Below are 72,089 nucleotides of genomic sequence, written 5' to 3'. Positions count from 1 at the left end.
GCCTCTCTTTCCAAGCCCTACTGCAGAAATTTTGTGAAGGGAATTTGTCCTAGTTCTGCCCTTGTGATCAAGGAATTGGATAATTGTGAATAGCACCTCACCTTGAAATATTTCTGAAACACAATGGATAAGTATTTAGAGAATAATAGTGAAGGAGTTCTAGATTTAAAAATTGAAGTGATGCTTTAAAAGTAATTCAAATATTTCAAGCTGTTGGGTAAATTTTAGTGGAGGAAGTCTTGTTCAAGCTTCAGAGGCAGCCGTGTAGGCCTCTGACATGTTTCTGACCTGCCTGGACATTGCCTGGATTACATGCCTGCCCACTAATGCACTGATTGTTACTAGAAAGTCAAGTGTCAATTTAGATAAGAATTGGGGCTCTTGGAATTTTCTTGAGTCCCTGGAAGCCTGGCCAATTCCCCAGAGTCCAGAAAATCTGGTGACTCACAAGATGAAACAAACAGAATTGTAAAAGAATTAACATAAAACCAGAGCTGCTTTTTTACACACAAACTGATGATGATACCAGTTTGCAGCCTAGGATTATAAACATGAGCCCCCAAACTGCAATTTGAAATCTCACCCATAGGGTGGATGCATCACCCAAGATGTTTTTCCATTTGGGACTCCAGAATGCTTTCAAAAAGGGGCTTCCCAGCACTGTCCAAGTCTAGATGTATGTATGTACTGTTATTTTCTCTATTGTTTCTCTTTGTTTAATAACTGTATATTGAAATTAAGTTAAATAATCTTCTATTAAATAATAACACTTTTGTTGTGTGAAACGAGTAGTTTCTTTTGTTAACAAATCTTTCAAATTTAAAATAAAAGTAAAATTCTTAGCAAAAGACAAGCATATTTGACATGATCAGATTTATAAACTTATGTATGCATGTGCCTCCCTCATTGTCTATATACAATTTTAGGCAAGTTAAACTTGCAGATAACCAAACTCTTTTGTATTTCACTAATAAGCCATATCTCCCATATTGTATTTTAAGTTTGGGGATTTTATACCCAAATGCTAGATGTTAAATTTCATATTGTCAAAGTAATTTCACCATGCCAGTCTATTAAAATCTTGCTGATTTGTTGTCATTGCTATTGTTCAGTTGCTAAATTGTGTTCAAATCTTTGCAACTCCATGGACCGACTGCAGCACACCAGGCTCCCCTGAACATAATCATCTCCCAGAGTTTGCTCAAATCCAAGTCCATTAGTCAGTGATGGTATCTAACCATCTCATTCTCTGCTATCCTCTTCTCCTTTTGCCTTCAACCTTTCAGGCTCTTTTCCAATGAAACGGTTCTTCACATTAGATCACCAAAGTATTAGACCTTCTGCTTCAGTATCAGTCCTTCCAATGAGTATTCAGAGTTGATTTCCTTTAGGCTTGACTGATTTGATCTCTTTGCTCTCCAAGGGACTCTCAAGAGTCTTCTCCAGTACCACAGTTCCATAGCATCAATTCTTTGGCACTCAGCCTTCTTTATGGACCTGCTCTCACATCTGAACATGACTACTGGAAAAAGCATAGCTTTGACTATACGGACCTCTGTTAGCAAGCTGATGACTCTGCTCTTTAATACACTCTCTAGGTTTGTCATAGCTTTCCTTTCAAGGAGGAAGCATCTTTGAAGTTCATGGCTACAGTCACCACTCATAGTTTGGATAGTAATGTTACTAGTATATTCAAAATTTTGAGTTTTTTAAGAAAAAAGCATAAAACACTATAAATTGTATGCATTTTGCATACATGAAGACTGGATTCTCATATTAAATAGCTTGTTTTCACTTTATTTTTTCAATATTTTGGGACTTCCTTTGTCATTCAACTGGTAAAGAATCTGCCTGCCATGTAGGAGACCTGGATTCGATCCTGGGTTGGGAAGATCCCCTGAAGAAGGGAAAGGCTACCCACTCTAGTATTCTGGCCTGGAGAATTCCATGAACTGTATAGTCCATGGGATCACAAAAAGTCGAACACGACTGAGTGACTTTCACTTTACTTTCACTACTTTATCTATCATGTTGGCCCCAGATCTTAGTCCCCTTAGAATACTATTTCAGCAGAGCATTTTGTTTGAGTTTATTTTAGTATGACAATAAAAAGAGACCATAATGGACATATCACTAGGAATTCATGTTGTGCTTGTAAAAGATGGATTACTAATTCCATATTCATACTGTGTGTGTATATATATATATATATATATATCCTTTCAACTGTAAAACTTTGCCATTATGTGGTCAAATCTTTGAGTGGTTTCATCTTGTCACTTCTTAATTTAGCCTTTTGGATAGATAATTTGACAGAAATATGCTATCTAACCTGGAGTCAATGAATTAATAGGATATCTTTTCAATCATTTTGTTATCACCTTTAAAATAAATGAAGGCAATATTTAAATTTTTAAATCAATAGGATTTCAGTTTATAACCAGATGTAAAATTTTTGCAAAAATATTATTGATACTATAACAACTGCTGAAAAAAAAAAAAAGAAAAAAATGGTTTATGGAGCTTTTTTTAGTGATTACTATATGCCCAAAGAAAATTTGCTGTTGTTTATTTCCTCACAGTGTAACTTGTGCATATGACTTAAAGAAGAAGAAAAATTTGAAGTAATTTCCTTATAAGTTCAAATCAGTTTAATATGTAATTGAAATAAATATATGCTGATAATTAAAGATGTATAAATAAGCATTTACATGTAAACATACTTGATTCTTATTTCTTGAAATTTAAGCTATTTTAATAACATTTTCTTTCATGACTATGCCTCTTTAGGAAATTGAAAGTTGATATCCTTCATTTCTAAATGGTGGAATATCAAACACAGGTACAGTAATTCTCAACTTTCTTTTTGCCCCAATATACCCGAAGGACACAATATACTGCAATTAGTAACAGTTCTTTAGATTAGCAATTAAATAAAAAAATTAGAATGTGGTAGAGCCGGTTAAAGCAGTAACAGACACTAATCAATCCTTTAATAAAAAAAGGTCTCTAAGAGCAGTAGAGTTCGAAAAAATTCCTCCACATAATTTTGATGTGTCAAATCGCTTCCTGAATCTAGGTTAAGACTCATTGTTTTAAAGAATGCACTCAAGTTTTAATACAAACTCTCATTTAAACAGGATCTAAACAACCGTGTCAGAAAATCTACTAAGGACCTACTATTACTGTATGTTATTTTAAAATACCAATCAATTATCCAACATTCAACATCACCTGGTGTCTATAAAATAACTCAATTTTTTAAAATAGAAATTTATTTATTTTAACTGAAGGCTAATTAATTTACAATGTTGTACTGATTTTGCCATACATCAAAATGAATCTGCTACGGGTATACACATGTTCCCCCTCCTGAACACCCCTCTCACCTCCCTCCTCATACCATCCCTCTGGGTCATCCCAGTGCACCAGCCCCGAGCACCCTGTATCATGCATCGAACCTGGACTGGCAATTTGTTTCACATATGATATTATACATGTTTCAATGCCATTCTTCCAAATCATCCCACCCTCACCCTCTCCCACAGAGTCCAAAAGACTGTTCTATACATCTGTGTCTCTTTTGCTATCTTGCATACAGGGTTATCATTACCATCTTTCTAAATTCCATATATATATGTGCTAGTATACTGTATTGGTGTTTTTCTTTCTGGCTTACTTCACTCTGTATAATTGGCTCCAGTTTCATCCACCTCATTAGAACTGATTCAAATGTATTCCTTTTTATGGCTGAGTAATACTCCATTGTGTATATGTACCACAGCATTCTTATCCATTCATCTGCTGATGGACATCTAGGTTGCTTCCATGTCCTGGCTATTATAAACAGTGCTACGATGAACATTGGGGTACACGTGTCTCTTTCAATTCTGGTTTCCTTGGTGTGTATGCCCAGCAGTGGGATTGCTGGGTCATAAGGCAGTTCTATTTGCAATTTTTTAAGGAATCTCCACACTGTTCTCCATAGAGGCTATACTAGTTTGCATTCCTACCAACAGTGTAAGAGGGTTCCCTTTTCTCCACACCCTCCCCAGCATTTATTGCTTGTAGACTTTTGGATAGTGGCCATTCTTACTAGTGTGAAATAGTACCTCATTGTGGTTTTTATTTGCATTTCTCTGATAATGAGTGATGTTGAGCATCTTTTCATATATTTGTTAGCCATCTATATGTCTTCTTTGGAGAAATGTCTGTTTAGTTCTTTGGCCCATTTTTTGATTGGGTCGTTTATTTTTCTGGAATTGAGCTGCAGGTGTTGTTGTATATTTTTGAAATTAATTCTTTGTCAGTTGCTTCACTTGCTCTTATCTCCCATTCTGAAGGCTGTCTTTTCACCTTGCTTATAGTTTCCTTTGTTGTGCAGAAGATTTTAAGTTTAATTAGGCCCTATTTGTTTATTTTTGCTTTTATTTCCAAAATTCTAGGAGGTGGGTCATAGAGGATCCTGCTGTGATTTATGTCGGAGAGTATTTTGCCTATGTTCTCTATGAGTTTTATAGTTTCTGGTCTTACGTTTAGATCTTTAATCCATTTTGAGTTTATTTTTGTGTGTGGTGTTAGAAAGTGTTCTAGTTTCATTCTTTTACAAGTGGTTGACCAGTTTTCTCAGCACCATTTGTTAAAGAGATTGTCTTTTCTCCATTGCATATCTTTGTCGAAGATAAGTTGTCCATAGGTGCTTGGAGTTTTCTCTGGGCTTCCTATTCTGTTCCATTGGTCTATATTTCTGTCTTTGTGCCATATTCTCTTGATGACTGTGGCTTTCTAGCAGAGCCTGAAGTCAGGCAGGTTGATTCCTCCAGTTCCATTCTTCTTTCTCAAGATTGCTTTGGCTATTCAAGGTTTTTTGTATTTCCATACAAATTGTGAAATTATTTGTTCTAGCTCTGTGAAAAGTACCGTTGGTAGTTTGATAGGGATTGCATTGAATCTATAGATGGCTTTGGGTAGTATATTCATTTTCAACATAATGATTCTTCCAATCCATGAACATGGTATATTTCTCCATCTATTAGTGTCCTCTTTGATTTCTTTCACCAGTGTTTTATAGTTTCCTATATATAGGTCTTTAATTTCTTTTGGTGGATATATTCCTAAGTATTTTCTTCTTTTCGTTGCAATGGTGAATAGAATTATTTCCTTAATTTCTCTTTCTATTTTCTCATTATTAGTGTATAGGAATGCAAGGGATTTCTGTGTGTTGATTTTATATCCTTTAACTTTACTATATTCATTGATTAGCTCTAGTAATTTTCTGGTGGAGTCTTTAGGGTTTTCTATGTAGAGGATCATGTCATCTGCAAACAGTGAAATTTCTAAGTCACTTCAGTCATGTCCGACTCTGTGCAACCCCATAGATGGCAGCCTGCCAGGCTCCCCCGTTCCTGGGATTCTCCAGGCAAGAACACTGGAGTGGGTTGTCATTACTGGCTCCTATTGTTATGTGCATATATATTTATAACTGTTATATCTTCTTCTTGGATTGATCCTTTGATCATTATGTAGTGTCCTTCTTTGTCTCTTTTCACAGCCTTTGTTTTAAAGTCTATTTTATCTGATATGAGTATTGCTACTCCTGCATTCTTTTGGTCTCTATTTGCATGGAATATCTTTTTCCAGCCCTTCACTTTCAGCCTGTATATGTCACTTGTTTTGAGGCAGGTCTCTTGTAGACAACAGATATAGGGGTCTTGTTTTTGTATTCATTCAACCCGTCTTTGTCTTTTGGTTGGGGCATTCACCCCATTTACATTTAAGGTAATTATTGATAAGTATGATCCCGTTGCCATTTACTTTATTGTTTTGGGTTTGAGTTTATACACCCTTTTTGTGTTTCCTGTCTAGAGAAGACCCTTTAGCATTTGTTGGAGAGTTGGTTTGGTGGTGCTGAATTCTCTCAGCTTTTGCATATCTGTAAAGCTTTTGATTTCTCCTTCATATTTGAATGAGGTCCTTGCTGGGTATAGTAATCTGGCTTGTAGATTATTTTCTTTCATCACTTTAATAATGTCCAGCTATTCTCCTCCTGGCCTGAAGAGTTTCTTTTGAAAGATCAGCTGTTATCCTTATGGGAATCCCTTTGTGTGTTATTTGTTGTTTTTCCCTTGCTGCTTTTAATATTTGTTCTTTGTATTTTATCTTTGTTAATTTGATGAATATGTGTCTTGGGGTGTTTTGCCTTGGGTTTATCTTGTTTGGGACTCTCTGGGTTTCTTGGACTTGGGTGATTATTTCCTTCTCCATTTTAGGGACGTTTTCAACTATTATCTCCTCAAGTATTTTCTCATGGCCTTTCTTTCTGTCTTCTTCTTCTGGGACTCCTATGATTCGAATGTTGGGGTGTTCAACATTGTCCCAGAGGTATCTGAGGTTGTCCTAATTTCTTTTAATTCGTTTTTCTTTTTTCCTCTCTGATTCATTTATTTCTACCATTCTATCTTCTTCCTCACTAAACCTATCTTCTGCCTCCCTTATTCTACTATTTGTTCCCTCCAGAGTGTTTTGATCTCATTTATTAAATTATTCATTATATATTGACTCTTCTTTATTTCTTCTAGGTCCTTGTTAAACCTTTCTTGCATCTTATCTATCCTTGTCTCCAGGCTATTTATCTGTGATTCCATTTTGATTTCAAGATTTTGGATCACTTTCACTATCATTATTTGGAATTGTTTATCAGGTAAATTCCCCATTTCTTGCTCTTTGTTTTGGTTTGGTGGGCATTTATCCTGTTCCTTTACCTGCTGGGTATTCCTCTGTCTCTTCATCTTGTTTATATTGTTGTGTTTGGGGTGGTCTTTGTGTATTCTGGAAGTTTGTGGACTTCTCTTTATTGTGGAGTTTTCTCACTGTGGGTGGGGTTATACAGGTGGCTTGGCAAGGTTTTCTGGTTAGGGAAGCTTGTGTCAGTGTTCTGGTGGGTGGAGCTGAATTTCTTCTCTGTGGAGTGCAATGAAGTGTTCAGTAATGAGTTATGAGCTGTTAATGGGTTTGGAGTGACTTTGGGCAGCCTGTATATTGAAGCTGAGGGCTGTGTTCCTGTGTTGCTGGAGAATTTGCATGGTATATCTCGCTCTGGAACTTGTTGGCCCTTGGGAGGTGCTTGGTTTCAGTGTAGGTATGGAAGCATTTGATGAGCTCCTGTTTATTAATGTTCCCTGGAGTCAGGAGTACTCTGGTGTTCTCAGGATTTGGACTTAAGTCTCCTGCTTCTGGTTTTCAGTCTTATTTTTACAGTAGCCTCAAGACTTCTCCATCTATACAGCACCATTGATAAAACATCTAGGTTAAAGATGAAAAGTTTATCCACAGTGATGGACACCCAGAGAGGTTCACAGAGTTACATGGAGAAGAGAAGAGGGAGGAAGGAGACAGAGGGGATCCGAATGAGATGAGGTGAAATCAAAAGAGGAGAGAGCAAGCTAGTCAGTAATTACTTCCTTATGTGTGCTTCACAATCTGGACCACTCAGAGATGTTCACGGAGTTATACAGAAAGAGAAGAGGGAGGAAGGAGACAAAGGTGGCCAGGAGGATAAGGGGGGGGGGGAATCAAAAGGAGAGAGACAGATCCAGCCAGTAATCAGTTCCCGAAGTGTTCTCCACTGTCCAAAACACACAAAGAGATTCACAAAGTTGGGTAGAAAAGAGAAGGGGGAGGGAGGAGATAGAGCGACCTGGTGGAGAAAAAGGAGAGTCGAAAGGGGGAGAGAGCAGTCAAGCCAGTAATCTCGCTCCCAAATAAAAATTGGTACTGAAGATTGGGTTCTTAAAGGTACAAAATTGATAACAAATACAAAAAAGCAAAGATTAAAAATCTAGAGTAGAGATTGGATTTTTGAAAATACAATATTAAAGAAAAAAGTCACAAAAATTATATAATATATATATATGTTTGCTTTAAAAAATAAGGTATCTTTTTTGCAAAGAAATAGATTATAAAAATGAAAATTAAAGGAGTAATAGAGGACTTAAAAATTAAAAAAAATAAAAAACATAAGGAATGATAGTAAAAATATATATCTAGGACTTTCTAGATATATTTTTACTGGCTAGCTTGCTCTCTTCCTCTTTTGATTCCACCTCATCTCATTCGGATCACCTCCGTCTCCCTCCTCCCTCTTCTCTTTTCCATGTAACTCTGTGAACCTCTCTGGGTGTCCATCACTGTGGAGAAACTTTTCAACTTTAACCTAGATGTTTTATCAATGGTGCTGTATAGATGGAGAAGTCTTGAGGCTACTGTAAAAAAAATTAAAAAAAAAATCTAGAACTATAAAAAATATACAAAATATATTAAATATCTATAAAAAATATACAAAATATATATCTAAGACTTTCTCTGGTGTTGTTGTGGCCAGTGTGAGGTCAGTTCATTTTCAGATAGTTCCTTGATCTTGCTTATATTTCTCAAGATCTATATGCCCCTTCCTATGTTCAGTTCAGTTCGGTCACTCAATCGTGTCTGACTCTTTGTGTCCCCATGAATTGCAGCACGCCAGGCCTCCCTGTCCATCACCAACTCCCAGAGTTCACTCAGGCTAGGTCCTTACTCTAAACAATGCAGTCCACGCCTCCCTGGCCAGTCCCCGCTTGCTAGTGGTGAATGCAGGCGTCTGCACTGCTTCTCCACTGGGGGAGTTACCATTGGGCATGTAATCTGTGGGTTTTAATTATTTATTTTTCCTCCCAGTTATGTTGCCCTCTGTGCTTGCAAGGCTCCCTGCAGACTTGGCAGTGAGAGTGTTTCCTGGTGTTTGGAAACTTCTGTTTTTTATGACTCCATTCTTACCTCTTTTATCTCTCTTTTTGTCTTTTATATTTTTTCCTACATCCTTTCGAAGACAATGGGCTGCTTTTCTGGGTGCCTGATGTCCTCTGCCAGTATTCAGAAGTTGTTTTGTGGAGTTTACTCAGCGTTCAAATGTTCTTTTGATGAATTTGTGGGGGAGAAAGTGGTCTCCACGTCCTATCCCTCTGCCATCTTAGGACCACCTCTAACTCAATTTTTATACTAACTTTCCATAGTGAAGGCCCCACAAGTTTTTTTCTTTTTCTTTTTTTTTTGAGTTCCTTATATTTTGAACTCTTTTTCAGTAAATAGAATTTTAAAAGGAAGTGAGCTTAAATAATATGGTATTATATTTTGTATAATCTTATTTTCTTGTAAATTTTTGTCACTAGAGTTCGGAATATTCTTAACTGCTTATCCTGGTGATTAAAATGCTTTCAGACTTGTCCATAAGTAAGATAATGTGTTTACTTCTTCACTCCCACTCCATCTCTACACTCTAATTTCTTTTTTTAAAATAAATTTATTCATTTTAATTGGAGGCTAATAACTTTACAATATTGCAGTGGTTTTGTCATACATTGATATGAATCAGCCACAGGTGTACATGTGTTCCCCATCCCAACCCCCCCCTCACCTCCCTACCCATTCCATCCCTCTGGGTCATCCCAGTGCACCAGCCCTGAGCATCCTGTCCCATGCATCGAACCTGGACTATACTCTAATTTCTTTGGGGGAAAATTTTGTTTTTTTGGTTATTCTGTTCATAAAGAGAAATATATTCTAAATATTCCTTCTATAACTTCTTGAAATACAAAAATGTAAGAACTAGACTTCAAGAGTTCTAAATCTAGATTCTGTGTAGTTCTCAGAAGAGTTTAAACTTGTGGGAGTTTGATCAACAGCAATATTTTCTGCCATTTTTATCAGAGAGCCCGAGAATGAGTGTTTGAGAGCATAGCACTTGCTGAAAAAAAATTTTTTTTTGCCCTGCCACAATAAAGGATAATGGGGTGTCAGAAATATGAATAAGCAATTATTAGTTTCACAGCATTATAGAAAAAAATCTCTAAAAATCACAATTGACTATACTGAATATTGACACATATTGACTTGAGTAGCTAAAGATAGAGCTTTCTAAAGTTTAAAAATATTTCAAAAGATAAATACTTGTCATATACTCTGCAGCCACATTTCTTTTATTATGCATCTCTGTTTCTAGAACATCAGCACTCTCTTGGGCCCATCTTAAATAGCCAATGTGTTCATTGATTTTATAAATTATATATATACCAGGTGTCAAGATATTGAATTTTCAAATTCAAAAGAAAGCAGCTTATACTTAAATTTCACATTTTACCCCATACCATTAGTTTGATTTAACTATTAGTTTACTGGTTTTCACAATAAAATCATATTTATAGTGAGTGAATATCACCAACCTTGATGTCATGTAATTTAATTTTCATGAGAGTCATATTTCATTTAAACATGACATTTTTTATATAATCAAAAATTAGGATAAGTAAGTAGAACTACCATGATAAAAGTTATATCTTAAAATATTCAGTAAATGTAAAGTATCCTAAAAGCAATAATCAAAAGTAGAGTTGTGGCTTTATGATGGACATACAACCTTAATGAAAACAGACTTGGGACTTGCATGTATTTGATTTCTTTCAAAATCAGTTTAGTGTTTGCTTTTTATGAATTTGTTGCCATTCTTAAAGACTTATCTTTAAATAATGGTGTTTTCCCCATAGTAAACTAGAGTGTGGTAGTTTTATAGTTAGTAGGGTTAAAATTTTTTTTTAAATAGTAAAGCCATAATAAACTCAAGTGAGAAATTCATTGGGCATTCATCGATGTGTTTTATTTATTTATTTAGTGGGAACTATTTATCCTTTTGACTTCCCAGGTGGTTCAAGATGAAGAATCTACATGCCAATGCAGGAAACACCAGAGATGCAGGTTTGATCCCTGGGTCAGGAAGATCCCCTGGAGGAGGAAATAGCAACCCATTGCAGGATTCTTGCCTGGGAAATCCTATGAAGAGGAGCCTGGTGGGCTAAAGTCACTGAAGTAACAAAGAGTCAGACAAGACTGAGAGACTGAGCAGGCATGCATTTCTTCTTCTATTAATGTATTCTTTTAAATTTATATTTAATTTTTGATTATTTTTTAAATTATTCAATTTATTTTTATTAAATTCCTATTTAATTCATTCTTTTAAATTTATTTTTATTTGGAAGGTATTACTTTATAATATTGTGTTGATTTCTGCCATACAGTATTGTGAAGAAGACGTAATTATACAAAAATCCCCTGTCTTGAGCTTCCCTCCTCTCCTCAGTCCCACCTGTCTAGGTCATCACAGAACACCAGGCTGGGCTCCCTGTATTATAACAACTTCTTACCAGCTTTCTCCTTTACATATGATAGTGTATGTATGTCAATGCTAATTTATCCATGCATCCCACCCTCTCAATCCCTCACTGTGTCCACCAGTCCGTTCTTCACATCTGCATCTCCATTCCTTCCCTGAAAATAGGTTCAATACCTCTTTTTCCATATATATACATTATTATCGGAGAAGGTAATGGCACTCCACTCCAGTACTTTTGCCTGGAAAATCCCATGGATGGAGGAGCCTGGTAGGCTGCAGTCCATGGGGTCACTACAAGTCGGATACAACTGAGTGACTTCACTTTCACTTCTCATTTTCATGCATTGGAGAAGAAAATGGCAACCCACTCCAATGTTCTTGCCTGGAGAATCCCAGGGACGGGGGAGCCTGGTGGGCTGCCATCTATGGGGTCACACAGAGTTGGACACGACTGAAGTGACTTAGCAGCATGCATTATTATATATTTGTTTTTCTCTTTCTGATTTACTCCACTCTGTACAACAGGCTGTAAGTTCACACATTTTATAAAACTGACTGAAATTTGTGTGTGTTTTTTTTTTTTTTTATGGATGAGTAACATTCCATCATATATATGTACCACATTTTCTCTATCCATTCATCTATCAGTGGAAATCTTGGTTGCTTCCATGTCCTGGTTATTGTAAATAGTGCTGAAATGAATATTGGAGCACATGTGTCTTTTAGAGTTGTGGCTTTCTCAGGGTATATTCCTAGATTTTTTTTATTTATATAAATTTATTTATTTTAATTGGAGGTTAATTACTTTACAATATTGTATTGGTTTTGCCATACATCAACATGAAATCTCCATACTCTTCTCCATAATTGCTGTATCCATTTATATTCCCACCAACAGAGTAAGAGGGTTCCCTTTTCTCCACATCCTCTACAGAATTTGTTTGTAGATTTTTTGATGATGGCCTTTCTGATTGGTATGAGGTGATACCTCATTGTAGTATTGATTTGCTTTTCTCTAATAATGAGCAATGTTGAGCATTTTTCCTGAAGTTTATTGACCATCTGTAGGTCACCTTTGGAGAAATTTCTGCTTAGGTCTTCTGCCCATTTCTTGACTGGACTGTTTTCTGAAGCTGTATGAGCTTCTCACATATTTTGTAAATTAATCATGGGTCAGTTGTTTCACTTGCAATTATTTTCTCTCATTCTTAGGGTTGGTTTTTAATCTTGTTCATTTTTCCTTTGTTGTACAAAAGGTTTTGAGTTTAATTAGGGCCCTTTTTTAAAAAAAAAAATTTGTTTTTATATCCATTACTCTAAGAGGTGGTCAAAGAGGATCTTGCTCTAATTTATGCCAAAGAGAGTAATAATGCCTATGTTTTCCTCTAAGAGCTTTATAGTTTCTGGCCTTACATTTAAGTCTTTAGTCCATTTTGAGTTTATTTATGTATATGGTGTGAAAAAATGTTCTAGTTTCATTCTTTTACATGCAGCCATCCAGTTTTCCCAGCACTACTCTTTGAAGAGACTCCCTTCTCTCCATTGTATATTCTTGCCCCCCCCCCAAAAAAAATTGACAACCTGAAAGAAATGGAAAAATTCTTAGAGAAGAACAATCGTCCAAGTCTAAACCAAGAGGAAATAGAAAATACAGCGTATTGATCATAGTAATCTCTTATGATCCTTTGTATTTCTGTGGTGTCTCTTGTGACTTCTTTTTCATCTCCAATTTTATTGGCTTGAGTCTCCCCCCTGTTTTTCTTGATGAGTTTGGTTAATGATATGTTAATTTTGTTTATCTTCTCCAAGAAATAACTTTTAGTTTTGTTGATCTTTGATATTGTCTCTTTCTTTTATTTTTCATTTATTTCTGCTCTGCCCTTTATTTCTTTCTTATTACTATCTTTGGGGATTTTTGTTCTTTTTTTCCAGTTGCTTTAGGTATAAGGTTAGGTTGCTGATTCGATGTTTGTGTTGTTTCTTGAGGTAGACCTTTATTGCTATAAATTTCCCTCTTAACACTATTTTTACTGCAACCCATAGGTTTTGAGTTGTTGAGTTTTCAATGTCATTTGTTTATTTTTTATTTCTCCTTTGATTCCTTCAGTTACCTCTTGATTATTCAAAAGCATATAGTTTAGCCTTTATGTATTTGCAGTTTTTATAGTTTTATTCCCTGTATTTGATATCTAATCTTATAGTGTTGTGGTCAGAAAAGATGCTTGATATGATTTCAGTTTTTAAAAATTTACCAAGGCTTGATTTGTGATCCAAGATGTGTTCTATTCTGGAGAACGTTTCATGTACACTTGTGAAAAATTAAAAACTAGTGTTTTTGGTAAAATACTCTTATATATCAATTAGATCTCTCTAGTCCAATATACTGTTTAAAGATTTTTTCCTTATTAATTTTCTGTCTGGATCATCTGACTATTGGAGTGAGTGGGCTGTTAAAGTACCCTACTATTATTGTGTTACTGTTTATTTCCCCTTTAATAGTTGTCAGCATGTGTGTATGTGCCTTATGTATTGAGGTGCTCCTATGTTGGGTGCATTTCTATTTATAATTGTTATTTCTTCTTCTTGGATTGATCCCTTGATCATTAATTAATTTCCTTCCTTGTCTCTTATAATGATATTTATGTTATGAGTATTGCTACTCCTACTTTCTTTTGATTTTCATTTGCATGTACTGTCTTTTACCTGCCCCTCACTTTCAGTCTATATCTACCTCTAGGTCTGAAGTGAGTCTCTTATAGACAGCATATATATGGTTCTTGTTTTTGCATCCATTCAGCTAATCTGTGTCCTTTGGTTACAGGATTTAATCCATTTACATTTAAGGAAATTATTGATATGTATATCATGTTGGGCTTCCCAGATGGTGCTAGTGGTAAAGAACCTGCCTGCCAATGCAGGAGATATAAAGAGATGCAGGTTCAGTATCTGGTTTGGGAAGATCCCATGGAGGAGGGCACAGTAACCTACTGCAGTGTTCTTGCCTGGAGAATCCCATGACAGAGGAGCTTGGCCAGCTATAGCTCATAGGGTCACAAAGATTTGGACATGACTGAAGTGACTACGCAAACACACATGATTCTATTGTCATTTATTTTGCTATTTTGGCTTTGTTTATGTAGGTTTTTTTTTCTTTCTTTTGTGTTTCATGTCTATATACATTCCTTTAGCATCTGTTGCAAAGCTGTTTTGGTGGTGCTTAATCTCTTAACTTTTGCTTATCTGTAAAGCATTTGATTTATCCTTTGAATCTGAATGAGTTCCTGGTTCAGTAGCCTCATCTTGGTTGTAGGCTTTTTTCCTTCTATCACTTCAAGTATATCCTGCCACTACCTCTGTGCCACACACTTTCTGTTGAACAATCAGCTGTTAGCCTTATGGGGATCCCCTTATATGTTATTTCTTTCTTTTCCCTTGCTACTTTTAAAATACTTTCTTTGTGTTTAATTTTCATTAGTTTGATTAATATGTGTCTTGGCATATTTCTCCTTGGATTTATCTTGTAGAGGACTCTCTGGGATTCCTGGACTTGGTGGTTTTTTTCTTTCCCATCTTAAGGAAATTTCCTACTATAATCTCCTCAAATATTTACTCATAACCTTTCCTTTTCTCTTTTTCTTCTAGGACTTCTATAATTCTAATGTTGGTGTGCTTAATGTTGTCCCAGAGGTCTCTGAGACTGTCCTTATTTCTTTTCATTCTTTTTTCTTTATTCTGCTCTGCTTCAGTTATTTCCAACATTCTATCTTCCAGCTCATTGATCTGTTCTTATGCCTCAGTTATTCTGCTATTGGTTCCCTCTAGTATATATTTTGTCTCAGTAATTGTGTGGTATTACTGATTGTCTATTCTTTATTTCTTCTATGCCCTTGTTAAAGATTTCTTCTATCTTCTCAGTCTGTGCCTCCATTTTATTTATCTCTGCCTCCATTTTATTTCAAATATTTTGGATAATCTTTTTCAAGTATACTGCCTACTTCTTCTTAATTTGCTTGGTCTTGTGGGGTTTTATCATGTTCCTTCATCTTCTGCATGTTTCTCTGTCTTTTCATTTTGTTTAATTTATTTTGTTTGCAGTCTCTTTTCCGATGGCTGCAAGGTCATAGTTCATTTTATTTGTGGAGTTGGATCAGTGCCTTGTGAAGTTTTCCTGACTGGGGTGTGGGGGGAAGGTGGGGAAGGACTTGTACCTGCATTGATGGATACAGATGGATCATTTCTCTCTGAGGGCCAGTGCCATGTCCAGTAGTGTGTGTCTACTTTTGAGATGTCTATGGGCTTGGAATGGCTTTAAGGGATACTTTCTGCTAATGGGTAGGGTTGTGTTCCTGTTTTGCTGAAGATTTGGCATGAGGTGTCCAGCACTGTAGCTTGCTGGCCTTTGAGTGGTGCCTGGTCTTAAGTGTTGAGATAGTGGTCTTTCAGAGAGCTCTCACTAATTGATATTCCATGGGGTTGGGAGCTCTCTGGTAGTCCAAAGTCCTGGCCTCAGGTCTCCTACCTCAGTGGTTCAGGCTTGACATTTTACTGTTGCACCAAGACTCCACAAGGCACACATCACAAAAGATACACGCCCAAGACAAATGGTAAAGACAACATTCAACAGCCAAGAACACCAACGAGACTCACATTTACAAAGAAAAAAGAAGAGTGGAAAAGAGGGAAAAAAGAATAAATGCATGAAAGAAGAAAGCAATCAATCCAACAAACAAACCCATAAATGAAAATGAATACTAAAAACTAGACTAGAAAAAACACAAAATCAAAAATACAGAAAAGTGCATTATACCTAAATACTACTGTAAAAATAGGAAAAACATAAAATAAATTTATTTTAAAATAAAATGTTTTAAAAAAGAAAAAGTAAGTTAAAAATAAAAACTTAAGGAATAGTAAAAAAAACATTAGACCAATACAAAAAAAAAAAAAGAAAACAAACAAAAAATAGAGGAAAAAAATTATATGAGAGAATGCTAGTAAGAAGATTGTCCTCCTGATTCTGCCATTGTCCTCTCCACACTGTAAGCACCAGCCAAACTGTCTACTCAGAAAGTCCTCTAACATTTCTAGGAAGATCTCTGGACCTACTGTGGGCACTGTGAAATCAGCTTAGACTCAGATCTGACCTTGCTCCAGCTTGTACTTGTGCCCAAAGTCCACAATTGCCTCCAAAGTCCACAGTCTCAGGCTAACTGCCGGCATTAACCTGCTGTGCCTGTAACTTCAGGACAGAATTCCTTCCCCTTCCTTGCTGACACAGCCCCTGATGCTCTGCTTTGGTTTGGGGCCCACTACTGCTTGTAGGCCACCCTCTAGAGTCTTTTCCCCACCCAGACCAGAGGAGGCAAAGGTAGCAACTTATTAGGGCTCACTTGCTCAGTTGAGCTGGGGAGAGGGAAGGGTATGGAAGCCACAACAGAGGTGTGCAGGGATCTTCTGCTGTGGCTGAGGCCTGCAAGAAGTTGCTATGGTTTGAGGTAGGCCATGTGCTCTCCTAGGGCGATTGGCCAGGGTTGTGTGTCCCTCAGCAGAGCCAAGTTTCATAGGCTCAGAGGAAGGTATAGGCAGTAACCTTTGCCTACTCATGGGTTAGGGGTAACTGCTACCTCTGGGATCAGGACCGTGGCAGTGGTGTTTTGTCGCCTGCCTTAGGCACTCACCCCAGCTTTGGCAGTGGCCAGTCAGCTTGTATTCTCCTTCTGGGATTGTAAACCGCAGTCATGTCTAGTTCCACCTCTGGCTTGATGGTGGTCAGGCAGATCTACCTTTGTGGTTGGGCAGCTCACAGCTGTTGCTCGTCCTACCTATGGCATTCTTGGAGATGGGTTCTTGGGATCTGTGAGAATGAGGAGTTAAAGGGTCCCTGTGGCAATGATCTCTTTCCTTTCTGGGAGGCCTAGGTTTTTTCCTGGACTCCCTCAGCTATGTCGTATCAGCCCCTCAGAGTGTCTCCACAGCAGTCAACCTCGGTCCTCTCCCTGGGACCTGTCCTCTCCTTGGTCCTCTCTCCTCTCCCTTCTGACCCCTGAAGTCTGAGCCTCAGCACCCAGCCCCTCTCCCTGTGGTGGGTGTGCAAGATGCTTCCCAACTGGGAAGTGCTGGTCAGCAATGATCTCTGTGGTGAATTCTCTTTTTTGCCTTCCAAGCACCTGTTCCTGCATTCCCCTTTGAGATGCTGAAGCTCCCCCCTGTTCCCACCCATGAGGGAGTTTCCGAGTGTGTGAAAATTTTCCCTCCTTCACAGCTTCCCTCCCCAAGGCACAAGTCCCCTGCCCAAATCTTTTGTCTCTTTTTTCCCTCATATCTCTTGCCCTACCTCATTCCCTGGTGGCTCAGAGGGTAAAGCATCTGCCTGCAATGCAGGAGACCTGGGTTCGATTCCTGGGTCAGGAAGATCCCCTGGAGAAGGAAATGGCAACCCACTCCAGTACTCTTGCCTGGAAAATCCCATGGACAGAGAAGCCTGGTAGATTACAGTCCATGGGATCACAAAGAGTCGGACACGACTGAGCGACTTCACGACGATGACCTCATTCTGTGGAGCTTGGCTTGTCTTTTTGGAAGTCTGAGGTCTTCTTCCAGGATTCAGTATGTGTTCTGTAAGAGTTGTTTCACATGCAAGTGTATTTTTTATGTATTTATGTGGAGAAAGGTGATTTCCTTGTCTTACTTCTCCACCATCTTGATAGTCTTCCTTATTAAGGTTCACTGATGTGTTTTAGAGTTGTTCTTTTCTCTCTCTCTCTTTTTTTTTTAAACTTAGGTTCCATTTGCAGAAGATAAAGTAAGGATTATAACTCCTTACCTTCCTCCAACTCTAAATGTGCTTCTAGGCTCATATTAAAAGCACAGAAAACATTTCCCAAAGAGCAAGATGTCTAATACCCTATCAGTACTTTCCTCATATTATGTTGATGTTATTTGAGAGCACAGATACTTCATCCAGTCCTTAAGAAGTGGAATCAGTCTGAGAAATATTCTTGGCAAATGATAGTGAAAGTGAAACTTGCTCAGTCATGTCTGACTCTTTGCAACCCCATGGACTATAGAGTCCATGGAATTCTCCAGGCCATAATACTGGAGTGGGTAGCCATTCCCTTTTCCAGGGGATCTTCCCAACTCAGGGACCCAGGTCTCCTACATTGCAGGTGGATTCTATATCAAATGTGCCATGAGGGAAGCCTAAGATTACTGGAGTGGGTAGCTTACCACTGGAGTGGATAGTCCAAGAATACTGGAGTGGGTACTATGGGCACATGGTAAGTGCTCAACAACTCTGTATGAGATATACAGTTTAGGAAAATGTTCTATAAATTTTTATTTTAAGTGAACTTCATGTTTTAGAGCAGTTTTAGATTTACAAAAAAATTGAGGAGAAGATACAGAGACTTCCTATATAGTGTCTGCTTCCACATATGGACAGACTTCCCTATTGTCAACATCCTCCACTAGGAGGAAGAACTTACATTGACACATCATTGTCATCCAAAGTTTATAGTTTATATTAGAGTACACTCTGAGGATTGCATGCTCTATGAATTTTAGCAAGTGTATAATGATATGTATCCATCATGAAAGCATCATACAGAGCATTGTAACTGTCTTAATAAACTCTACGATATGTCTATTCATTCATCTTCTCCTTTACACATTGACAATCACAGACATTTTTACACTCTCTAATTTTGCCTTTTCAGAAATATCATATAGTTGAAATCATACAGTATGTGGCCTTTAAAAAATAGCTTCTTTCACTTATTAATATGCATTTAAGGTTTCTTCCAGTTATTTTGGATATAGTAGTTCATTCCTTTAAGCTCTAAACAGTATTTTATTGTCTGGATCACCAATGTCTATTTATCCATTTATCTACTGAAGGACACGTTAGTTGTTTCACGTTTTGGCAATTATGAATGAAGCTGCTATAAATATCCTGGAGGTTTTTCTGTGGGAATAAGTTTTCAGCTCCTTTGAGTAAATACCAAAGAGCATGATTACTGGATTTCATGGTAAGAGTATGTTTAATTTCATAAGAACTCTTTTCCAAAGTCCCTACACCATTTTGTTTACCCATCAGCAGTGACTGAGAGTTCTAGTTGCTCAAAATCCTCATGAGCATTTGGTAGTGTTAGTGTTCTAGGTTTTGGTTATTCTGACAGGTGTGTAGTGGTAACTTATTGTTGTTTTAATTTGCATTTCCCTAATGACATTTGATGTGGAATATCTTGTCACATGCTTGTTTGCCATCTTCATATTTTCTTTGATTAAGTGTCTGCTAAATCTTTTCATTTTTTTTTAAACAGAGTTGTTCATTGCCTTATTGTTGAATTTTAAGGGTCTTTTCATATTTTAGATAATGGTTCTTTATCAGCTATGCTTTTCCTAGTATTTTCTAGTCTGTAGTCTATCTGTTCATTCTCTTGACTGATTTTAGTGGAGCTGAACTTTTTCTATGCCATTTAGTCAACTAATTTTTTCATGGATAATTCCTTGGTGTTGTACAGTGTACCCTCCATATCCTCAGATGCAGAACCTGTGAATGAAGAGACCAACTGTCAGGGACTTGAGCATTCATGGGAATGTTCATATGGAGTCCTGGAACCAATCCTCCAGGTATACAAAGGAACAACTATATATAAAAGTTTTCACCAAATACATTGTTATCTAAGTTCTCTCCTGTTATCTTTTAGGAGTTTTATATTTTTGTATTTTACATGTAGATCTGTGATCCATATTGATTTAATTTTTATGAAGGGTGCAAGTACTGTGTCAAGATTTAGTTTTGCATGATGTTCAGTAGTTTCATCACCATTTGTTGAAAAGACTACATTTCTTCCTTGCAGTACCTTTGTTCATTTAATTTCTTTCTTTAATAACCCACCAGGGTTATTTTAATTGGAGGTTAATTACTTTACAATATTGTATTGGTTTTGCCATACATCAACGTGAATCTACCACAGGTATACACATGTTCCCCATCCTGAACCCCCCTCCCACCTCCCTCCCCATTAATTTCTATTCTTTTAAATGTGTGAAGCTGTGTTTTATGACATACAGAATGCTCTGTCTTGGTGTATGTTCCATATGAGTATGAGAAGTATGTTTATTCTGTTGTCATTAAATGAAGTTGTTTATAGATGTCAATTTTATCCAGTTGCTTGGTGGTTTTATCAAGTTCAGCTAAGTCCTTACTGATTTTCTACCTGTAGTATCTACCTATTTCTGATAGTGGAGGGTTAAAGTCTCCAAGTATAATAGTGAATTCATCTACTTCTATTATAATTCTATTAGTTTTGCCTCACATTTTTTTAAATTTATATTTTTTTTATTGAAGGATAAGGAGACAGGTATGCAAAAGAGGAAGTCAAGACACACCTGGAGTAACAGGCAAATTTGGCCTTGGAATACAGAATAAAGCAGGGCAAAGGCTAATAGAGTTTTGCCAAGAGGACACACTGGTCATAGCAAACACCCTCTTCCAACAACACATGAGAAGAATACACATGGACATCACCAGGTGGTCAACACCAAAATCAGATTGATTATATTCTTTGCAGCCAAAGATGGAGAAGCTCTATACAGTCAGCAAAAACAAGACCGGGAGCTGACTGTGGCTCAGATCATGAACTCCTTATTACCAAATTCAGACTTAAATTGAAGAAATTAGGGAAAACTATTAGACCATTCAGGTATGACCTAAATCAAATCCTTTATGATTATACAGTTTAAGTGAGAAATAGATTTAAGGGACTAGATCTGACAGATAGAGTGCCTGATGAACTGTGGACTGAGGTTCGTGACATTGTACAGGAGACAGGTATCAAGACAATCCCTGCCGCGGTCCAGCCTCGGTGGATCCAGGGAATTTGAAGCGTGGACGGCGTTGGCGAGGAAAGACTTATTTATTGATTGATATAAGATTAGATTAAGAAACAATAGTGTAGTAGGAAAATTAAGTGGAGAAAGAGGGCTGAATAACTTGGATTACGTGGAAGACCAATAAAATTTCAGACAAGGAACTTGCACCATCTATGTTGGGCCACCGGCGCCCGCTTGAATATCTAAGGGTGCCTCGCCTTAGGCTCCCTTTTGCGCAAGTCTTAACAGCCAGGGCAAGTAAGTAGACTTGGCGAGCCTCTGCCCCAGATGGGAATTCAGCCTGAAATTAAAGTAAAGAGGAAAAGGAAAAAGAGAGAGAGAGACACGGGGGAAACCAGTCCAGTGACTGGCTCCAGTCCCTATTGTCTAGAAAGGCCTTTTTTACCTTTTGTTGTACATAGAAATCAATGGGTAATAAAAATTATGCAGTGTTAGCAGTCCAGACTCCTCAAAATCAGGCTTTTCTCTCTGCATACCTAATTGTATACACAAGTCTTAGGTGATTTACATCATCTTCTGGCCGGAAAGGGCCAATTAACATTTTACAGCCTTTTTTCTGATAAGGGTTTGTCAACCAGAAGACTTTTTTGTGTTGATCTTCCCAAAGTCTGGTGCCACTCTCAGAAAGCACTAAATAAAGTTACATTCTTACATAGCAAAGATACAGCAACTTATAACAAGTAAAGGGAGTACAGTGATTTACAACAAAAGAGAAGCAATTAACTCAAAAGTCTAGTGTTGCTAACATCAAAACTACTATATATACTTTTCCATATCCCGTTTACATTGAGTAACATCCTCCCAGGTGCCTAAAAGATAAAGAATATGAGGTCTGGCAGCAATCATTGAGTCAACAGTGAAAACCCTCTACCAATATGTTTTAACTCTTTAGAAAAGGCTCTGTATCTATAAGATGCTTTTAAGCTTTGTGCCTCTCGCAGTTCAGGGGCTGTAAGCAATTCACAAACTGTAAGAGGTCCGGGGAACCTGTTAGGCAAGCTAGAGAGCTATCAGAGGGAGTTTAACTGAAACATCCCTTTCAAATGCAGAAGACTAAAGCCCTGAGTTGACTTTTTTCCAGAGAAGATCAGAAGAGTGGAAAAGCAGGCAGATTCTTATTTTTGGGGGGTGGATGCTCAGGAAATTCCAGGGGGAAAACCTGAGGTCTGATTAGCCTTGCCATCAGAGCTCTGCCACATGACCTTGTCACGGGTGGAATTCCTCACGCTGGCTCCCAGCAAATCCTCATGGGAAAGAAATGCAGAAAAGCAAAATGGCTGTCTGGGGAGGCCTTACAAATAGCTGTGAAAAGAAAAGAAGCGAAAAGCAAAGGCGAAAAGGAAAGATATAAGCATCTGAATGCAGAGTTCCAAAGAATAGCAAGAAGAGATAAGAAAGCCTTCCTCAGTGATCAATGCAAAGATATAGAGAAAAACAACAGAATGGGAAAGACTAGAAATCTCTTCAAGAAAATTAGAGATACCAAGGGAACATTTCACTCAAATATATGTATATATTCATGTATATATACACATTATATATATATACATGTGTGTGTGGTGTGTGTGTGTGTGTGTGTGTGTGTGTGTGTATACAAATCATGTCAATCTAATTGTTGGCTTCTAGGCACTTGGGTTGCTTCCATATCTTGGCTGCTATAAATAGTGCTGCTATGACTATTTTGGTTCATGTATCATTTTAAATTAGTGCTCTCATTTTTCCAGATATATGAGCAGAAGTGGAATTAATGGATCAATTCTATTTTCAGTCTTTTGAGGAACCTCCATAGTGTTTTCCATAGTTGTTGAACCAATTTACATTCACACCAACAGTGCACTAGTGTTCCCTTTTCTACACATCCTTTCCAACATTTGTATTTATAGCCTTTCTGAAGATAGTCTTTCTGACTGGTGTGAGGTATACCTCATTGTGGTTCTGATTTGCTTTTATCTATATTAGTGATATTGAACATCTTTTCTTGTACTGTTTCGATATTCTTAGGAAAAATGTCTATACAGGTCTTCTGCCCATTTTTGATTAAATTATTTCTTTTTTTGATATTGAGTTGCATAAGCTATTTATATATTTTTAATATTATTAACCCCTTGTCAATCATATTTTAAAATTACCAATTTGCTCTTTGCCAAGCGTGTTTATAACCTATATGCAGGTCAGGAAGCAACAGTTAGAACTGGACATGGAACAACAGACTGGTTCCAAATAGGAAAAGGAGTACATCAAGGCTGTATATTGTCACCTTGTTTATTTAACTTATATGCAGAGTACATCATGAGAAATGCTGGGCTGGAAGAAGCACAAGCTGGAATCAAGATTGCCGAGAGAAATATCATTAACCTCAGATATGCCAATGACACCACCCTTATAGCAGAAAATGAAGAGGAACTAAAAAGCCTCTTGATGAAAGTGAAAGAGGAGAGTGAAAAAGTTGGGTTAAAGCTCAACATTCAGAAAACGAAGATCATGGCATCTAGTCCCATCACTTCATGGGAAATAGATGGGGAAACAATGGAAACAGTATCAGACTTTATTTTTCGGGGGACTCCAAAATCACTGCAGATGGTGATTGCAGCCATGAAATTAATAGACACTTACTCCTTGGAAGGAAAGTTATGATCAACCTAGATAGCATATTGAAAAACAGAGACATTACTTTGCCAACTAAGGTCCGTCTAGTCAAGGCTATGGTTTTTCCTGTGGTCATGTATGGATGTGAGAGTTGGACTGTGAAGAAGGCTGAGCGCTGAAGAATTGCTTTTGAAGTGTGGTGTTGGAGAAGACTCTTGAGAGTCCCTTGGACTGCAAGGAGATCCAACCAGTCCATTCTGAAGGAGATCAGCCCTGGGATTTCTTTGGAAGGAATGATGATAAAGCTGAAACTCCAGTACTTTGGACACCTCATGTGAAGAGTTGACTCATTGGAAAAGACTCTGATGCTGGGAGGGATTGGGGGCAGGAGGAGAAGGGGACGACCGAGGATGAGATGGCTGGATGGCATCACCGACTTGATGCATGTGAGTCTGAGTGAACTCTGGGAAGTTGTTGATGGACAGGGAAGCCTGGCATGCTGCAATTCATGGGGCCACAAAGAGTCGGACACGACTGAGCGACTGAACTGAACTGAACTGATTTTTTTGTTTTTATTAGATTATATACACGTTAAGAATTTGTTGTGTCTTCTTGGAAAATTGACCCATTTCTACTATGTAATACCTCTCTTTATTCCTGATAGTTTTCCTTGCATTGAACTCTGAACTATCTGAATTTAAGGTAGCTAACATAGTTTTCTTTTGTTTGGTGTTGACGTAATATAATTCCCTACATTCTTTTAATATTAATCCGTGTGTGCTTTTATTTTTGCAATGGGTTTCTTTTAGATAGGACATGTTCCCTCTTGTTTTTACATCTAGTCTGGAAATTTATGTATTTTATTGTTATATTTAGGGTATTGATGTTCAGTGTGGGTCATACAGTTAGATTAATAAATATCATATCTATTACTGTTTTTTTACTGCTGCTTTTCACTTTTGTTCTATTTTTCTCTTCTATTCTTTTCACCATTTGTGGTTTTAAGTGAGCGTTTTATATTATTCCATTTTTTTTACTTTCTTAACATATCAAATATACTGCCTTTTGACTTTTTAAAACTGGTTGTCTTAGTACTGTCAATATATTTTTACCACTAACCCAAGTACGCTTTCAGATAACACACTTCACAGGGAGTGGAAATACCATGTTGCTCTTGCCGTTCTTCAGCTGCTAAATATCGTCTGGCTCTTTGGGCCCTCATGGACTGCAGCATGTCAGGCTTAGTCCTTCACTATCTCCCAGAGCTTACTCAAACTCATGTCCATTGAGTCGGTGATGCCATTCAAACATCTCATCTTCTGTTGCCCCCTTTTCCTCTTGCCCTCAATCTTTCCCAACATCAGGGTCTTCTCCAATGAACTGGTTCTTCACATAAAGTTGGCAAAGTATTAGAGCTTCAGCTTCAGAATCAGTTCTTCCAATGAATATTCAGGGTTGATTTCCTTTAGGATTGATTGGTTTGATCTCCTTCCTGTCCATGGGGCTTTAAAGAGTCTTCTCCAGCACCACAATTTGAAAGCATCAATTCTTCAGTGCTAAGCCTTCTTTATGGTCCAAATCTCACATCCATACAAGACCACCGGAAAAACCATAGCTTTGACTATAAAGACCTTTGCTGGAAAAGTGCTATCTTTGCTTTTTTATATGTTGTCTAGGTTTGTCATGGCTTTTCTTCCAAGGAGCAAGCATCTTTTAATTTTGTGGATAGTCACCATCCACAGCAATTTTGGAGTCCAAGAAAATAAAAACCGCCACTGTTATCTTAGTTTTGTGAATGTTGAGTTTTAAGCCAGCCTTTTCACTCTCCTCTCTCACCCTCATCAAGAGGCTCTTTAATTCATCTTCACTTTCTGCCATTAGAGTAGTATCGTCTGCATATCTGAGGATGTTGATTTATCCTAGCAGTCTTAATTCCAGCTTGTGATTCATCCAGCCTGGCATTTTGCATAATGTATTCTGCATATAAGTTAAATAAGTGGGATGACAATATTCAGCCTTAATGTACTCTTTTCCCAATTTTGAACCACTGTTCTATGTATAGGCTCTAACTGCTACTTCTTGACCTGCATACAGGTTTCTTAGGAGACAAGGTGATCAGGTGTTCTCATTTTTTTAAGAATTTTCCGCAGTTTGTGTGATCCATACAGTCAAAGACTTTAGTGTAGTCAGTGAAGAAGTAAATCTTTCTTACTGGAATTCCTTTGCTTTTTCTATGATCCAACGAATGTTGATGATTTTATCTCTACTTCCTTTGTCTTTTCTAAATCCAGCTGGTACATCTGAGAGTTCTTAGTTCACATACTGTAGAAGCCTAGCTTAAAAGATTATGAACATTATCTTATTAGCATTTGAAATGAGTGCAATTGTATGGTAGTTTGAACATTCTTTGGCATCACCCTTCTTTGGGATTGGAATAAAAACTGACTGGAGTCCTGTAGACACTGCTGAATTTTCCAAATTTGCTGACATATTGCATACAGCACTTTAACATCATCATCTTTTAGGGTTTGAAATAGCTCAGCAGGAATTTCATCATCTCCATTAGCTTTATTCATAAGGAAGTACCTTACAATAACAAAATACTCCAAATTCCTTCCTCAGGTCCTTTGCATAATCACAGTCATTCATTTTAGTTATACATGACATATATGGTTGCTGCTATTATTTTGGACAAAAATTTGTTTGTTAGACCAACTAAGAAAAATAAAAGTGCTTATTGATCTTGCTTATTTTTCTCTGATGCTCTACCTTTCTATATGTAGAAATGAGGTAATGATTTGCATAGATTTCCTTCTCTCTGAAGATTTTTTTTTTTGCATTTCTTGTAAAGCAGGTCTACTCTAAAGCAACAAATTTTTTTCAATGTTTTCCTGAGAAAGTATTCATTTCTTCTTCATTGCTAAAAGACAATTTTAAAGAATGCAGAATTCTAGATTGGAGCAGTTGGTTTTTGTTTAAATTCTCTCAACACTTTAAATGATTTACTTCATTCTCCTATTGCTTGTATGGTTTTGAGGAAAGGTTGAAGATAATTACATTCCACTTTTTTTCAAAAACCATACAAGCAAGAGGAGAATGAAGTGAAATATTTAAATTGTTTAGAGAAATAAAACCCAAACTCCAATCCAGAATTTTATATTCTGTAAAATTGTCCTTTAACAGTGAAGGAGAAATAAATACTTTCTCAGGCAAACACTGAGAACATTTATTGCTTTATAGTAGACCTGCTTTATAAGAAATTAAAAAAAAATTCTTCAGAGAGAAGGAAATTATTGTAGATCATTAATACATATCTACATATAGAAAACTAGAACATCAGAGAAAAATATACAAAGTCAAATAAAATAGAAAAGGGAGAAGTGGAAGCAGGGACAGATTTTATTTTCTTGATTTCCAAAATTGCTGAAGGCAGTGACTACAGCCATAAAATTCAAAGACACTTGCTCCTTGGAAGAAAACCTATGACAAACATAGACTATTTTAAACAGAGACGTTACTTTGCTGACAAATGTCCATATAGTCAAAGCTATGGTCTTCTCAGTAGTCATGTATGGATGTGTGAGTTGGAAAATAAAAAGGCTGAGTGCCAAAGAATTGATGCTCTGGTGTAGACACTTGAGAATCCCTTGGACTGCAAGGAGATCAAACCAGTCAATCTTAAAAGAAATCAACCTTGAATATTCATTGAAAAGACTGATGCTGAAGCTCCAAAACTTTGGCCACCAGACATGAACAGCTGACTGACTGGAAAAGGCCCTGATACTGGGAAAAATTGAAGGCAAAAAGGGAAAGGGGATGGCAGAGGATGAGGTGGTTAGATAGCATCGCTGAAACAATGACCATGAATTTGAGCATACTCCAGGGGATAGTGGTGGACAGAGGAGCCAGGCATCCATGAGGTTGCAAAGAGTCAGATATGACTTAGCAACTGAAAGACAACAATAAAATTCTTATCTTAGCTCTTCTATAGGTAAGGTTTCTGTCAAGACTCTGTCTTTGACTTTCTGCAGTTTGACTGTAAAAGGTCTAGGTAGGATTTTTGGCATTTATTCTTTCTGATGCTCTCTGACCTTCCTAGATCTGTGGTTTAGTGTCTGATATTAGTTTGATGACATTCTCCAATACTATTTCTTCAGAAATATCTTCAATTCCTTTCTCCTTGTAGTATTCTCATTACATGTACATCGTGTTTTATCTTTTATCATTGTCCTAATGTACTTGAATTTTCTGCATTATATTTTTCTTTACTTTTTAGTTTGAGAAGTTTCTATTAACTTATATTGATGTATTCTCAAGCTCAGAGATTCCTTCACCAGCAATTTCCATTTTAACAATGAGCCCGTTGAACATATTCTTCATTCCTGTTGTAGTGTTTTTAACCTTTTGCCTTTTTTTTCCCAAGATTTCAAGCTTACTGCCTATATTATGTGTTTGTTCTTGCATGTTGCCTACTTTTTCCATGGTGGCCTGTCTATTGAAAAAAAAATGCACAAGCTAAAAGCTGAGAATTTAATTTTATTCTGCAGACATTCTGAGGATTTCAAGCCCAGGAGATAGTATTTCAGATAATGCTGAGAAAACTGCTCTGAGGAGGTGGTGGAAGAGGGGGTAATATTTATTGTTAATTAAAGAAAACCAGATATCTTAAGGAATTTAATTTTTTTCTGTATATGGGAAGATGCAAGAGTCTCGGCTCACTGAAATAATTCCTTTATAATGCACCTCAGGAATCTGGGGCCAGCATCCTGTGTTTTCTTATCCTGAGTTTCTTCAAGTTGCACATCAAGAGTGACTGTAGTCTCATGACCAGCAGGTATTCCTTGTTTCCATCATGAGTTCCCCTAAGGCTCAGCATTAGGGGTGATGATAATCTTTGATGTCTGCACATCCTTTGCTTACTGCTGTGGGAGGCAGCATTCTTAACTGATAAGCCTTTAGCAAATTAATCACAGTATTGTTTTTTAATTTATGGTCTAAAATATTCAAATTATTTGCCATGCCTCACTCTAGTACTGATGTTTTCTCTGTTCTTTCAAATTTTTTTTTTGGCAACCTTTTATTATTCCTTACAACTTTTTGTTGAAAGCTAGATATGATGAGTAGGTTAAAAGGAACTCCAATAAATATACTTTAGTAATGGAAGAACTGTACAAAAAAGATCTTCACGACTCAGATAATCATGATGATGTGATCACTCATCTAGAGGCAGACATCTTGGAATGTGAAGTCAAGTGGGCCTTAGAAAGCATCACTATGAACAAAGCTAGTGGAGGTGATGGAATTCCAGTTGAGCTATTTCAAATCCTGAAAGATGATCCTGTGAAAGTGCTGCACTCAATATGCCAGCAAATTTGGAAAACTCAGCAGTGGCCACAGGACTGGAAAAGGTCAGTTTTCATTCCAATTCCAAAGAAAGGCAATGCAAAAGAATGCTCAAACTACCGCACAATTGCACTCATCTCACATGCTAGTAAAGTAATGCTCAAAATTCTCCAAGCCAGGCTTCAGCAATATGTGAACCATGAACTCCCTGATGTTCAAGCTGGTTTTAGAAAAGGCAGAGGAACCAGAGATCAAATTGCCAACATCCGCTGGATCATGGAAAAAGCAAGAGAGTTCCAGAAAAACACCTATTTCTGCTGTATTGACTATGCCAAAGCCTTTGACTGTGTGGATCACAATCAACTGTGGACAATTCTGAAAGAGATGGGAATACCAGACCACCTAACCTGCCTCTTGAGAAATGTGTATGCAGGTCAGGAAGCAACAGTTAGAACTGGACATGGGACAACAGACTGGTTCCAAATAGGAAAAGGAGGACGTCAAGGCTGTATATTGTCACCCTGCTTATTTAACTTATATGCAGAGTACATCATGAGAAACGCTAGACTGGAAGAAAACCAAGCTGAAATCAAGATTGCCAGGAGAAATATCAATAACAGATATGCAGATGACACCACCCTTATGGCAGAAAGTGAAGAGGGGCTAAAACGCCTCTTGATGAAAGTGAAAGTTGAGAGTGAACAAGTTGGCTTAAAGCTCAACATTCAGAAAACGAAGATCATGGCATCTGGTCCCATCATTTCATGGCAGATGATGGGGAAACAGTGGAAACGTGTCAGACTTTATTTTTGGGGGCTCCAAAATCACTGCAGATGGTGACTGCAGCCATGAAATTAAAAGATGTTTACTCCTTGGAGGAAAAGTTATGACCAACCTAGATAGCATATTCAAAAGCAGAGACATTACTTTGCCGCCTTAGGTCCGTCTAGTCAAGGCTATGGTTTTTCCTGTGGTCATGTATGGATGTGAGAGTTGGACTGTGAAGAAGGTTGAGTGCCGAAGAATTGATGCTTTTGAACTGTGGTGTTGGAGAAGACTCTTGAGAGTCCCTTGGACTGCAAGGAGATCCAACCAGTCCATTCTGAAGGAGATCAGCCCTGGGATTTCTTTGGAAGGAATGATGCTAAAGCTGAAACTCCAGTACTTTGGCCACGTCATGCGAAGAGTTGACTCATTGGAAAAGACTCGACTCATTGGAAAAGACTCTGGTGCTGGGAGGGATTGAGGGCAGGAGGAGAAGGGGACGACCGAGGATGAGATGGCTGGATGGCATCATGGACTCGATGGACGTGAGTCTGAGTGAACTCCGGGAGATGGTGATGGACAGGGAGGCCTGGCGTGCTGCAATTCATGGGGTCGCAAAGAGTCGGACACGACTGAGAAACTGAACTGAACTGAACTGAACTGAATGTGGTATGAAGGTCCAGATGGCGAGAAAGCATTCTCTAGTCTTATGGCCAGTTCTTAGTCTTTTAGTGAGCCTGAGTCCCATGGCTATAAACTTCACAAGTATCTTTTAGTTCTCTTCCTCCTGCTAAGGATAGTGAAAATGACTGGGACTGGGTATTTAACTTATCTCAAGTTAGTTAACTTTGATAAAATTCCAAAAGGTTAGCCCTTGGTAATACATTTTCTCTTCAAGGAAAGCCTTGTTAAGAACAATAAAATGTTCTGTCATATTTCAAAGTTACATTCCCATTCCATGTCAGAATCTCTGATATATATCAAAGTTAACACGCCCATTCCATGTTGGAAGCTCTGACATATTTGAAAGTTACATTCCCATTCCATGTTGGAAGTCCAAAGGAAATTTTCTTTGATTTTTGCTATGAGAATCTAGTAGAGATCCAGAACAAAATACTCACAAAAGCAAGGGGACTCCCCAGGAGTTTTTAAGTCTCAGGTTTCTCGGTTTCTCCACTCTGAGCCTCCAAATATTTTTTAATTATGGTTCAGATTTTTCTAACCTGGTATGGATTCCTACAGAGTTTTCTGCTTGGAAGGGTTTCTGCTTTGGTAAAATGTGATTTTTTTGCATTTTTCTGTCTCTAAATCACTGCAGATGGTGACTGCAGCTATGAAATTCAAAGATGCTTGCTCCTTGGAAGAAAAGCTATGACCAACCTAGACAGTATATTAAAAAGCAGAGACATTACTTTGCCAACAAAGGTCCATCTAGTCAAGGCTATGGTTTTTCCAGTAGTCATGTATGGATGTGAGAGTTGGACTGTGAAGAAGGCTGAATGCCGAAAAATTGATGCTTTTGAACTGTGGTGTTGGAGAAGACTCTTGAGAGTCCCTTGGACTGAAGGAGATCCAACCAGTCTATGAAAGTCAGTTCTGAATATTCATTGGAAAGACATGATGCGAAGAGCTGACTCACTAGAAAAGACCCTGATGCTGGGAAAGATTGAAGGCAGGAGAAGGGAATGACAGAGGATGAGATGGTTGGATGGCATCCCTAACTCGATGGACATGAGTTTGAGTATGCTCTGGGAGTTGGTGATGGATAGGGAAGCCTGCTGTGCTGCAGTCCATGGAGTCACAAAGAATCGAACCCTACTGAGTGACTGAACTGAACTGAAATGATTAGGTCATGGAACAAAGTAAGACTGTTGCAGTTTGTGCAATTACTGCAAGAAACAGAAAACTAAGATGTGAATTGCAAACTCTTTGGGCAAGACAATTTTTATAACTAGAGCAAAGATGCAACCCAGAAAGTTTGTAATAGGATTTATAGGATGGCATATCCTCTTGATAACACAATCTTTATCATTGACATATGCATCCTGTAACTTCACTAGAGGGAGTAAAAGACTATTGACAGTTGAAACAAATATGACATAGAGACTACATGAGAAAAGTTTCAACACCACAAAATTATGACTTAGCAGTACTTTGGACTTCCCTGGTGGCTCAGACAGTAAAGCGTCTGCCTACAATGTGGAAGACCTGGGTTCTATCCCTGAGTCAGGAAGACCCTCTGGAGAAGAAAATGGCAACCCACTCCAGTACTCTTGCCTGAAAAATCCCATGGACGGAGGAGGCTGGTAAGCTACAGTCCATGAGGTCACAGAGTCGGATGTGACTGAGCGACTTTACTATAGATAAAAAGAAAATATGTCTTAAGACAGTCACTAGATGACTACTTCTCATGAACTTCTGCATATTTTTCTAAATAAATTGGCTTTCTTCTTCCTCACAATGAAACATCAAAGTTTGTTCAGTTTGAAACGTTGTGCTTATTACAATAGCTTTTTTTTAGTTTCCAATTTCCTTGTCTTTACAGAGAAGACTTTCAGTTTATTGTTGTACTAGAATTTTCATACACACATACACAAACACACCCAGACATTACTTTTAATGAATTAACACATCTTTCTTGCTTATTTGAGCAGATATAGGTACATATATGTTGTGAAATCTAATTGCTTTCTTTAAAATAAGAATAATGAGCAAACAAATCCTTCATTCCTTATTAAAAACAAAATATCCTTCTGTGGTGGTACATGAGATGCAAACAGCAGGCGAAAATGTAATGGTTATTTCAGGGATCGCAGTACATAAGTAGGAACCTGACTGTGCCATTGATTTTATATTGACCTTGGATAGGCTGCTGATTCTTTTACTTTTCATTTTATATATTAACTTGAAATAGATTACTAACCCATTCCCAAGTCTTTTTATGAATACTATTTTAATGCAAGTTCATATTTAAAGATAAAAATAAATTCAAGTATATACAGTAAACGTTTCTAATTATTTTCTTATTCTTTTATCAAGTCATAATTTTCTTTTTGCTTTTCCCTTAGAATTATTTTCTGTGTGCCTGTGTGTGTTTGACCCAGAGGGATGGTACGGGGAGGGAGGAGGGAGGGGGGTTCAGGATGGGGAACACCTGTATACCTGTGGTGGATTCATGTTGATGTATGGCAAAACCAATACAATATTGTAAAGTAATTAACCTCCAATTAAAATAAATAAATTTATATAAAAACAATAGCTCTTTCAATGTTCATTTCAAAATGTCTGTATATTTTTTGTATATGTTTTGATTTAGTTCATAGAGTATGTGTTCTACAAAAGTGTCTTAGCTCTTTAACAGATATTCATTTAAGTGAAAACCACTGTAATTTGTTAGTTTTCTATGATAATTCAAGATGTTCCTCATATTCTGATTTAAAAGTTGAAAAGGAATAATTTGCATATATTTTCAGAGTTGAACATGCTGAGAGGCAGAGAATAAGATGTTGTTAATAAGTCATTCATTACATATACTAGTTTTTTTGTGTGTGTGATTTTATTTTATTTTTTTAAAATGTTTTTATGAATCATTTTTAAGTTCAAATTTTTAACATGGTTCAAGATAATAGCTATGTTTAGAGCTGCTGCTGCAGTTCAGATGATTTGACTTTAATATCTGTCGTGTGGTTAGTTTGCAAAGACACTTTTTTTTTTTTTAAATGACAAAGCCTACTACTGATTCTAGGAAAGAAGAAACTTCTTATTTAAAATCTACCATATCTCACATCAGTGGATAGAAGACATTTTAATGCAGTATTTGTCAATGTCTCCTATGGAATTGAGTTTTTAAAGTTTTGCCTAAAAACGTTCTAGTCTATTTTCAGTGACTTGAAAAATATGTAAAATGGTTCCAAGAAATAAATCATTACATTTATGAATGCTTTTCTCTGAATGCATTTTCCCAAACATCTCTAAATAATATATGCAATTCTATCTATAAAATGAATATGTATTTGTTTAAAAAATAAGAAACTGAAAAGTGTGAAAAATAATAATCTATTGATAGACTAACACTTGTAATAATTTGGCTTATTTTATGCCATTAAGTTTCTACTCAACTATGTATAATATAGTTGGACCCATGTTCCATATACAGTTTTTTTTTTTAAACTTGCATAATGAAGAATTTGCCTGGCCTTTGTCCCTGGAATGTAGCCTCTAATTTTTTTTTTTTGGTTGTAATTTTCCTAGTGATAGGTGTGTCTTTGTTATTCATCTTGGGCCCCTCCAAACACATTCAGATCATGCTGATAAGATGACTAATGGTGGATCCATAGAGAGCTTAGGGCAATACAATGATATAGCATGGGGGCTGGTCATGGAAGAAAGGTCAATTATGTTATCAGAGAGTTGGAGCTTTGGACCATATGATATTTGCCTTTCCTCCATAGAGGGAAAAAATGGCTGGAGATTAGTTTCAATCAAGTGACTAATAATTTATTATATCATGCCTATATAATGAAACTCTCCCCAGCATACAGACACCAAAACTCAGATGAGATCCCTTGATGCAGAAACATTACTCCTTGTAGCCACACATTGGTATGCCAGGAGGGTGACTTGCCTGAATCCTAAGAACGAGGAAAATTAAAACTTAAAAGGTCCTCCCATACCTCATCTTATACATCTCTCCTTTACCTGATTTTGAATTGTTTAATTTTGCTATAACAAACTACAACTATATGTATAGCATTTTCCTTATTGTTGTCACTATAGTGAATTATTGACTCTGAGGGGAAAGATTTCCAATATTATAGCCAAATTTTCAGAATTATAGAAGGCCTGAGATCCCTTAAACTTACAGTTGATGTCTGAAATAAGTAGTCTTGTTCAGAATTGCACCTTTAACCTGTGTCATTTTGTCCAAATCCACTGAGTTGTATCATAAGTCATTGCACAATTTTATAATAATAATTTCCAGTATAGGTTGAATGCCTCAAACAAAAGACAAAGACTGGCTGAAAGGATACAAAAACAAGACCCCTATATATGTTGTCTACAGAGACCCACCTCAAAACAGGGGACACATACAGACTGAAAGTGAAGGGCTGGAAGAAGATTTTCCATGCAAATAGAGACCAAAAGAAAGCAGGAGTAGCAATACTCATATCAAATAAAATATACTTTAAAACAAAGGCTGTGAAAAGAGACAAAAAAGGACACTACATAATAATCAAAGGATCAATCCAAGAAGAAGATATAACAATTATAAATATATATGCACCCAACATAGGAGCACCGCAATATGTAAGACAAATGCTAACAAGTATGAAAGGGGAAATTAACAATAACACAATAATAATGGGAGACTTTAATACCACACTAACACCTATGGACAGATCAACTAAACAGAAAATTAACAAAGAAATGCAAACTTTAAATGATATAATAGACCAGTTAGACCTAATTGATATCTATAGGACATTTCCCCCCAAAACAATGAATTTCACCTTTTTCTCAAGCTCACACGGAACCTTCTCCAGGATAGATCACATCCTGGGTCATAAATCTAGCCTTGGTACATTAAAAAAAAAAAAAGAAATCATTCCAAGTATCTTTTCTGAAAACAATGCAGTAAGATTAGATCTCAATTAGAGGAGAAAAAATTATTAAAAATTCCAATATATGCAGGCTGAACAACACGCTGCTGAATAACCAACAAATCACAGAAGAAATCGAAAAAGAAATAAAAATATGCATAGAAATGAATGAAAATGAAAACACAACAACCCAAAACCCGTGGGACACTGTAAAAGTAGTGCTAAGGGGAAAGTTCGTAGCAATACAGGCATACCTCAAGAGAAAATAAAAAAGTCAAATAAATAACCTAACTCTATACCTAAAGCAACTAGAAAAGGAAGAAATGAAGAACCCCAGGGTTAGTAGAAAGAAAAAAATCTTAAAAATTAGGGCAGAAATAAATGCAAAAGAAACAAAAGAGACCATAGCAAAAATCAACAAAGCCAAAAGCTGGTTCTTTGAAAGGATAAATAAAATTGACAAACCATTAGCCAGACTCATCAAGAAACAAAGGGAGAAAAATCAAATCAATAAAATTAGAAATGAAAATGGAGAGATCACAACACACAAAACAGAAATACAAAAGATCAAAAGAGACAGCTATCAGCAAGTATATGTCAATAAAATGGACAATGTAGAAGAAATGGACAAATTCTTAGAAAAGTACAAGTTTCCAAAACTGAATCAGGAAGAAATAGAAAATTTTAACAGACCAATCACAAGCACAGAAATTGAAACTGTAATCAGAAATTTTCCAGCAAACAAAAGCCCAGGTACAGATGGCTGCACAGCTGAATTCTACCAAAAATTTAGAGAAGAGCAAACACCTATCTTATTCAAACTCTTCCAGAAAATTGCAGAGGAAGGTAAACTTCCAAACTCATTCTATGAGGCCACCATCACCCTAATACCAAAACCTGACAAAGATGCCACAAAAAAAGAAAACTACAGGCCAATATCACTGATGAACATAGATGCAAAAATCCTCAACAAAATTCTAGCAATCAGAATCCAACAACACATTTAAAAGGTCATACACCATGACCAAGTGGGCTTTATCCCAGGGATGCAAGGATTCTTCAATATCTGCAAATTAATCAATGTAATACACCACATTAACAAATTGAAAAATAAAACCATATGATTATCTTAATAGATGCAGAGAAAGCCTTTGAAAAATTCAACATCCATTTATGGTAAAAACTGTCTAGAAAGCAGGAATAGAAGGAACATAACTCAATATAATAAAAGCTATTTATGACAAACCCACAGCAAACATTATCCTCAATGGTGAAAAATTGAAAGCATTTCCCCTAAAGTCAAGAACAAGACAAGGGTGGCCACTTTCACCATTACTATTCAACATAGTTTTGGAAGTTTTGGCCACAGCAATCAGAGCAGAAAAATAAAAGAAATCCGAATTGGAAAAGAAGAAGTAAAACTCTCACTGTTTGCAGATGACATGATCCTCTACATAGAAAACCCTAAAGGCTCCACCAGAAAATTACTAGAGCTAATCAATGAATATAGTAAAGTTAAAGGATATAAAATCAACACATAGAAATCCCTTGCATTCCTATACACTAATAATGAGAAAATAGAAAGAGAAATGAAGGAAACAATCCCATTCACCATTGCAACGAAAAGAAGAAAATACTTAGGAATATATCTACCTAAAGAAACTAAAGACCTATATATAGAAAACTATAAAACACTGGTGAAAGAAATCAAAGAGGACACTAATAGATGGATAAATATACCATGTTCATGGATCAGAAGTATTAATATAGTGAAAACAAGTATACTACCCAAAGCAATTTATAGATTCAATGCAATCCCTAACAAGCTACTAACAGTATTTTTCACAGAGCTAGAACAAATAATTTCACAATTTGTATGGAAATACAAAAAATCTTGAATAGCCAAAGCGATCTTGAGAAAGAAGATTGGAACTGGAGGAATGAACCTGCCTGACTTCAGACTCTACTACAAAGCCACACTCATCAAGACAGTATGGTACTGGCACAAAGACAGAAATATAAATCAATGGAACAAAATAGAAAGCCCAGAGACAAATCCATGCACCTATGGACACCTTATCGTTGACAAAGGAAGCAAGAACATACAATGGAGAAAAGACAATCTCTTTAACAAATGGTGCTGGGAAAACTGGTCAACCACTTGTAAAAGAATGAAACTAGAACACTTTCTAACACCATACACAAAAATAAACTCAAAATGGATTAAATATCTAAACGTAAGACCAGAAACTATAAAACTCCTAGAGGAGAACATAGGCAAAACACTCTCCGACATACATCACAGCAGGATCCTCTATGACACACCACCCAGAATATTGGAAATGAAAGCAAAAATAAACAAATGGGACCTAATTAAACTTAAAATCTTCTGCACAACAAAGGAAACTATAAGCAAGGTGAAAAGACAGCCTTCAGAATGGGAGAAAATAATAGCAAATGAAGCAACTGACAAGGAATTAATCACAAAAATATACAAGCAACTCCTGCAGCTCAATTCCAGAAAAATAAACGACCCAATTAAAAAATGGGCCAAAGAACTCAATAGACATTTCTCCAAGGAAGACATACAGATGGCTAACAAACACATGACAAGATGCTCAACATCACTCATTATCAGAGAAATGCAAATCAAAACCACAATGAGGTACCATTTCACGCCAGTCTGAATGGCTGTGATCCAAAAGTCTACAAGCAATAAATTCTGGGGAGGGTGTAGAGGAAAGGGAACCCTCTTACACTGTGGGTGAGAATGCAAACTAGTGCAGCCACTATGGAGAACAGTGTGGAGATTCCTTAAAAAACTGGAACTAGAACTGCCTTATTACCAAGCAATCCTCCTGCTGGGCATACACACCGAGGAAACCAGAATTGAAAGAGACACGTGTACCCCAATGTTCATCGCAGCATTGTTTATAATAACCAGGACATGGAAGCAACCTAGATGTCCATCAGCAGATGAATGGATAAGAATGCTGTGGTATATATACACAATGGAGTATTACTCAGCCATTAAAAAGAATACATTTGATTCAGTTCTAATGAAGTGGATGAAACTGGAGCCAATTATACAGAGTGAAGTAAGCCAGAAAGAAAAACACCAATACAGTATACTAACACATATATATGGAATTTAGAAACATGGTAATGATAACCCTGTGTGCAAGATAGCAAAAGAGACACAGATGTATAGAACAGTCTTTTGGACTCTGTGGGAGAGGGCGAGGGTGGGATGATTTGGGAGAATTACATCGAAACATGTATTATATCATATATGAAATGAATCGCCAGTCCAGGTTCGATGCATAATACTGGATGCTTGGGGCTGTTGCACTGAGACGACCCAGAGGGATGGTACGGGGAGGGAGGAGGGAGGAGTGAGATGGGTTCAGGATGGGGAACACGTGTATACCTGTGGTGGATTCATGTTAATGTATGACAAAACCAATATGATATTGTAAAGTAATTAACCTCCAATTAAAATAAATAAATTTATATTAAAAAATAAGTCGTATGCCATGGAACCTTTCTCAAAATATGTCCTGGAGAGTATGATCCTCTAAATGAGTGATTAAAAATACTGGGAAGAGGAAACCATGGCACTCTGAACAGCATCCAACAAAATAAAAGAGCAAAATAATCCACAGAAAGTTCGTGAAGGGCAGTTCTGAAATGGTAGCCAGAAAGGAATTCTAGACAGCAAGGAGCCAAGTTTGCAGTAGGTAATAAAGCTCCAGGCGGGGTCTCTTCAAAGAGACGAAATTGATAGAATGTGTGTGAATGTATTAAAAATAGAGACTTATACCTGGAGAATGTGAAGTTCAATTAATAAAGTACATAGCAACAAACCAACAAGAAGGAAAATGATTGCTACACTATGATGAATAACATGTTGTACAAGAGAAAAAAAAAATAATAATGGTAAAGTAATTGATTGATTTTACAAAGTTTTAATAAAAGCACCGAGTAATGTTCTAGCTAGAATTGCAATGTAACTCATGGGAAAATGAGAGGAATTTGAGAAATATGTGTATGCATTTGTGTATATATTTGTGTGTGTGTGTGTGTGTGTGTGTGTGCATTTTTAATTGGGTGGGGAAAGTATAAAAGAGGACTGAATTTAATGTCAGTTCTTGGGACTTCCCTGGTGATAGTGGATAAGAATCTGCCTGTCAATGCAGGGGACATGGGTTCAATCCCTGATCTGGGGAGATTCCACATTCTGCAGAGTAACAAATCTTTGCTCCACAGCTACTGAGCCTGTGCTCTAGAGAATGCACATTTCAACTTCTGAGCCCATATGATGCAGCTACTGAAGTCTGTGTGCCTAGTGCCCATACTCCACAACAAAAGAAGCCACTACAATGAGAAGCCCACACTCCACAACAAAAAGTAGCCCCCATTCACAGCAACTAGAGAAATCCCAGGCAAACAGAGGAAGACTCAGTGCCACCAAAAAAAATGCATAAGTAACATCAGTTATTAATTTGTATTGCACATATGTTCAATAGATATACTGCTATCATAAGTTTGGAATATATCATTTGGATTGTATAAATATATTGTCTTTCTGTTTTCAAATAACTTATTTTACAGGTAATAAAGAGTCTATAAACAAGGAGTATAGATTGACCAACTGCACATTGCTAAAAACAATGAAGCTTAACTGTCACTTTTAAAGGAAAACTGAAGGCAAATATTTGGAAAAATGTTAAGCTTATACATTTGCATTTTACTGCTCTCTGTCCTCTTCCAAGACAAATTTCTAGCTTTTTTTTTTTGAAATCGATGTCCCTTTCCCATTTAAGATATGAGTTGAAAATTAGTTTGTCTTAAAAGCCTTCCCTGATTCATCCTACTCCACACTAAACACGTGTTCCTTTATGTTATTTTAGCACATGTTTGTATTCAGCACTTTTCCCACTTTTTAATGTATTACTTCACTCTTAGCTCAAGGTATTACTTGTATTTATAGCTTTTCTTTTCTAAGTAAACAGTCAACTTGTTAAAATAGTTTTGTACCTCATTTCCTATTACACTTACTAATCCTGTGATAGGTTAAAAATCATTTATATCTTAAGATGCATTAGGGAAATTTAGCAATTTTATCTTTAAGTCTAAAGTCAGAGTACAAGCAATCCTTCCCAAAACATGGATCAGAGCCAATATTCCTTCAGTCAGTAACATGTCTTTATTATTGTCTATGTGTTCATTGATGTGTCAAATGCTGAAAATACAAAAAAACATTTTAAATTCAATACAGCTCTTTATACTGCTTCACATGAAAATAAGATGAATATCAGATTCACAGTTTGGGACAGTAATAAACGAGCTAAACATGATCAAAAGGCTAGCAGTCTAGTGTGTAATCAGATAAGTAAATGTAAAGCTATAATATGTTAAGAGAAAGAGAAGATGTGAGGAACTTTGTGGCAGAGGATGAGGAAAAAGATGTAGATTCTGTTCGACGTGATCATGATAAAAAAACTACAATGAGGTATCACCTCACATAAGTCAGATGATCACATAATCATCAAAAAATCTATGAATCAAAAATGCTGGAGAAGATTTGGAGAAAAGGGAACCCTCCTCCACTGTTGGTGAGGATGTAAACTGATACAGTCATTATGGAGAACAGTGTGGAGATTCCTTAAAAACCTAAGAATAAATCTACCATATGACCCAGCAAACTCACTACTAGGCATATACCTTGAGAAAATCATAATTGAGAAAGACACATACACTCCAATGTTCATAGTAGCACTATTTAAAATAGGCAGGATATGGAAGCAACCTAGATGCCCACTGACAGATAAATGTATAAAGAATATGTGGTACATATATACAATGGACTATTACTCAGCCATAAAAAGAATGAATTTGAGTCAGTTCTAATGAGGTAGATGAGCCTAGAGCTTGTTACAGAGTAAAGTAAGTCGGAAAGAAAAAAACAAATATAGTATATTAATGCATATATATGGAATCTAGAAAAGTGGTATTGATAAATCTATTTGCAGAGATGGAATGGAGGTGCAGAGGTAGAGAATGGACCTGTGGACACAATGAGGTAGTGAGAGAGTAGGACAGATGGAGAAAGTAACATCAACATATATACACGATCAAGCGTAAGATAGATAGCTGGTGAGAACTTGCTGTGTAGCACAGGGAGCTCAATTTGGCACTCTAAGATGACCTGAAGAGATGGGATGGAGGGAGAGGAAGGAGGCTAGGGAAGGAAGGAATGTTTGCACAATTAAGGCTGATTTGTGTTGGTGCATGGCAGAAACCAAAACTATAATGTAGAAATTAAAAGAAAATAAAGAAATTTTTAAAATTACTAACCTCATTGTGCCTAATGCCACATCTCTTCATTTATCCTATCTTATTTTGAACTGCACACTTCCTTATTCTCTCCATTTCAGTCACACTGGCCATCATCCACAGTCTTCCATTGGTCCATTGCAGTGTGCATCCTTCTTCATTGGAACATTTTTATCAACATTATTCACCTAGGTATCCTATAGGTATCCTTTACCTTTCAACTTTAGTGTCACTTCCTCGGATATTTCTTCCTGACCTTTTAAAATTATATATCCAAAGTTGTGGGGTATATTGTAAAGCTGTGTACCTTGTATTTCTAACTCTTGTCACAACTGCAGTTTTGCATGTATTTATGTGACTGATATCTATTTCCCAAATTATACAGTCAGCTCTTCCAGAAGAGCAGATTTTTTGTTGATTACCACTTACCTCAATGCTTGTAATAAAATAGGTACTCAATATACAGCAGTAGAAAAAATTAAACAATGTGATAAGAAAATAAAGAAATTAGGCAAGCACTTTGGGAGACAAACAAAAAATACAGAAATAGTATGCTATTATCTTTATTAATTGGGGCCCATAGGATTCTACCAGGTCATCAAAAAAAAAAAAAAAAAAAGAAAAACTCCTCAAGTTATGGAGGCACCACAAGAAGACTAAATAAATAACAGGAAGACAATTCATATAGATGAATATAGGGTTAGATATTTCTTCATCTGGAGATAAGTTCATCCTCTCATGGGTGGATTTTCCTAGAATATTGGAACATAGAGTGTATGTATTCTAGTACTGAGGATGTAAACTATTACAGTGTGGTTCTGAAAGGATCTATTAGAAGGGAAAGCATCTTTCAGTTCAGTTCAGTTGCTCAGTCATGTCCGACTCTTTGCGACCCCACGAATTGCAGCATGCCAGGCCTCCCTGTTCATCACCAACTCCTGGAGTTCACTCAGACTCGTGTCCATCGAGTCAGTGATGCCATCCAGCCATCTCATCCTCTGTCGTCCCCTTCTCCTCCTGCCCTCAATCTCTCTCAGCATCAAAGTCTTTTCCAATGAGTCAACTCTTCACATGAGGTGGCCAAAGTACTGGAGTTTCAGCTTTAGCATCATTCCTTCCAAAGAAATCCCAGGGCTGATCACCTTCAGAATGGACTGGTTGGATCTCCTTGCAGTCCAAGGGACTCTCAAGAGTCTTCTCCAACACCACAGTTCAAAAGCATCAATTCTTCGGCGCTCAGCCTTCTTCACAGTCCAACTCTCACATCCATACATGACTACTGGAAAAACCATAGCCTTGACTAAACGGACCTTACTCAGCAAAGTAATGTCTCTGCTTTTGAATATGCTATCTAGGTTGCTCATAACTTTTCTTCCAAGGAGTTAGTGTCTTTTAATTTCATAGCTGCAATCACCATCTGCAGTGATTTTGGAGCCCCCTCAAAATAAAGTCTGACACTGTTTCCACTGTTTGGTGAGTATTAATCTCTCCCATAGACTCAGAAATTATTGCTCTTTGACTAGAAACATATACCCTAGTATTATACTCTTTTCTCAGTTATCTGAAATTCCAGCACTATATAGATTTTCTTAAATAGTTTAAATTATTTTTAGAGAATAAGGGCCAAGTTAGATAAATTAATTAACTGATGATTTTTGCTGATTGTTAGGAAGTATATTTTAAGTGCTGCACTCAAGGAGCTACAATTTCAAATGACTAGCATATTTGCTAGAGTTTAGTTGCAGGAAAAACCAAATGGGCTAGGATGGACAGGGAAATTATCACGGAAGATGAAAAGTACAATAGAAATGAGAAGGTATTTTAAGAGAGGAATTATATAAGCAAAGATCTAAAACCTAATTCTATTAAGAGCTCATGAAAAATGCTAGTTTTTTTTTTCATGTCTAGTCCATTTTTCATATTATTTCTGATTCTAGCCGCTCAAAGAGAAAACAGGGAAATAATTAGATTACGTCTACAACATAAGAGTGTTGACAAGTGTTAAAAGTTCAATTCAAATCTAGAATAGCAGATATGGGTTCAGAAATGAGAAATAAACGCACCTATTTCCTTCCAGAAAAAGTAGAAAAAGCAATACAAAAAAATCTCTTCAAAAAAGAAAAATATCATTTTGTCAATGTCTGAGAACCAAGAGTCTTTTTTGTAGTTGCTATTATGGAATATACTATATGTTATTAAATTATATTCACAACTCATCAAGATAGCACAGTCCAAGAAGAAATATGTTCCTGCTGATACCCTCCTTTTTATATTGAAAATATTTATTTCATTCTAACCTAACTTCTCTGTTGAGCTATCTCCATTCCTGTACTACTCTTACTTCTATGATGGAATTAACTTAGCTCCCCATTTATATTTCCAATGGCTTTTTCAACTAATTTTTACATAATAATAAAACAATTTGGCAAACCATAAACGTTACATAAAATGGAATTGCACTTTGAAAATATGTAAGCGTACTAAAAATATAAAATTAAGATGTGCATGTTCAGTAGCTCAGTCATGTCCAACTCTTTGCCATCCCATGGATGGACTATAGACTGCCAGGCTTCTCTGGCCTTGGAATCCTACAGGCAAGAATACTGGAGTGGATTGCCATTTCCTTCTCCAGGGGATCTTCCCAATACAGGGGCCAAACACATGTATCTTGCATCTCCTGCAATAGCAGGCAGATTCTTTACTACTGGGCCACCTGAGAAGCAACAAAATCAAGATATTTTATTTAAATGTAAGATACTGATTTCATTATAAGGCTTTAGCTTTCATTTTCTTTTTAAATTGATCTAAGTATCTGAACAAAAGTTTATTTAAATATTATCTAATTAAGTCTAAAAATATAATTAAAGATATTAAATATTTCTCAACTTTATAAAGACTAACATTATCTTACTTTTCTCAAAAATGGTCTGCTTCAGTTCAGTTCAGTCACTCAGTCATGTCCGACTCTTTGCGACCCCATGAATCGCAGCACGCCAGGCCTCCCTGTCCATCACCAACTTCTGGAGTTCACTCAGACTCACGTCCATCGAGTCAGTGATGCCATCCAGCCATCTCATCCTCTGTCGTCCCCTTCTCCTTCTGCCCCCAATCCCTCCCAGCATCAAAGTATTTTCCAATGAGTCAGCTCAAAGTTAGATAAATTATGATCCTAATTTTTCTCCCATAGGAATCTGAGATACTTTTGCTATTTTTGTTATCACTTTATGTGTGAATAGGTTTTCATAAATAGATTGCACTTAAATTTTTGCAAAATTTCTTTTATAACATTTTAGTAAAACTTTTGAAACCATTTGTCAAAGTACACCCATGGTGGATTCATGTTGATGTATGGCAAAACCAATACAGTATTGTAAAGTAAAATAAAGCAACATGAAATAAAATAATAAAATATATGAGTAGAAACTGGAAAGAAAAAATAGTGATATAGGAATTTTGTGTAGAAATATGGCTTTTAAAGAAAAGGCATTATTTATTTTGGTGCTATCAATCGGTCAGCACTTTCTAAATTTAAAAAAAAAATCATTTGCCTATATATTTGTGGAACACCTATTATGCCAGTCATGGATGTGGTAGTCGTTCTAGAGGAATAATCCAGTAACAACATAGTCTTCTTTAAAGATCACAAGCATTGCAGGGACCATTAGAACCCTGCATGCATCTTTCATTCTGGATGCCTAGCAACAACTTTTCTTACTTAGTTTTAGTAGTTTCATGTGTGATACACCTGATTTGATTTTGAAAATAACTATTTTCAAATATATTAATGACATCTGCTAAGATAGGTACCAGTTTGCCTGTGGAGAAAATAACTGACAACAGGGCATCAGTCAGGCTCTTCTGCCCCACTCTTGCTGGGGTCCAGCCCCGGTGGATCCAGGGTAATTCGAAGGGGAGATGGAGTAGGCATCCTAGGAAAAAACTTATTTAATTAAAAGTATAAAGAGAGATTAGAAAAGGATAGTGTAGTAGTAAATATTAGTGGAGAAAAAGAGGCTGAATAACTTGGTTTACATGGGATACCAATAAAGCTTTGAGACAAGAAGCTTGCACCACCTACGTAGGCCACAGGTGTCTTTCTGTTCTCCTGAAGGAGAGGAGGTACTGAGGCCTCCCCGGTCTGATCTTAGAAGTCCAGGCAAAATTAGCAGGCTTGGTGAGTACCCATGTTCCAGATAGGAATTCAGCCAGAAGGGGAAAGAAAGAACGACACGGGGGAATCAGTCTTTCCAGAAACTGATCTGATTTCTTTATTTTTCATGTTTGCTTATATACTTTTTGTTATACATAGGGATGAATACAGAGTCACTTGGGGGTCAGCAGACCTGACCCTTGTCAAAATCAGGTGCATCATATAAAATTATACAAAGGTCTTAGGGGTTTTACATCATCTTTTGGCCATGAGGCCTGCTGACATTTTATGGCCCTTTTTGATAACAGTCAGTCAACCAGAAAACTTATTTTTTCCAGGGGTGATTTTTTTTCTTAAACCAGATGCCACTCTCCAAAGGTACCAGATAAAGTTGCATTCCTATAGGGTGAGGGTGTAGTGGGTTACAACTAAGAAAGGAATTCATTTAACCTAAGGTTAACATGATTAATCCTAAAGGTTAATACTTATTTCTCCTATATGCTAGTTATATTCATTATAAGGGCAGGGAATATGGAGATTTAGCAGCAAACATCAGCCCAACAAATGAAAATCCTTCACCAATGTTCCCCTTAAGATCTATTTAGTTTTAAGATAGTGATAAAGTTACATTTTTACATAGCAAGGACACAGTGATATATAACAAATTACAGTGATCTATAACAAAAGAGAAAAATCATTAACTCAAAAAGTCTAGTATTGGTAACATCAAAAACTACTATATTTCCTTTTGTATATTCCAAATACATTAATATATTCCCAGGTGCCTAAGGATATGGAGGCCTGGTGGCAGTCATTGACTCAACAATGAGAAAAGCCCTATGCTAATTAAGATTTTCAAAATACTCCAAACTCTCTGTGCTGGTTATGGTTGAGAGATAGTAAAGAATCATGTGCATAGTGGCAGGAGTATGGATAATCCTGTCACACAAGCTAGTCTGCCAGCAGAGAGGTTTGACCTGAGACACCCTTGTCATGCCCAGGAATTTTTATTGACTGGAGCTGCAAGTTTACTCCTTCTCCGAGAGAACTGGTGGGGAACAGCCCCCCATAAAGTCAGAGGTATAGGTAAGAGCATAAAACAGTAAAGTAGACACTCTGGTTTTGGGGGTAGATCCTCAGGAACAGGGGGTCTCCTGAGGCTCGATCCCACCTTTGCGTATGCCAAAGCCTCCTTCCTCATGACCTTTGCCATGGGTGGAGTTCCTCACGCTGGCTCCTGGCACACTCTCTCACGACTTCTTACCTTATGTTCTGTAAACAATGATATTGCTGACCTTGGTACCACTGGGCCTGGGCACCCACTTGGCCATGGGCTACTACTTTGTATCTCTTATTATATCAGTTGCCAGAGTCCAGCTCCAGCAGCCAGGGATTCAACCTGAAGGGAGAGATGGTGTTAGCGAGATCAAAACTTTAATTTCCCCAGTATAATCAGAATCTACTACATCAGGCACCACTGAAATTCCTTGAAGGGAAAGCAAGCTATGCCGCAGCACAAGCCTTACAATGATGTCAGGTAAAGGGCCAGCCACTCCTGTTGGAATCAGAGTAACTGGTATGTCAGGGGTTAATATTGTTGCCAAGTCTCCCTGTCTTTCCACTTCTCTCCTAGCCTGGGTGAGGCCCCCCTGAGGGGGTTTTCTCCAAGGAGCACACTCTGTATATTGTGCATCTGTCTGCTTTAAAAGCTCCTTTGTTTCAAAAAGGGTCTCCTGGTGGCTCAGAGGTTAAAGCGTCTGCCTCCAATGCGGGAGACCCGGGTTCGATCCCTGGGTTGGGAAGATCCCCTGGAGAAGGAAATGGCAATCCACTCCAGTATTCTTGCCTGGAGAATCCCATGGACGGAGAAGCCTAGTAGGTTACAGTCCATGGGGTCGCAAAGAGTTGGATATGACTGAGCGACTTCACCTTCACCTTGTTTCAAAAAACTCTTTATCTTCCGCAGCCTTAGGCAACGCTCTGGGAGGCTTTGGGGGCAAAGTGGGGACCTCCTAAGCACTGGGAGGTGCAAATGGAGCTGGAGGCAATCACCTTAAATCAGAAAGTGGTGGATAAATTTTTAAAGGTTTGTGTACAGGGGGAGGGGGCTGGCCAGGGCGCCTGGCCGCAGTGTCCTGCAAGCCCTCTCCTTCCTTGGGAGGTAGAGCACAGTCTCCCTTCTTTTCTTTGTCAATGGCAGAAAACATGATCTGCATAGAAGGTGGAGACCCACCATCCACTGCTATAGCCTCCCCCATAGGCTGTCTAACAGCCTTATGATGAGGGTCCAGGACATTTCTAATCATATTCCACAGAGCAAAAGCATCTACAGGAACTTTTCTGGCCCATACAAAGTATAAAACAAACATAGAAATTTAGACAGTCTTCCTGTGCTTACTTTAACGCCTCTATGGGCTAACATGTGAAGTAATATTTCTGTTAGGTAGGTAGAACAGGGAAAAGGAGTCCAAAATGGTGGTGGCTACAGACAAGGAAGGGAAAAGCCTGCGAAAATGAAACAAAAGAAGGTCCGAGGACCGGAGAGAGGACCTCAGGTAAAACAAGCAACACTCCTGGCTGGCCCAATTTACATAGGACAGGCCCAGGGAGAGATAAACATATAAATAGAGGAGCCAGAGCCAGCTCTCTCTCTCCCGCGCGCTGAGGCGCTCTTCTCCTCATGTCTTTAGATTGATGTGCCCTCATGCCTCGAAGATGGGTTTTCCTGCTATCTTCTAAAAAAAATAAAGCTGTAACACTGAACTGTAACACTGATTTGTCTAAGAGCTATAACATGGTCCATTCGAGACCTGAGAGCTATAACATGGTCTATCCAAGACCTGAGAGCTGTGACACACCAAAGGGGCTTTAATGTCCATCACTCCAAATCTTTGTTGTGGTGAGACAAAGAATCGAGGAACATACACTTGCGTGACATTTCAATAAACATTTGTCTATTCTTAGATGCAGAGAAACCATTCTTTTAGAGAATATTCTTATTCCTTCTGTACCCTTCTCACCTTGCCTAAACTGTAGAAGCGTGCCGGCCACCCACAGGTACAATCCTAACCACCCTGCATTACAATCACAAATTACTTACTCTTCAGTGTCCCCGGTTCCGGGTGCCACTTGCCAGAATCCAGCTCCACCAGCCAGGGATTCAACCTGAAGGGAGGGACGGTGTCAGCGAGTAACGATGCAGCCTCTCAATTTTCTTGGACTGTGCATTTATTTCAAATTTAAGATTTTCTTTTATAATTTTAGAAAAGCATTAGTACAGAGGTTTGACATTTTCAGTTCCCCCTCATCCAGATTTATTATCTCCAAAAATCACTGTTGCCCTTCAAACAGAGTTCCTGCTTCAGCAATTCTCTCGGAATCAGCTTTACCATCTATTATCTACTTCCTCTTATGTGCCCTATAGTTAACTTGTGATTACATTGTAACTCATGCTACATTCCTATTTATTTCTTATCTTTCTAAATCCTGCTTGCCCCTAACATCCTGAGCTCACTATCTCTTAAAAAGGCTTCTAGCTATTAGTATCTCTAAAATTCCTAACCTCTATAAGCTATAGTAAAATATGCTAACATTACAACATTCCTTAAATCTTTAACTTCTAACTATTTTAATTATTTCTAAGCCCTAAATTCAGTAAACTCCTTTGTCATAAACATTTTCCTCATAAATAGGCTTCAGATAGCAATCCCTCCCATGGCCTCAAGCTGCGGCCTATGTGCTCATCCTGGAACACTCTTTTGTAAAAGTCCTTAAACAAATGTCAGTGATTAACTTTATGAGTTATTCTTTGAGCACAGCTGCAGAAGGCTTTGTGCCTTCTCCTGCTCCTCTCAAGAACAATAAGCACCTTAATATTCCTTTTCAGTCAACTCAGCTGAGGAGAGGAAAAAACAAGTCAGAATCACAAGGCTTAACTCCTTCATCCCAGGTCCGTGCCTGTGGTACAAAGAGAGGGGTTTGGGGCCATGCCTCCATTTTGTCAGTAATGCCTAACACAGCTCCCAACAATCAGTAGTCTTTGAAGACTCCCTGCTGCTACTGCTCAGAGAGAATAAACATGTCTGCAGTCCCCACAGCTCCTTGAGTCTTCTTTCAGCTTCCCTGGTTGCACCTTATCTACCTTGGGTTCAGTAAACAGTGTGAGCACCAAGACATTGCCCAGGCTGTCTAAATTTTAACAGTTACAATGTCATATTCGAGGAAACCACTCCCAGGATGATTGGTCATTCTCTGTGTACCATCCAAGATTAGAAACATTTGCTAGCATATGAGGGTATCGATGCATCCATAAAATAAAATAGTGGTCACCTTTACTGGTAACACAATACCTGGTAGATAATAAAAAGAGCCTAAATAAATAACAAAATAACAACCTTTTGCCACTTTTCCAAAATTTACAGAAAGCGATTAAGCTTTACTAGGAAATCAACTTTTAAATCTTTGGTTATGACAGAAATGGGAGTCATCAAAGAGCTACTTTGATATTACACAGGTTAAAAATGTTGGCTGGTTAATTTGTTAATGAAAATCAAAAAACAAAAGAAAGAAAATGGCTTGAAACTATGCTGTTCACTTACATATCGACACTCATATGCTTTATAATATGATCTGTATTGCTAAACAAATGATAGCAATTATCTCATCATTGTTGCTCATTCAATTAAACACTTACCTTTTTATTTTTTTAATAATTTTATTTACTTATTTATTTTTGACTATCCTTGGTTTTCATTGCTGCCAGTCTTTCCTCTAGTTATGGTGAGTGATGAGGGGCTACTGTCTAGTTGTGGTGTGTGGGCTTCTCATTGCAGTGGTTTCTCCAGTTGCAGAGCATAGGCTTTAGGACATGCAGAATTCAGTAACTGTGGCTCCAGTCTCTAAAGCACAGGCTCAATAGTCTTGTCACATTCTCCCAGATCAGGGATCAAATCCATGTCTCCTGGATTGGACAGCAAAATCCTATTACATATATTTTTCTGCACAGGTAAAACATTTGAGGCCACATAAGTAAACCAGAAAAAAAACAAAAAAAGCAGAGAGTGAAATGATATTCAGCTTACAAGGGTTTATTATGCTCCAGCCTTTAAGGAGAAAAATTTTCCTTGTATACTGTAAAAAGACTAAGAAGCAAAATAAAAATTGTTGACTTAAAAAATATGTCATATATAATATTATATATGTTTCAATGCCATTCTCCCAAATCATCCCACCCTCTCCCTCTCCCACAGACGTATGGCAAAACCAACACAATATTGTAAAGTAATTAACCTCCAATTAAAATAAATAAATTTATGTACACTCTTGGTGGATTCATGTCAATGTATGGCAAAACCAATACAGCACTGTAAAGTAAAATAAAGTAAAAATAAAAATTTAAATTAAAAAAAATTAAAAAAATAATAAAAAAATAAAAATAATAATGTCTAAAGTATTTTATTTCCCATTTTTTCTTACTATAGCATACTACTGAGCTTCTTTTCTAATGGGTTTTCCTGGAAACTTTGTTAAGCATTTCATACAGCCTGGGAAACTTGAATAATTTTATTCTACAACTCCATGCCTTCAGATTCATGTAAACACTTCCAACTTGGTCTTCTCATCTTCCCTTGCTTAAAAATTTCCTCCATGACAACTGTATGCTGAGATCAATCTGCATTTGGGGGTATTTTAATTAGGAACATTAAGCTATTTTTTGAAACTATCCTCAATTAAACTTTGCCTAATATTTAAAATAATTGATTTATTTAACATCTTACATGTGTTAGAAAATCAGTGCTGATAGTGGTAATGGAAACTTATTTATTAAGTTTTCTGATGAGAAGTTTAAAATTAAGTTCATTCATTGCCACAACTAAAAAAAAGCTGAGGAATAACAGTTAATTCATGTCAATGTATGGCAAAACCAATACAGTATTGTAAAGTAAAATAAAGTAAAAATAAAAATTAAAAAAGTACCATTTTTCACTGATGCTTTTATAATAAAGGAATAATTTTATATTTAATTTATTACAAATTATTAAAAGTAACTTTTACAACATAGAAAATCATAAATTGCTTAAAAATTGTAATATATCAAATTGGTTCTGTAATTGTTAATATATACATAATATATAATCATAATATTCTAGTAAGATGCATAATTATACTACAATTATAAGATTAAAATGACATTTTTAGATTATAAAGCATTTCAATCTGCTCCCTTATTTGTCTTGAGTGATAAATACCATGTTCTAGATATCTAAAATATTGGGAAATAAAAAAAAGATTACTTGTAGTTTTTAAAAAAATATATTGTATGTCTTAATAAATTCTGTATTCTATCATGATCTTAGCATCATGGTTGCAGGCTTCATAAACCTCATGGGTCATTTACAGGTCTATAAATTAGCAATTTTGTCAGTGTTAGTGTTAGTCGCTCAGTCATGCCCGACTCTTTGCGACCCCATGGACTGCAGCCCACCAGGCTCCTCTGTCCATGAGATTTTCCAGGCAAGGATACTGGAGTGGGTTGCCATTTTCTTCTCCAGAATTTTTTTTTTGTCAGACACAAATAATTTTTGCCTACATGCAAAGGTTTAAAAGTATAAAAATAAGAGGATGAAACTTACAGTTTCCAACTATTAATATGCAATAATAATGAATTTCAGTGGTTGTCAATATCACCTTGTTTCCACTCTTTCTCAAAGCTTAAGGGAATTGTTTCAGAAGCTTTATCTCATTTTGCACTCAGCTGCCAATTTTCATCTTATCTAAGCAGAAAATAATTTTCAAAATTATCATATGGAAAATAATATTGCTTTAATATATGAAAACCATGCAAATGATGAACAGCCAGTGAACAGGAAATGTGAGGCAACAATATGAGAAGGGAGATACCAGCCTGAGCATTTGAAAAATAACAAATTAAAATGTCAGTTGACTCTTCACTCTATTCTCTCTCCCTCACTATGTTCCTTCCCTAAACCTTTCTCACGAATTGTGCAAGCTTACGGGAATAAAAGTGAATTACAAGGTGGCTGCTATTCTTCCCTAACCACAGACCTCACACGATTGATAAAGCACTTACATATACACTATCCCATCTCATCCTTAAAACATTCCTTTGAAGCAAATAATATTATATAGAAATTATAATATACTTTTAGTATCATTGTGTATTATAGCATAATCGTGTACTGTATTATTGTATACTTTTATTCTAAATTTACTGTGGTTGGCAATTCCAAATTCAGTGCTCTGTTCAATGCAAAATGTGTTATTGTTATTTTATTCTAAAAATGCTCAATGTTTATTCTAGAGTTTAAGGTAACAGAAACATCAATATGTAGAGTAAGTAGTAATTTCTGTTAAAAGAATACAATAATAGTTTTCTATCTATAGTTTTTTTGTCTCTTTAGGTAAATTTTTTCCTAAGTATTTTATTCTTTTCATTCCAATGGTGAATGGGATTGTTTATTTACTTTCTCTTTCTGTTTTTTCATTGTTAATGTATACTAATGCAAGGGATTTCTGTGTGTTAATTTTATATCCTGCAAATTTACTATATTCATTTATTAGCTCTAGTAGTTTTCTGTGGTATATTTAGGGTTTTCTAAGTAGAGGATCATGTCATCTGCAAACAGTGAGACTTTTACTTCTTTTTTTCCAATTTGAATTACTTTCATTTCTTTTTCTCCTCTGATTGCTGTGGCAAAGACTTCCAAAACTATGTTGAATAATAGTGATGAGAATAAGCACCCTTGTCTTCTTCTTGATTTTAGAGGAAATGCTTTAAATTTTTTGCCATTGAAGATAATGTTTGCTGTGGGTTTGTCATTTATGGCGTTTATTATGTTGAGGTATGTTCCTTCATTCTGGAGAGGGTTTTATCACAAATGGGTGTTGAATTTTGTCAAAGGCTTTTTCTGCATCTATTGAGATAATCATATAGTTTTTATCTTTCAATTTGTTAATATAGTGAATCACATTTATTGATTTGTGAATAATGAAGAATCCTTGCATCCTTGGAATAAAGCCCAACTGGTCAAGATGTATGATCTTTGTAATATGTTGTTGGATTCTGTTTGATAAATTTCTGTTGAGGATTTTTGCATCTGTGTTCATCAGTGATATTGGCCTGTAGTTTTCTTTTTTTGTGGTATTTTAGTCTGATTTTGGTATTAGGGTGATGGTGGCCTCATAGAATGAGTTTAGGAGTTTACCTTCCTCTGCAATTTCATAGAAGAGTTTGAGTATGATAGGTGCAACCTCTTCTCTAAATTTTTGGTAGAATTCACCTGTGAAGCCATCTGGTCCTGGGCTTTGTTTGTTGCAAGATTTTTTATTACAGTTTCGATTTCCATGCTTGTGATGAGTCGGTTAAGATTTTATATTTTGTCCTGGTTCAGTTTTGGAACCTCATACTTTTCTAAGAATTTGTCCATTTCGTCCAAATTTTCCCTTTTATTGGCTCATAGTAGTCTCTTATGATCTTTTATATTTCTGTGTTGTCTGTTGTGATATCTCCATTTTAATTTCTGATTTTATTGATTTGATTATTCTCCCTTTTTTTCTTCATGAGTCTGGCTAATGATTTGTCTATTTTATCTTCTCAAAGAACCAGCTTTTAGTTTTGTTGGTCTTTGCTATAGTCTCATTCATTTCTTTTTCAATTATTTCTGCTCTAATTTTTATGGTTTCTTTCCTCTTACTAACTTTGGGGTTCTTCTGTTCTTCATTTTATAGTTGCTTTAGGTGTAAAATTAGGTTGTTTATTAGATGTTTTTCTTGTGATGAAAGATATCAAAGATGACACAATCAGATGTAGAAATAATACCATGTTCATGGATTGGAAGAATCAAAATAGTGAAAATAAGTATACAGCCCAAAGTAATCTGTAGATTCAGTGCAATCCCTATCAAGCTACCAATGATATTTTTCACAGAACTAGAACAAATAAGTTCACAGTTTGTATGAAAACTCAAAAAAAAATTTCAAATAGCCAAAGCAATCATGTTAAAGAAGAATGGATCTGGAAGAACCAACCTTCCTGACTTCAGACTATACTATTAAGCTACAGTCATCAAGACAGCATGGTACTAACACAAAGACAGAAATATAGATCAATGGAACAAAATAGAAAGCCCAGAGATAAACCCGTACATTTATGGACAGCTTATCTTTGTCAAGAGATATACAGTGGAGAAAAGGTAGTGCTGGGAAAATTAGTCAGCCACCTGTAAAAGAATGAAACTAGAACACCATACACAAAAACAAACTCAAATGGATTAAATATATAAATGTAAGACCAGAAAATATAAAACTCAGAGGAAAACATAGGCAGAACACTGTCTGATATAAATCACAGCAAGATCCTCTATGACCCATCTCCCAGAGTAATGGAAATAAAAACAAAAGTAAACAAATGGTACCTAACTAAACTTAAAAGCTTTTGTACAATGAAGGAAACTATAAGCAAGGTGAAAAGACAGCCTTCAAGATGGAGAAAATAATAGCAAACAAAGCAACTGACAGAATTAATCTCCAAAATATAAAAGTAGCTCATACAGCTCATTACCAGAAAAATCAACAACCCAATCAAAAAGTGGGCAAAAGAGCTAAATAGACATTTCTCCAAAGAAGGCATACAGATGGCTAATAAAGAAATGAAAAGGTACTTAACATCACTCATTGTTAGACAAATGCAAATCAAAACCATAATGAGGTACCATGTCACACCAGTCAGAATGGCTGCCATCAAAAACTCTACAAACAATAAATGCTGGAGAGGATGTTGAGAAGAGAGAGCACTCTTAAACTGTTGGTGGGAATGAAAACTGGTATAGCAACTATGGAGAACATTGTGGAGATGCCTTAAAAACCTGAAAATCTAACTGTCGTATGACCCAGCAATCCCACTGGTGGGCAAGCATACTAAGGAAACCAGAATTGTAAGAGATATATGTACTCCAATGTTCATTGCAGTACTGTGAACGATAGCTAGGACATAGAAATAACCGAGATATCCATCGGAAGACAGATGGATAAGGAAGTTGTGGTTCATATACACAGTGAGATATTACTCAGCTATTAGAAAAGAACACATTTGAGTCAGTTATAATGGAGAGGATGAAACTGGAGCCTATTATACAGTAAAGTAAGTCCGAAAGAGAAACACCAATACATTATATTAACTCATGTATATGGAATTAAGAAAGATAGTAACAACCATCATATACGCAAAGCAGCAAAAAAGACACAGATATAAAAACAGACTTTTTGACTATGAGAGAAGGTGAGGGTGGGATGATTTGAGAGAATAGCATTGAAATATGTATATCACCATATGTAAAATATGATAAGACAGACTTCAATGCAAAGAAATAGGGGAAAACAATAGAAGGGGAAAAAACTAGAAATTTCTTCAAGAAAATTAGAGATACCAAGTGAACATTTCATGCAAACATGGGCAGAATAAAGGACAGAAATGGTACAGATCTAACAGAAGCAGAAGATATTAAGAAGAGGTGGCAAGAATACACAGAAACTATACCAAAAATGATCTGTATGGCCCAGATAACAACTATGGTGTTATCAGCCATCTAGAGCCAGATATCCTGGACTGAAAAATTAAGTGGGCCTTAGGAAGCATCACTACGAACAAAGCTAGTGGAAGTGATACAATTCCAGTCAAGCTATTTCAAATCCTAAAAGATTTTGATGTGAAAATGCTGCACTTAATATGCCAGGAAATTTGGAAAACTCAGCAGTGGCCACAGGATTGGAAAAGGTCAGTTTTCATTTCAATCCCCGAGATGAGAAATGCCAAAAAATATTCAAACTACCACCAATTGCACTCATCTCATATGCTAGCAAAGTAATGCCCAAAATTCTCCAAGCCAAGCTTCAACAGTACATGAACTATGAAGTTCCAGATATTCAAGCTGGATTTAGAAAAGGCAGAGGAACCAGAGATCAAATTGCCAATATCTGTTGGATAATAGAAAAAGCAAGAGAATTCCAGAAAATCATCTACTTTGGCTTTATTGATTACACCAAGGCCTTTGACTGTGTAGATCAGAACAAACTGTGGAAAATTTAAAGAGATGGGAATATCAGACCACCTTACCTGCCTCCTGAGAGATCTGTATGCAGGTCAGGAAGCAACAGTTAGAACCGGACATGGAACAACAGGCTGGTTCCAAATTGGGAAAGGAGTATGTCAAGGCTGTATATTGTCATCCTGTTTACTTAATTTATAGGCAGAGTACATCATTCAAAATGCTGGGCTGGGTGAATCACAAGCTGGAATTGAGATTGCTGGGAGAAATGTCAATAACCTCATATATGTGGATGACAACTCCCTTATGGAAGACAGTGAGGAGGAATTAAAGAGCCTCTTGATGAAAATGAAGGAGGAGAGTAAAAAGCTGGCTTACAACTCAACATTCAAAAAATGAAGATCATGGCATCCAGTCCCTTCACTTCATGGCAAATTAGATAGGGAAATGATGGAAACACTGAGCGTCTTTATTTTCTTGGGCTCCAAAATGATTGCAGAAATTAACTCTATGAAATTAAAAGACATTTGCTCCTTAGAAGAAAAGCTATGACCAACCTAAACAGCAAATTAAAAAGCAGAGACATTATTGTGTCAACAAATGTCTGTCTAATCAAAGCTATGGTTTTCCAGTAGTCACATATGGATGTGAGAGTTGGACTATAAAGAAAATTGAGCACCAAAGAGTTGATGCTTTTGAATTGTGGTGGTGGAGATGACTCTTGAGAGTCCTTTGGACTTCAAGGAGATCAAACCAGTCAATCCTAAAGGAAGTCAGTCCTGAATATTCACTGGAATGACAGAGGCTGAAGCTGAAGCTCCAATACTTTGGCTACCTGATGCAAAGAACTGACTCATTGGAAGAGACCTTAATGCTAGGAAAGACTGAAGGCAGTGGGAGAAGGGAATGACAGAGGATGAGATGGTTGGATGGCATCACTGACTCAATGGACATGAGTTTGAGCAAGCTGCAGGCATTGGTGATGGACAGGGAAGCCTGGTGTGCTTCAGAGCATGAGGTCACAAAGAGTTGGACATGACTGTGTGACTGAACTGAACTGAAAATAGATGACCAGTACAAGTTTGATGCTTGAAACAGGGCATGCAAAGCTAGTGCTCTGGGACAACCCAGTGGGATGGGGGTGTGGAAGTAGGTGGGCAGGGGATTCAGGTTGGGAAAACACATGTGTACCCATGACTGATTCACTTCAATGTGTGACAAAAACCACCATAATATTGTAAAGCAATTATCTCCAATTAAAATAATTAAATTAATTTTAAAAATAATACAATAATATCAGAAAAGAGTAATTTGCTTGGTTAATATTCATTTTGTGATTTCAAATTATCTGGTGAGCTCTTTAAATCTCATGAGCTGAAAAAACATAAAATGCTGACCATTCACAATTATGTATATGCAGCGTGGCCCTCATCTATAAGATAAATAAAAGATACTCTTATTCTAATCACCTGTACTTCTCCACTTAAACACCTAAGAATCATCTCAAACTTAATTGTCAGAAACAATCAACTAACTGCCTCCACTTCCCAAACACCTTGCTTCTCCTGCTTTATTCTCTATAATTGGGGTAACTCTACAACTCATAATTCAGAGGTACTTCTGAGATTGAGAGGGGGAAGGCTAATAATCTATCTCAATAAAATGTAACTGCTTTTATTCATTTCCAAAGCTTAAAATCTTGGAATCACTTCTATGAACTTTTAATTTCATATCCTGTATTCAGTCTGTCAGCAAATATTGTCAGTTATGTCAGAGTTAGATTATTTTTCACTACCTCCAGAATTACACATGCTGTATTATAATCCCTTTTCTGTGCCTTCTCTAAAATATCCTTGCCTCCACATATGTCTCTCTAAAATCTATTTTAAGCACAGCATCTGACATAATCCTTTTAAAATATAAATCATATCATGTCATTCAAAATACTCTTATAATGTCCCATAATATCCAAACATAAGCAAATTTCATAAAATAGACACAATCCTAAACTAGCTGCTCCTCTTTCAATCCATTGTCTCTTTGACATCAGTTGCTGTTACTCTCCTACTTGCTTGCTCCTCTTCAGTCATGTTGCTTCCTTGCTTCTCTTTGAACATTTCAGGTCTTAGATTTCCTGTGCTGTTTCTTTGTTCTACAGCTTTCATCACTCATTCAAATCTGTGTCCCATTGAAACTTTCTAAGTGTCCTTTCAGGTCCTTATTGAAAATTACATTTGTGACCATTAGGCACTCTACATATTTTACTCATCTGTTCACTGTCTGCAACTAGCTACTACAATGATAACTCTATAAAGATGTGAGTTTTTTTCTATTTTCTCCCTACTGCCAATGCTTACAATCACAAAATATTTTTTAAAGAAGCAATTAATTAATTGACAAGTTTTATATTTAGATTCAAATAATATCTGCACCAACAAATAAGTGTGGGTTAACGATTATAGATATGAAATTGAATTTTAATATAATTATATTTGTATTTTATTAAGTGATGAAGACAGTACCTACACTATGTCATGTGACTGTTTTTCTCTTCTGCCTGGTAAAATGGAATTTTTTTTCCCATTTTAAGTAATAAAAATATCCGTTCATATACAACTTCAAACTCAATTCTTGCATGGGTAAGTTCTACGATGTAAATAATACAAAACACCAATACAGATTTAATTGCTTTCTTTCTTGTATTTTTTTTCCTATTTATAAAGGACTATATAGTATGTGTGCATTGCTCTTTGTTAGCTTCTATTTATTTTGAATTGATAAATCAAGAAACTCACTAATCACTGCAGCATTACAATTAATTGAATTTAAATATGAGTTAATGTGTTCTCCCTTGGACAGCAAAGAGAACAAACCAGTCAAGGAAAATCAATCCTCAATATTCATTGGAAGGACTGATGCTGAAACTGAAGCTCCAATACTTAGGCCACCTGATGAGAAGAGCCAACTTATTGGAAAAGACCCTGATTCTAGGAAAGACTGAAGGCAGAAGGAGAAGGGGACAACAGAGGATGAGATAGTAGGATGGCATCACTGACTCAATGGACATGAGTTTGAGCAAGCTCTGAGAGATGGTGAAGGACAGGGAAGCCTGGGGTGTTGCAGTCCATGAGATTGCAAAGAATTAGATATAACTGAGTGACAACAACAAATGTGTAAATATAGTATTACATGATAAGGAATTTCTAGCAGCTTCATAACAAATGTATATGTGTTAGGATTCTCTGAACTTGGTCTGATATATAAAACTGTTACATTATACTAAACAAATGTTTCTCAGTTAGTTTTCAAATAGGACAAAATCCCTCTGACAATGTTTTTCCATTTTTTTTTAAAATGGGCATTTAAGGAGATTCAATTTAAAGAATATAAAACAATAGGCTCATAGTGTAATTTTTACCACTTAAATGAAATATAGCTTTGATTTCTTAAAACATTAGCATGCTCAAAATAATTCTTACTTCCAAAGGTATAAAAGTAAGTAATGAATCAAAGAAAGCATTGTGGCAGTCTTGCTATAGGAAAATATAAACATTGACCTCAAACCAGTGTTTCTACTGATAGGTAAAAAACTGTGATTTGCATTTTTAAGAGAAAATAATGGCATTATATTTCAAATATATATATTTGAAATTAAATTCACCCATAAATGTTATAATGGCAATAATAATAAGTAATAACTGCAATACCAAAGTGAGAAAAATATAACAAAATTCACTATTCCCAATGTAAATATGTTATAAAATAACATCAAGTAATGAAAAACAAAATGAAGAAAGATAAAAGCAATACTATGTTCTTTATTGTTTCCCCTAAATATCATATTCATTTAAATACTCTTAATAGTTAATCTTTTACAATATATATTGCTTTAAGGAAGATTGGTTAATATTTTACCCACTTGGTGTTTGATAAAATCTTAACACAACTAGAATTTTCATTGATTTCCTAAGGAGGAACCAGGAATCCATACACAAAATAAGAGATATTATTCTTGGAGAGAAAGATCTCACAATTCATTTAGTTTCTATTGCCAAAGAATTTCAAGAACTCATTTGTCTGGGCAGAGTCTCATCTCTCCAGGATTGCCTTAGGTGTGGTCTAAATGTGCAGTTCAGCTGACCTCTCAAGGTCACTTCCAGATTTATGAGCTTGTGAAATTCCTTAAAGCCATTTCTTTTCCAGGCTAACATACACTGCTTCCATTTTCCTTGACAGAGATGAAAAAAGCCATTGTTCATGCTCTAAAGAAAGTAGATCACTGAATACTGTTTTTTTCCATGAAACTGAACAATTCAGAACACTTTTGATTATTGCAAAACTGCTAAGAGCAGTCTTCCCCAATGTGTTACTATCATATTCAAACCATGCCACATGCTGCTGAAAGGTTCCTCTCTAAATGCCATAGGATGGGTTCAAACATGGTCACCCAAGGTAATTCTTTCTGGAACAATGAGGGCCTACTATGATTAAAAAAACAAAAAACAAAACACAGCTTTGCTTCTTTCTTCTTATGAATTGCTTTGATGCCAAAAGATAAGTTTCTATATTTTTAGCGTGAGATAGATTTGTTTTCCTCTGCAAATTAACTGAGAGTTATGTCTCAGGTGAATACACCTCTACTCTAATCACAAAGTAACATCAGAATTCTAGATATTTGACCCCTGAACTGTTTCACTATTGTAATTTCCTCTTAAAAGTTCTTAGTAGACTGAGATAGAAACACCCTGGCCTTCTTGATGAAGATATCAACTATAGCTTGCTTGTACAATCTACTCATCTATTTCAAAAATAGTGAGAAATTGCATCTTAAAAAACCATTCACATATGTAATTGGCAAGCAACACTATCCTGTCTCTGTAGTATATATTTAATTTCATGGAAACATATAGCATTACTAATAAAGTATGACAATAAAACACTAATGTAATTTAATGAAAAAACTGAAAATTATCATTGCTTTGTTTTAAAAAATGCTACATTAAAAATAAACATTGTCTCTTTTAAGCAAATACCAAATGAATTCAAAATAACTGCATTATACCAATAATCCTGGCAACCTGAAGTTTATGGTTTTGTATTATATCACTTGGGGCCTCCCAGGTGGTGCTAGTAGTAAAGAACCCACCTGCCAATGCAGGAGACATAAGAGATATGGGTTTGATCCCTGGGTCAGGAAGATCCCTTGGAGGAGGGCATGGCAAACCACTCCAGTATTCTTGCCTGGAGAATACCATGGACAGAGGAGCCTGGTGGGCTAAAAGTCCACAGGGTCACAAAGAGTAAGACATAACTGAAGTGACAGCACATACACATGCAAGGTATTACTTATATACGGAATCTAAAATGAACTTATCTACTGAAAAGAAACAACACGCAGACATAAAGAACAGACTTGTTGTTGCCATGGGTGAGGGAAGGATTGGGAGTTTAAGATTAGCAGATGCAAAATATTATATATACAATGGATAAACAACAAGGTCATACTATATAGCCCTGGGAACTCTATTCAATATCCTGTGATAAACCATAATGGAAAAGAATATGAAAAAGAATACAGATATGTATAATTGAATCACTGCTGTACACAGAAATAAAAATAACACTAAATCTATACTTCAATAAAAGTAAAAAGTTTTAAGTAAAATTAAAATAGCTTTAATCTATATTTTCTTAGCTTAAGAAAATTTATTATGGCATAAACAAATGGGCATATGTATAGTTAGCAGTTTTAATTATATAAACTTAGACCAGGGATTCATATGTATGTATTTAAGAATGGCAAAACAAAAGTGCCTTTAAAAAGTTAGTTCTTTGCTAAAGTTTTTTTTAATCTTTAATTATGTTGTATCATTATGTATGATTTATTTTCAAATATTTGACTCAAATAGAAAAGACCGTATCTGAGTTTGCTCCCAACTATGTTCAGCCTATAATATCTCTTCTCAGTTTTTCCCAATATCTTCAGCATCCTCGGTATTTACTTTTTAATATATTGTATTTTTCTTGTGGTTAAAACACACATAACATTACAGTTTTCATCTTAACCATTTTTAATTGTATAGCTCAATAGTGTTAAATATATTACATTGTTTTGCATTAGAACTTTAGGACTTGTTCACCTTGCAAAACTGAGTTTGATAACTATTTTTTATCCCATGATTATTTTCACCATAAAAGGGAAATGCTTTCTATCCTTTTTAATTATTTTTAAGAATTAAATTTATGCTTTCAACTATCAGCTTTACCTTAATCTAATTCCCCCTTAACACAAAATCATGAATTCATATAATGACATCAATTAATCCAAAATACTTTGTCTCCAATCACCGAGGAGGCTAAATATAAAAGCTACTCTTCTCTTTGCATTAGTCCTCTCCTATCTTCTTAGAGTCAGCAAAATAAATTAAACTATACTCATGTCTGAATTCATTCTAAGCATTAAATTAAGACAGAACTTCATGTAAGACTAGAAATAACCTCACTATCCAGGCCACATTCCAAACAAACTATTTTCTTTCTATGAATATGACTTCTCTTTACTTATTTGGTCTGGTGCTAGACCATGTTTCATCCATCTATTCTGTGTAGCATGTTTGAGAAGAAAAGCTAACTAAAAAGTTTTAAAACTAGAGTTCCACTCTTTTGATTTCATCTACTTAATTTCTTTGTTTAATCATGCTTTTAAATATTTAAAATATTTAAATTGAAATATTTCAACACATGTTGGTATTTCATGTTTAATATCTTCCTATTGCCCTCTCTATGCACTGATTTGTAAAAAAAAAATCCTTTTATAAACTTTTATACTCTTAATTTTGACACACTTTCCCATTCTGCTGTTTTAACTACAATGAGAGCTAGTATGTCCAACTCCAACCCTTCTTGCTTCATTGACTTCCTTTCATCTCCTTACATTGAGGTCTTAAGGAAAATTAAAGTTGATTAAAACTGACTTACTGCCCCTTTAAATTCATCCCAGGGGGAAAAAACAAACAAACATAAAACTATGTTTTATCATAGGCAGTCTTATCTTAATAATGGAAGAACTCAAGTCAATTTCTACGCATAAGGACTCTAATACTACAATTAGTCAAAAGATTGGACATTAAATATTTCCAGGTGTTAAAATAATACCCTTGTGACTTTGAACAGTCATGTCTTGTCATTTCCAACTGATGAACTAAGGCAGTCACCTGAACAACTGTTGAAAGAGAGGCAGAAAGTTAAGACAGTTTGTCCCAATTGCTGAATGTTGCTTTTCCTGAGTCCGTTATTAACTGATCATATTCTAGCTATATGAATTATATAAAAACATGTCCACACCCACTAAGTAAGCAGCACAGATCTGCATAGAATAGAATGGAAAAATTCAACATTGCTATTCCAAAAGAACTGTCATGTTAATAACATAGTGAACAAATCACATATGGAGGTTTTTGGTTCCTGAGTTAAGTTAATTTCAATTTCCCTAAATCATTGATTATATATGATAAAGCAAACATTGAATTCAGATTCAATTTAAGTATCTTGAATATTTATATAATGATCACAATGGTAGAAGATAAGAGAACAATAAAAAAGAAAATATAATACAAGGACATTTTTCTCAAGGTTATAATAGACAGGTAAAGAAACAAGCGTAATTATTTAAAATAATATATGTTCTAGAAGGTAGTATTTCATTCAGTGCTAGAATGTTAGGTGCATAAAGAAGTACTAGTGACATTAATTGAGTGTTGCACTCAATACGTCAGCAAATTTGGGAAACTCAGCAGTTGCCACAGGACTGGAAAAGGTCAGTTTTCATTCCAATCCCAAAGAAAGGCGATGCCAAAGAATGCTCAAACTACCGCACAATTGCACTCATCTCACACACTAGTAAAGTAATGCTCAAAATTCTCCAAGCCAGGCTTCAGCAATATGTGAACCGTGAACTTCCAGATGTTCAAGCTGGTTTTAGAAAAGGCAGAGGAACCAGAGATCAAATTGTCAACATCCGCTGGATCATGGAAAAAGCAAGAGAGTTCTAGAAAAATGTCTATTTCTGCTTTATTGACTATGCCAAAACGTTTGACTGTGTGGATCACAATAAACTGTGGACAATTCTGAAACAGATGGGAATACCAGACCACCTGACCTGCCTCTTGAGAAACCTGTATGCAGATCAGGAAGCAACAGTTAGAACTGGACATGGAACAACAGACTGGTTCCAAATAGGAAAAGGAGTACATCAAGGCTGTATATTGTCACCCTGGTTATTTAACTTCTATGCAGAGTACATCATGAGAAACGCTGGGCTGGAGGAAGCACAAGCTGGAATCAAGATTGCTGGGAGAAATATCAGTAACTGCAGATATGCAGACGACACCACCTTTATGGCAGAAAGTGAAGAGGAACTAAAACGCCTCTTGATGAAAGTGAAGGAGGAGAGAGAAAAAGTTGGCTTAAAGCTCAACATTCAAAAAACGAAGATCATGGCATCTAGTCCCATCACTTCATGGGAAAAATATGGGGAAAGAATGTCAGACTTTATTTTTTGGGGCTCCAAAATCACTGCAGATGGTGATTGCAGCTATGAAATTAAAAGACGCTTACTCCTTGGAAGGAAAGTTATGACCAACCTAGATGACATATTGGAAAGCAGAGAGATTACTTTGCCAACAATGGCCCATCTAGTCAAGACTATGGTTTTTCCAGTAGTCATGATTGGACATGAGAGTTGGACTGTGAAGAAATCTGAGCACCGAAGAATTGATGCTTTTGAACTGTGGTGTTGGAGAAGACTCTTGAGAGTCCCTTGGACTGCAAGGAGATCCAACCAGTCCATTCTAAAGGGCATCAGTCCTGAGTGTTCTTTGGAAGGAATGATGCTAAAGCTGAAACTCCAGTACTTTGGCCACCTCATGTGAAGAGTTAACTCATTGGAAAAGACTCTGTTGCTGGGAGGGATTGGGGGCAGGAGGAGAAGGGGACGACAGAGGATGAGATGGCTGGATGGCATCACCAACTCGATGGACATGAGTTTGGGTGAATCCGGGAGTTGGTGATGGACAGGGAGGCCTGGCGTGCTGCAATTCATGGAGTCGCAAAGAGTCGGACACGACTGAGTGACTGAACTGAACTGAACTGATATCATTTGAATTTGATAAAATCACAAGTAAATATCACTTATTAACTCACTAATTATTATCTTTAAAATATTTTATTCTTTTAAATGTATTTCAAGCAACAGTTATTATCTAAAGCTTAATTTAAAAATTCACATCAACCTGAAGAATAAAGTAACAATAATAATCACTGTTGTCATTCAGTAGGCCAGTCATGTCTGACTTTTTCTGACCCCATGAATTGCAGGTCAGTCCTCCCTGTCCCCTAGCCTCTCCTGAAATTTGCCCAAGTTCATGTCCATTGCATCGGTGATGCCATCCAGCCATCTCATCCTCTGACACCCTCTTCTCCTTCTGCCCTCAATCTTTCCCAGCATCAGGGACTTTTCCAATGAGTTGGCTGTTCACATCAGATGACCAAAATACTGGAGGTTCAGCTTCAGCAGCAGTCCTTCCAATGAGTATTCAGGGTTGATTTCTCCTACGACTGAGTGATTTGATCTCTTTGCTGTCCAAGGGACTCTTAAGAGTCTTCTCCAGCACCACAGTTTGACGGCATCAATTCTTTGGTTCTCTGTCTTCTTTACGGTCCATCTCTCACAACCATCCATGACCACTGGGAAGACCATAGCCTTGACTATCCAGGCCTTCATTGACAGTAATATCTCCGCATTTCAATCCGCTGTCTAAGTTTGTCATAGCTTTCCTGCTGAGAAGCAATGATCTTCTGATTTCATGGCCACAGTCACCATCCACAGTGATTTTAGAGCCCAAGAAGAGGAAATCAGTCACTGTTTCCACTTTTCCTGCTTCTATTTGCCACAAAATAATGGGGCTGGATGCCATGATCTTAGTTTTTTAATATTTAGTCTTAAGCCAGCTCTTTAACTCTCCTCCTTCACCTTCATCAAGAGGCTCTTTAGTTCCTCTTCACTTTCTACCATTAGATGTTTCTCCTGCTTGTAAGTCATCCAGCAATCAATTTTCATGATGTGTTCTGCATATAGTTTAAGTAAACTTGGTGACAGCAGACAACCCTGCCTTACTCCTTTCTCAATCCTGAGCCAATTAGCTGTTCTATACAGGGTTCTAACTGTAGCTTCTTGACCCACAAACAGGTTTCTTAGGAGACAGGTAAGATGTTTTGGTATTCCCATCTCTTTAAGAGCTTTCCACAGTTTGTCATGATCCACACAGTCAAAGACATTAGCATTGTAAATGAAACAGGTAGATGCTTTTTCTGGAATTCCCTAACTTTCTCTATGATCCAGAAAATGTTGGCAATTAGATTTTTGGTTCTTCTGTTTTTTCTAAACCCAGCGTGAACATCTTAAAGTTGTTAGTTCATGTAATGGTGAAGCCTAACAGGCAAGATTTTAACCATGACCTTAAAATCCACTGGATCCTCCAGTGAATGGGAATGGCAAACCACTCCAGTACAGTTGGCATGAGAACCTCATGAACTGTTAGTTACTTAGTTAGTTCAGTCACTCAGTCGTGTCTGACTCTTTGCAACCCCATGAATTGCAGCACGCCAGGCCTCCCTGTCCATCAACAACTCCCAGAATTCACTCAGACTCATGCCCATTGAGTCGGTGATGCCATCCAGCCATCTCATCCTCTGTCGTCCCCTTCTCCTCCTGCCCCCAATCCCTCCCAGCATCAGAGTCTTTTCCAATGAGTCAACTCTTCGCATGAGGTGGCCAAAGTACTGGAGTTTCAGCTTTAGCATCATTCCCTCCAAAAAATTATCAAGGCTGACCTCCTTAAGAATGGACTGGTTGGATCTCCTTGCAGTTCAAGGGACTCTCAAGAGTCTTCTCCAACACCACAGTTCAAAAGCATCAGTTCTTTGGCACGCAGCTTTCTTCACAGTCCAACACTCACATCCATACATGACCACTGGAAAAACAATAGTCTTGACTAGACGCACCTTTGTTGCCAAAGTAATCTCTCTGCTTTTCAATATGCTATCTAGGTTGGTCATAACTTTTCTTCCAAGGAGTAAGCATCTTAAATTTCATGCTTGCAATCACCATCTGCAGTGATTTTGGAGCCCCCCAAAATAAAGTCTGACACTGTTTCCATTGTTTCCCCGTCTATTTCCCATTAAATGATGGGACCAGATGTCATGATCTTCATTTTCTGAATGTTGAGCTTTAAGCCAACTTTTTCACTCTCCTCTTTCACTTTCATCAAGAGGCTTTTTAGCTCCTCTTCACTTTCTGCCATAAGGGTGGTGTTATCTGCATATCTGTGATTATTGATATTTCTCCCGGCAATCTTGATTCCAGCTTGTGCTTCCTACAGCCCAGCGTTTCTCATGATGTACTCTGCAGGACAATATACAGCCTTGACATACTCCTTTTCCTATTTGGAACTGTATAAAAATACTAAAAAATTTATGATTTTTATATTGTTCTTGATACTGTTCTTAGGCTTTTGCATTGACTATCTTATTCAATATTTACAAAAACTCTTTGATGATTTATCTATATTTAGACTCTACACATGGACATCACCAGATGGTCAACACCGAAATCAGATTGATTATATTTTTTTCAGCCAAAGATGGAGAAGCTCTATACAGTCAACAAAAACAAGACTGGGAGCTGACTGTGGCTCAGATCATGAACTCCTTATTGCCAAATTCAGACTCAAATTGAAGAAAGTAGGGAAAACCGTTAGACCATTTAGGTATGACCTAAATCAAATCCCTTATTTTTATACAGTGAAAGTGAGAAATAGATTTAAGGGACTAGATCTCATAGATAGAGTGCCTGATGAACTATGGACTGAGGTTCGTGACATTGTACAGGAGACAGGGATCAAGACCATCCCCATGGAAAAGAAATGCAAAAAATCAAAATGGATACCTGGGGAGGCCTTACAAATAGCTGTGAAAAGAAGAGAGGCAAAAAGCAAAGGAGAAAAGGAAAGATATAATCATCTGAATGCAGAGTTTCAGAGAAAAGCAAGAAGAGATAAGAAAGCCTTCTTCAGTGATCAATGCAAAGAAATAGAGGAAAACAACAGAATGGGAAAGACTAGAGATCTCTTCAAGAAAATTAGAGATACCAAGGGAATATTTCATGCAAAGATGGGCTCGATAAAGGACAGAAATGGTCTGGACCTAACAGAAGCAGAAGATATTAAGAAGAGGTGGCAAGAATACACAGAAGAACTGCACAAAAAAGATCTTCATGATCTGGATAATCACGATGGTGTGATCACTCACCTAGAGCCAGACATCCTGGAATGTGAAGTCAAGTGGGCCTTAGAAAGCATCACTACTAACAAAGCTAGTGAAGGTGATAGAAATCCAGTGGAGCTATTTCAAATCCTGAAAGATGATGCTGTGAAAGTGCTGCACTCAATATGCCAGCAAACTTGGGAAAGTCAGCAGTGGCCACAGGACTGGAAAAGGTCAGTTTTCATTCCAATTCCAAAGAAAGGCAATGCAAAGGAATACTCAAACTACCGCACAATTGCACTCATCTCACATGCTAGTAAAGTAATGCTCAAAATTCTCCAAGCCATGCTTCAACAATATGTGAACCGTGAACTTCCTGATGTTCAAGCTGGTTTTAGAAAAAGCAAGGAACCAGAGATCAAATTGCCAACATCCGCTGGATCATGGGAAAAGCAAGAGAGTTCCAGAAAAACATCTATCTCTGCTTTATTGACTATGCCAAAGCCTTTGACTGTGTGGATCACAATAAACTGTGGAAAATTCTGAGAGAGAAGAGAATACCAGACTACTTGCCCTGCCTCTTGAGAAATCTGTATGCAGGTCAGGAAGTAACAGTTAGAACTGGACATGGAACAACAGACTGGTTCCAGATAGGAAAAGGAGTGTGTCAAGGCTGTATATTGTCACCCAGCTTATTGAACTTATATGCAGAGTACATCATGAGAAACGGTGGGCTGGAAGAAGCACAAGCTGGAATCAAGATTGCCGGGAGAAATATCAATAACTTCAGATATGCAGATGATACCACCCTTATGGCAGAAAGTGAAGAGGAACTAAAAAGCCTCTTGATGAAAGTGAAAGAGGAGAGTGAACAAGTTGGCTTAAAGCTCAACATTCAGAAAACGAAGATCATGGCATCCGGTCCCATCACTTCATGGGAAATAGATGGGGAAACAGTGGAAACAGTGTCAGACTTTATTTTAGGGGGCTCCAAAATCACTGCAGATGGTGATTGCAGCTATGAAATTAAAAGATGCTCACTCCTTGGAAGAAAAGTTATGACCAGCCTAGATAGCATATTCAAAAGCAGAGACATTACTTTGCCGACTAAGGTCCTTCTAGTCAAGGCTATGGTGTTTCCAGTGGTCATGTATGGATGTGAGAGTTGGACTGTGAAGAAGGCTGAGTGCTGAAGAATTGATGCGTTTGAACTGTGGTGTTGGAGAAGACTCTTGAGAGTCCCTTGGATTGCAAAGAGATCCAACCAGTCCATTCTGAAGGAGATCAGCCCTGGGATTTCTTTGGAAGGAATGATGCTAAAGCTGCAACTCCAGTTCTTTGGCCACCTCATGCGAAGAGTTGACTCATTGGAAAAGGCTCTGATGCTGGGAGGGATTGGGGACAGGAGGAGAAGGGGACGACAGAGGATGAGATGGCTGGATGATCACAGACTCGATGGACGTGGTCTGAGTGATCTCCGGGAGATGTTGATGGACAGGGAGGCCTGGCGTGCTGCAGTTCATGTGGTTGCTAAGAGTTGGATATGACTGAGCGACTGAATTGAACTGAAGTGAACTGAACTGAAATTTTATGAAGGAAATAATATGTAATATGTAGGTTAGTATTAAATGATACTTGAGAAATAAATAGAAAGGAGCCATTTAAATAAAGTTTACTAGACAGTGATAGAACATGTTGATATTAAAATTTTTTAAATGCATTATATATAATGTCAGGCTTCACTGCTGACTCGCTTGGTAAAGAACCTGCCTGCCAGTGCTGGAGGTGCAAAAGACATGGGTTCAGTCCCTGGATCAGGAAGATCCCCTGGAGAAGGAAATGGCAACCCACTCCAGTATTCTTACCTGGAGAATCCCATTGACAGAGGAGCTTTGTGGGCTACAGTCCATGGGGGTCACAAAGAGTCAGTCATGTGCACGCATGATTGAGTATGCATGCACACACATATATGATTTCAAAAGTAAAAAACAAAAAACAAAAAACAGGTATGCCAATGCCGTTACTTAAATCCAATTCCAAGGCCTTCTGTAGCATTTTCATTTAGTGGTCAAAACTTTGTGATATGATAATTATTATCCCCATAGATGAGCACACTGAAGTTCAGAGAGTATATGTGACTTGAACTAAGCCAAAGAACTCTCTAACCTTTTAACTTCCATTTTTAATACACTCTCATGCTCCATTTTATTAGTCCATTATTTCTCTTCTATTCTAGTTCTATTCTCAGTCATTCAGAGTAGTAATTCAATATTTCCCACCCATTTACTCTTTTCACCTTTATGATGAATCTGTCCATTTATGAGTCAGAATTCAACAAAATGTACCTCTAATACCACTTTTCATAATATCATTTCTAATCACACACTGGATTTGGAGGACATATTAAAAAATATTCTGTGCCTCACAGAGTAAGAAATATAGATCAGAACCCATAGGTTAAATATGCTGCAGCAACTTTTCTCTATTCTCCAATTGGGAGAAAAACAATTAAATTTTATATACAATTCAGTGATCTTCAAACACATTCTGAGAGCTAAAAAGTAAAAGGACTAATATTAAATTCCTGGCAACTGTAAAAAATCAGCATACTATATATAAGTCTTTGGAGCATAAAATAAAGGTGTATGTTGAAAATGGGGGGGAAATGATGTGCATCATTCATATAATAATGATAGTGGTTTTTCCTATAGCATTTCAATCTGGAGGTTTACTTTCTAGCTATTTTAAAGGTTTTAAGTAGCTGATTGAACTGTCTCTAAGAGACAAACTAATGTTCTAACTGCACCAAAATTATTTTAGCCTAATCC

The sequence above is a fragment of the Ovis canadensis genome, chromosome X, assembly GCF_042477335.2.
Source record: "Ovis canadensis isolate MfBH-ARS-UI-01 breed Bighorn chromosome X, ARS-UI_OviCan_v2, whole genome shotgun sequence".
Classification (NCBI taxonomy): Eukaryota; Metazoa; Chordata; class Mammalia; order Artiodactyla; family Bovidae; genus Ovis; species Ovis canadensis.
The sequence above is the reverse complement of the archived record's forward strand: the minus strand, read 5'-3'. Positions refer to the sequence as shown.